The 72,089-nt window shown below is 41.2% G+C and overlaps 2 protein-coding genes across 4 annotated transcripts; both read left to right on the forward strand.

Moving 5' to 3' along the window:
• Positions 1-12,742: 12,742 nt before the first annotated feature.
• LOC124144694 (sodium-dependent glucose transporter 1A-like) lies at positions 12,743-37,358 on the forward strand. Of its 3 annotated transcripts, none has more exons than XM_048391497.1 (5): positions 12,743-12,813; positions 13,366-13,596; positions 27,395-27,488; positions 34,329-34,620; positions 35,143-37,358. In XM_048391497.1, the coding sequence occupies exons 3-5, from the start codon at positions 27,417-27,419 to the stop codon at positions 36,237-36,239; spliced, it is 1,461 nt and encodes a 486-aa protein (XP_048247454.1). In that variant the 5' UTR covers positions 12,743-12,813; positions 13,366-13,596; positions 27,395-27,416; the 3' UTR covers positions 36,240-37,358. The 3 variants fall into 3 exon arrangements, with proteins under 3 accessions (XP_048247454.1, XP_048247455.1, XP_048247453.1); XM_048391498.1 differs by lacking the exon at positions 12,743-12,813 and adding an exon at positions 12,855-12,960; XM_048391496.1 differs by lacking the exons at positions 12,743-12,813; positions 13,366-13,596 and adding an exon at positions 25,929-26,408.
• A 25,241-nt stretch (positions 37,359-62,599) lies between these two features.
• On the forward strand, positions 62,600-71,574 carry LOC124144760. The gene is made up of 4 exons (XM_046514305.2): positions 62,600-62,672; positions 69,666-69,878; positions 70,411-70,641; positions 71,136-71,574. The coding sequence occupies exons 1-4, from the start codon at positions 62,621-62,623 to the stop codon at positions 71,393-71,395; spliced, it is 756 nt and encodes a 251-aa protein (XP_046370261.2). The 5' UTR covers positions 62,600-62,620; the 3' UTR covers positions 71,396-71,574.
• The last annotated feature ends 515 nt before the right edge of the window (positions 71,575-72,089 follow it).

Consider the following 72,089-nt stretch of genomic DNA (forward strand, 5'->3'; position numbering starts at 1 on the left):
ACGCGCATGCGCGACACCATGGTGGTTTCACATTGTCGGATAGCCAACGTAACCCTTTCAATGTTTACAAAAGATTCAAGAGATTTGGTCACTAAAAAGTGCTCCAACAGGCCTTCACATTGACACTTAAAACGACAGTTGTCTGCCAATGACGTCCAAGACGTGTTCATTGGGGTAAAGGTCTGGACTTCTGGTCATGACATGACATTGATGTTCCGCTATTGGAGGAATTGGGTGACAATCCTGGCACGATGAGCACGTGCTGGTCATGACATGACATTGATGTTCCGCTATTGGAGGAATTGGGTGACAATCCTGGCACGATGAGCACGTGCTGGTCATGACATGACATGGATGTTCCGCTATTGGAGGAATTGGGTGACAATCCTGGCACGATGAGCACGTGCTGGTCATGACATGACATGGATGTTCCGCTATTGGAGGAATTGGGTGACAATCCTGGCACGATGAGCAAGTGCTTCAAGACTGTCACAATGCTGTTTTCGGGAGATTGATTTCTTCGGAAATGTTGTTGCTGCATACACAACTTACTTTCATTGTGAGACAATGATGTATTTAGTTCGGTCTTGACTGCTGTCGAGTTTATCAGCAAATTGTTCTGTGTAACAGAGCATATTTGTTTGTTTATGGTTGTTCCTTATTGGTTGTGATTTGATTTTGATTTCCCTTGTTTTGGAGTGCCTTCAAACTTTTCAATTTTCATTTGATGTTTACTGATTCATACAGTCAGTTGTTGGGGATTTCCCTCAGCCTTGGCTGACAACACCATGGACTGTGAGAACGGCTTGAAAGTGGTGGCTTGATTTTCTGCACTGGATTTGACCATTATAAGTCCTCAACTGGCTCCTAATTGTGATTGAGAAGTGTATTTGCAGGATTATTTTGGCAGTGATCATTATCCTGTGTTTACCAACCTTCAACTTGACCCAATCACTTAACTGGAGATACAGCTTAGCGGTGGATTTTCTCTGAAGCTGACTGGTCTACATTTACTGCTTTGTGTTCTGACATTATCACACCTGCTATAAACTCTATTGTCAAAGAGCAGTTTTACAAATGCTTTGTTTCTAACATTACGGCTGCTGCCAATAGATTTATAGGCAGAAGTTCTGGTCAACGTCCTCTTAAACCGCCTGTTTGTTGGTGGACGGATCAGCCCATGATACCAGGAAGAGGGCAAAGAAAAAATGTTGAAAAAATGGCTTTACCGTCTGATTTAATCGAGTACAGGCGCACTCCAGCATTCGTCAAAAGAACTGTTATTAAAGCAAAACGTTTGTCTTGGTCTAATTGGGGGCACGGGTGGCCCAGTCGTCTAAGGCGCCGCGATTCGCTGTGCATAGTTGCGTCCCTTGAGCTGACACGCCGTGATATAACTGGAATACTGTTAAAAGCGGCGTTAAACCCTACTCACTCACTCACTCTTGGTCTAATTACACCAGTTCTGTAAATAAAAATACACCTTTTTCTCGGTCATGGAGGAAAGTTAAAAATATTTCTGGTAGTTCATGTTCCAATCGTGCTATTTCGTCTATTGGTAAAGACACGCCTGCAACAACAAGTATTGTCAAGAGTAATGCAGTGGCACATTAACTCTGACTTTCTTCTCTGTAAAGAAACACTTGAATCCGAATTCTCGGACATCTCACATTGTCCAACATATCACATCGCTGAGTATAAGTCATTATTGAGTTTCCAGGAATTAAAGAATGTGTCACACCAAAAGCAAGACTAGATCTAGATGTTGTTCACTCCAAAGCCCTAAGATTTGGTTTATTAGTTTTGGTCGGTTTTTGATATTTTTTAATTGCTTTTAGCCTGCTCAGCGAATCCGTTAGAATTTTTATTTGCGGGTTTGTAAGGCCGTAGCGATGCCCATTAGTTCAGCCGTGAAGACAAATGGTTTATCCGGGAGCCTATAAGAATGTGATTTTTTTTGGGTTGAGATATGTGAATGCCGAAACCTGTGCGTTTTGAGCCCGGGTCAGAGGACCCGTCTGTGCAGATGTTGCACCAATTTGGTATGTGGGGGTTTTGCCGTGTTTTGTTTTGTTGTTTAATTTATTTTTTAGGTGAGTGATGCGTCAATTTGGGGGATATGTAATTTGGGTGTGAAGATGTTGCTGGATTTGTTGTTTTGTTTTAGCTTGTTTAGTTTGTGATTAGTTTCATTGTATTTAATCTAGTATGCCTGTGATTGTGGGGTTAAGAGTTGGTGTTTACGAGCAAGCGCTTGGTGTTTGGGGCTTATGTTGTTTACTAGTTGTTAGATTAGGGTGTTTCATTAGGTTTGAGGCCCAGAAGTTTACGGTTAATTGTTCACGGCGTAGATCCAGGGGGATTTCGCCTGTTCGGTTTGTAGTGTTGTAAAACGTGTGTCATGCTGTGTGCGTGTAATTGTTTTTAGTGCTTGATATTGGATTGAATATAATTTATTATTTAGTGTGCTGTGTAGGGTATCGTAGATAACGCATCCGTTATCCATTTTTGACCTAATTAGTGAAGTGTAGAGGGATAATAGGGTCTCCTTGTAGTTCCCCTCCCCAATTAGAACCTACCAGTCAGCGGTGGGTGTTCAGATCCTTTGTATACATATTTACTGGGGTTTTAATGTGAGCATCATATGTGAGATGCTCATCGAAGATAAGAACTAGGAATTTGTTTTTGTTTGGACCATGTCTGGTCTTTATTCAGTGCCTGCTGGAGTAGTTTTTGTGCCATGTTGACGCTTTTGGTGCAGACTCAGAGGGTTCCATCATCCGCAAATTTTGATGTTTTTACTTAATGGGAGATTCCCTCGGAAAGGTCATTTATCATTATACTGAAGAGTGTCCGGCTTAGGATGCTTCCTCGTGGTGTACCATTTTCTAGGATACATTAATCCGATAGTGTGTGGTCGATACCTATGATTATTTTATGATTTGAGAGGAAATCTTGGATGTTATTTATAATTTTGACAGCGAGTCCTTTTTTGTGTGGAGTTTTTGTATTAGCCCGTCGTGCCAAACCATATCGAATTGGCTGTCTATGCATCTTGTCCATATCATGTCAAAGTGTTGTTCAAGCTACTCTCATTTTGTTACTGTTAATACAAATGCTTACATGTAGCTATACCGCATGTCTATTTGCTCTGATTTAATTAATCAGGGATCTTTGTCAGCGCAGATTGGGCTTTTTTTCTTTTTTTTTATCTTATTGTCATCTATTGATACAATTAGTTGTTAATAATAAACATGTTATCCTATTTCCACGTTTTCAATATCACTTTATTCTTGTTTAATAACGGGTGGCCCAGTCGTCTAAGGCGCCGCGATTCGCTGTGCAGAGGTGCGTCCCTTGGGCACGCCAGAATCCTATGATTGTGGGTTCGAATCCCGGTTCGCCCCGATTATGTTTCTAGGTTTGTCAGCACCATACCCGTGCTCGTGGGTTTCACCGAAGTGGTAAACGTCTAAGACCTGCACCACTTCGGGCTTTCCTCCCACATTAAGCTGACACGCCGCGATATAACTGGAATACTGTTAAAAGCGGCGTTAAACCTAACTCACTCACTCACTCTTGTTTAATAACACTCTTGATCATAGGCACTCGTGAAGAGCAACCTACTCGTGGTGAGTGCTGGGTAACGCTAATCGCTCTTCCCCCGTGTGGAACCGGGGTAGAATATTTCCACAGCACCCCATTGCTGGTCGTAAGAGGCGACCAAATTGGGCAACCTGTTTGCCGTGGGTTGCGCCCCTGTGTCGGCGGAGGACGGGATTCTGGTGGTTGAGGGCATTGGAGCCAGGAACCGGTGTTCCTTTTGCCCAACACACCACTTCGACCCTTACTTCGCCTAGACGGGTGGTAGAATGGGCCCGATTCTATCAATCGGCTGGTCACGCCATGCCCTGAGCATGGAAAATATTCACGTTGAATGTATTTTGCTTTTGCAATATTTTGATGCTGTTTGTATAACATTTTATATTGACAATACAAATTTTGCCTAGAGTCCTATGCCAGAAGGCGGTGGCTCATGGGCCAATCTGGTTATACGGACCCCTGAATTCTGTGTTTCTTGAGACGCGTGTTATGGGCAGAACCAGCCTGGCACTTGTTCTTTTAGTTATCATAGCTATTCATGTCTTTATGTACTGGAGTATAACACCCCTGTAGCCCTGGTGTCGCAGACTGGCTTCCACTGCAGCATCGTCCTTGTTGACACTCCATGGCGGGTGGGGAGCAGGGTTGTCGAATTTTATTATCACATCATGTCTCTCCACAATCAATCTGGTTCTTCTAAAGCAAACAAACGTAGACATATTGAGTCTGATGAAGAAGTGTCTTCACACAGTTCTGATTCTTGGCCACGGTTTATCGTCATTGCTTCTGCAGACGGTCTTCCATTGAAGCTGAACCCTTTTGCTATCTCCAAGGGCATCCAAGGTGTCTGTGGAGAAGTTAAAAATGTCACTTGCCTCCGTAATGGTTCACTGTTGGTGGAATGTGCTACGAGGCAACAATCTGTCAATCTGCTAGGTCTCAAGCAGTTTGTTAATACTCAGGTTGTTGTCTCGGTGCATAGGACACTGAACTCAAGCAGAGGGATTATTAGAGATAGAGCTCGATGTCTTTCATACATGAGTGAGGAGGAAATTGTAGCTGAACTTACCAGTCAAGGTGTCACGGCTGTAAAGCGTTTCACCAGAAAGCAAGAAAACATTATTATCAACACAAATACGTACCTGTTTACGTTTGACTGTCCAACTGTTCCGAAATCCATTAAAGCGGGATATTTCAATATTGTAGTGGAGGTATACATACCGAACCCTCTCCGTTGTTTTAAGTGCCAAAACTTTGGTCATGGGGCAAAGTCCTGTCGTAGGAATAAGACCATTTGCTTCCGTTGCAGTGGAGCTCATGAGAGTTCCGAGTGCACATCTGAAACTCTCAAGTGTGCAAACTGTAGCGGGGAGCATGTAGCCTCTTCCAAGTCATGCCCTGTCTTTGAGCGTGAATCAAAGATCCTGAAAATCAAACACACTAATAACATTCCATATCACGAAGCCAAAAAACTAGTTCCTATCTTTTCTTCAGCTACTTCAACAGTTACTTATTCAGCTGCAGTTTCCTCTCCTCATCGACCCGTTGTTAAGCCGACCAGTGTCTCTATGTCTTGCCAAACGTCAATCAGTTGGGTCAATGATGATTGGATCATTCTTGAACCAGTTGTCTCTGTACCATCAACTTCAGTATCAGAAACACAAACAGATGTCCAACTGACACAACAACCAGACATAACATCCGAACCTGAATCTGTTACGGAAAATGAAGTAGTCCAGGGCGTTGCCCATAAAACCAGACATGAAAAGAGACAGATGAGGAAAAAGACCAAGGCCCTCCAACACTTGGAGGTGCCTTCTTCCCTCTCAGCCCCTGTCCAGGTTCACAATCAGTTTGAACCTTTGGACATGGAGGTCAGCCCTACACTCCCTGTTCTTAGGAGTGGCCCTCCATCACGCTCGCGTTCACCGGTTGAACCACCATGAATGGTCACAGCCATGTACTACAGTGGAATTGCAGAGGACTGAAGAATAATTATAATGATTTGCAGTTATTGACTCAAGATTTGGAGCCATCAGCATTTTGTTTACAAGAAACATTCTTGAAAAATACCGATCAACTCAATATCAGAAAATATGATTCATATCATTTCTTTTCTCCTCCAGGAGCTAAGGCAACTGGGGGTTCTTCCATCTTTGTGAGGCAAGGCGTTATTCATAGTCCGGTTCTTCTCACTACCCCTCTTCAAGCTGTTGCAGCACGCATCACCTTGCACGTCGTTTTTACTTTGTGCTCCCTTTACATTCCTCCGTCTTCTTCACTTCAACAAAGTGATCTTCAAGCTCTTTATGACCAGCTTCCTAAGCCCTGTATCATAATGGGCGATTTGAACGGGCATAATCCACTCTGGGGTAGTGTCCATACAAGTAGTAAGGGAAAGATTCTAGAAGATTTTATTTCTAATAATGATTTATGCATTTTTAATGACAGTTCGAAAACTTATCTACATCCTGGTACAGGTACTTACTCATCACTTGATTTGTCCATTACAGACCCAGATCTGCTGAATGAATTTGAGTGGTCAGTCCACGATGACCTCTGTGGAAGTGACCACTTTCCAACCATTCTAAAACCTGTTATACGAACTGATGTTCCGCCATCCTCCAGATGGAATTTTTCGAAAGCAAACTGGCCTTTGTTTGAAGTACTGTCTTCAAGCAAATTAACACCCGATATGTTTATCGACGTTCCTGACCCCGTTCAATTATTCTCTGATGAACTCAACAAAATTGCTGATGAATGTATTCCGACGTCCTCTGCAAATCCACACATCCGTAAACCATGGTTCAACACTGACTGCAAGCAAGCAAGGAAGGCACGGAAAAAGGCTGAGAATTATTTCCGTCGCCATCCTATGGTGCATAATTTGAATAAATTTAAAATGTTAACTGCTTAAGCGAGACGTACTTTTAAGCAAAATAAACGCCAGTCTTGGCAAACGTATGTCTCAAAAATCAATTCACGTACGCCCATGTCTAAAGTTTGGAACATGATTCAGAAAATTAAAGGTAAGGGTTCCAAATCCAGTATCCACCATCTACAAAATGGGGATGTACTACTAACTGATAAATCTGATATTGCAAACAAGCTTGGTGAAACTTTGGCTAAACATTCTTCCTCGTCTAACTATGATCCTAAATTCCAAAAATATCAAAAACAGCAAGAAAAGAAAACTATTAATTTTAAATCAGATAACGGGGAAGATTATAATGAACTTTTCTCTATTCATGAACTCCTTACAGCACTTGAACAAGCTCACGATACGGCTGCCGGAGCTGATAATATTCATTATCAACTCCTGAAACACTTACCAGAATCATCTTTAGTAACATTATTGACTATTTTTGATCAAATTTGGACATCTGGGAAATTTCCACCTTCATGGCGTGATGCTGTAGTTATCCCGATACCCAAACCTGGGCGAGATCATACAGACCCTTCAAATTATCGACCGATATCACTAACAAGCTGCGTTTGCAAAACCATGGAACGCATGATTAATAATCGCTTAGTTTGGTACTTAGAGACCAACAATCTCATAACAAACATACAATGTGGTTTCCGGAAAAATAGAAGTACCATCGATCATTTGGTTCGATTAGAATCATTTGTTAAAAATGCAATAATAAATAAACAACATGCAGTGTCTATCTTTTTCGATCTAGAAAAAGCATATGACACTACATGGAAACATGGTATTTTAAAAGATTTACACGATTTTGGATTACGAGGCCGTTTGCCTCAATTCATATCTGAGTTTTTAACCGACAGGCAATTTCAGGTCCGCGTGGGTTCTACCCTGTCTGATCATTATAATCAGGATCAGGGTGTCCCACAAGGCAGTATTTTGTCTGTCACACTATTTAGCATTAAGATCAATAGTTTATCAAAGGTTTTAACTGATTCAATTGATGGATCGCTTTTTGTGGATGATTTTAACATTTCTTGTCGTGGTAAAAACATGCGTACTATTGAAAGGCAACTCCAATTATGTTTAAATAAGATTCATAAATGGTGTCTCGAAAATGGTTTTAAGTTTTATAAAGCTAAAACCAACTGCATTCATTTTTGTAGGAAATATCGGACACATAATGACCCTGATTTAGTTTTAGATGGATCTCCGATCAAAGTTGTCAAGGAGGCCAAGTTTCTTGGTATTATTTTTGACCATCACTTGACCTTTCTACCGCATATTAACTATTTAAAGACCAAATGCCTGAAGGCTCTTGATTTATTAAAAGTAGTTTCACATTCCAAATGGGGAGGGGATCAGAAAACCCTCCTCCAACTGTACAGAGCCCTCATTCGTTCTAAACTTGATTACGGCTCCATCATCTATGGTGGAGCCTGTACAAGCAATTTAAAAAAATTAGATACAATTCATCATCAAGGCCTAAGGCTCTGCCTTGGAGCCTTTCGAACTTCTCCGATTCAAAGTCTATATGCAGAGGCAGATGAACCGTCACTAACGCAACGTCGCATTAAATTGTCTTTACAGTACATTTCCAAATTACAGTCTAATAACTCCAATCCAGCTTTCCATTGTGTTTTTAATCCTCTCTATTCCGATCTCTATAATACAAAATCATCTCTTACTCCACCCCTTGGTATAGGAATCAAACATGATATTTCTGCTGCTAACATAACACTTGAAAATATAGCCCCAACTCGTCTTTTGTCGTCTCCACCGTGGCAGTTAGTTAAGCCGGAGGTGGATCTATCATTAACTAAATTGAAGAAATCTGAAACAAATCAACTTATTTATCAACAAGAGTATAATCAGTTAAGAGCCAAATATGATAGTTATAAATCTATATTTACCGATGGATCTAAGGATGGTGCCGCAGTTGCCAGCGCCACCATCATTGGATCCAGGACTATATCTTCAAGACTTCCAGATAACTGTTCCATTTTTACGGCCTAATCCAAGGCCATATTAACAGCATTAGAATACATAAGTAAACATTCCAAACATAAGCAATATATTATATTTTCAGATTCTCTTTCTTGTCTTCAGGCAATTAAAAATCAGTCTTGTAAACATCCACTTTTAATTGACATTATTGAATTATTAAATGTTCTTGCTACTGGCCAGTGCGACATCGTTTTTTGTTGGTTACCCAGCCATGTTGGTATTGTTGGGAACACAATGGCCGATACTGCTGCAAAAGCAGCTCTCAACAAATCTGTGACACCACTTCTTTTACCTTATAGTGATTATAAACCTGTCATTGGATCTTACATCAGAGATCTAATGCAGAAGAAGTGGGACGCCCGAGTAGACAATAAATTACATGAAATTAAACCCACTATTGGTTATACCTACTTGGGTTGTCAGTCCAGATTTGAGGAGGTCATAATACGACGATGTCGTATTGGCCATAGCAGGTATACAAATGAATTTTTATTGAAAGGTGAGGATCCTCCATTTTGTATCCCTTGTGATGAAAGAATCACAGTCAAGCATGTCCTGCTTGACTGCATTGATTTTTCCATCACAAGGGATAAATATTTCAAAGTGTCCTCTATAAAGGATCTTTTTAATCAAATCAGTGCTCATTTACTCATCGGTTTTTTAAAAGAAATAGAATTAATAGATAAATTTTGATAATAATATGTATAGTATAAAGTAAATGAATTTTAATTTGGTGAAATGAGATCATAACTTAGATTGTTGGTGGCTGTATCTTCACAGGGGGTTGAAGTATCGTAAAACAATTGTCCCCCTGGGATGGTACGTAAGTCCAGTATCATTCAACGTGTCATTTCCTTTCTCTGTGCTTTTAATCGTAGTATTTTTGTTGATTTTAACTCTTTGGCTAATCTGTCTGATCATCGCCAGTGGCCAGAGGGATGGTGTAAATCCTGCTGGGGTACCATGTAGGTAGCAGAAGTACCGTAAGTCCCCATGGTCCCTAGTATGGTGGCCTAACTTTGGTTGCTGGCGATCTACAGCCCGTTTTTATATTGTATTGTTTGAATTGTATCTGATTATTTTATTGCTCTAAAACTAGTTTTAAAATTATAATCTGTGATATATTGCTGGTTGTTGTACTGTCCTTCGATGACAGCTTTTAATATATAATATCAATGCCTAACTTGTTCAAGTCACGATATGGCTGAAATACTGCCGATGTGACTTTAAATATTAACTCACTAACACTATAATCTGTGATATATTGCTGATTGTTGTACTGTCCTTCGGCGACAGGTTTTTTATATATAATATAAATGTTTAACTTGTTCAAGTCACGATATGGCTGAAATAGTGCCGATGTGACTTTAAATATTAACTCACTCACTCTTGATCATAGGAGCACAGCTCCGCGACACCATTGAACATCGATCCAAGCAATTGGGATCGATGACATGCATCAACCAAGTCATGACAACTCGATCCCGTTAGTCGCCTCTTACGACAAGCATAGTCGCCTTTTACGACAAGCATGGGTTTGTGAAGACCTATTCTACCCCGGATCTGCACGGGTCGTGTTCGAAGGATTACGCGCACAATGATCCTGTTGTTGATACGAAGAAGAAGAATAAGAAAAAGAATAAGAACATGCTGCAGTACAATATATATGGACATATGAACATTTCATTAAAAAACAGCACCCGGCCAGTTGGCCTACGAGACACTAATTACATAATGGTACATTTAAAATATAAAAAAAAGAAAAGAAAAGAAAAATTAGTTGTAACTTTGTATATTACTACACCCACACCCACACCCACACTCACACCCACACCCGCACCCATACATCCACATCCACATCCGCATTAAAATCCCGCTCAAAGCATACAAACAGGTAAGCATACAGAACGCTCACAGCAATCTCATACAAAATACTCACAGCAATCTCATGCAGAACATTCACAGCAGTCTCATACAAAACACGCACAGCAATCTCATATAGAACACTCACAGCAGTCTCATACAGAACACTCACAGCAATCTCATACAGAACACGCACAGCAATCTCATACAGAACACTCACAACAATCTCATACAGAACACTCGTAGCAATCTCATACAAAACACTCAAGGCAATCTCATACATGTCATACATCTATACACATATGCGTCTATATACACACAACTTAATTCATCAATCGTGTATACTAACCTACATGTATAACCAGCATACATACTAACATACCAACCTACATACATACCTATATCCATCAAACATAAATCAATCCTTATTATACATGCACAGGTCCATCCATACCTATGTCCGTTCAAACACACCTCAATCCAAATATACTAACACACATCCATACCTATGTCCGTTCAAACACACCCCAATCCAAATATACTAACACACATCCATACCTATGTCCGTTCAAACACACCTCAGTCCAAATATACTAACACACATGCAACCATACATCCATACATATCTATATCCATTCAAACAAACCTCAATCCAAATATACTAACACACATACAACCATACATCCATACCTATATCCATCCATACACATATCGATCCATATCTACATACACACATACAACCATACCTATATCCATCCATACACACATCAATCCATATATACATACACACATACACACATACAACCATACAAGAGTCGTACTGAATACAATATGAACATACATTAAATACAACAGATAATATAAATGAGAGGCACTGTATTCTAACGTACATAAACACACCCGCCTACACACCTACGTGCATATATTAGACAATGCATAACATTATGGATGGGATAAAAAGTAATTAAAATAAAATCTAACAGTTTATATAAAGTTTACGGCGCCTGTACATTCTGTAGACAAGGGTGGCTAGGGATTTACTTATACATGGAGTATTCATTAAATAGCAGGTCTGTTGCAGTAGAGAACAGGTCGGGAAGGAGGGCTCCAAGGAGGTAATTTAATTCCATAAATCATATCTTAAATCAGAATAAAAGTTACATTCAGTTAGAAAGTGGATTTCATCTTCGATTGCTTTAGAGTCACACATTTTACATATCCTTTCTTCCAAGGGGACAGTCGGTCGTGTAATCGGTCTCTATTTCAAGAGGTAAAGTTCCTGTACGTATTTTGGCGAGTGTACTTCGATAAGATCGGTCCATTATAAGTTGAGCATATGGTTCAGTGTTAAGCGAGCCCTTAAAGAGTCTATATGTTCTAAGTTTGTTACCGTTTATAAGCCCTCGATCGCTCCACAGCTGACGTAGCCAGTCATGGTAATCATTTGATATAAGCCAAGTCTTTATGTAGTCCATGTCAGGAGATGTTAAATTAAATATATCCAAAATAGGTAGTTGCCACGACTTGATAAGTGTAAAAACCTTATTAGTCCATGATTTACGATAATTACGTGACCATAGATGGACTTTACTACTCACTCGAATGTTGTCACAGTTTTGTAGACGATACCATAGTTGTAAAATTTCCAACTTTTGCTTGGTATAAGGCGAAGTCCAGCCCATATCCCCTCGAACTGACAAGTTTGGTGACTTACAGCCCACTCCGAGAGAGAATCTACATGCTCGGTTTTGTACAGCATTGATACAACTGAACTGACGTGTGCCCCACACAGCAGCTCCGTATGAGAGAATCGGTTGCACAAGGTTTTCATATAACTTATTAAATACATCGTAAGCCATTCCTCCACTGGCTTTGAATTTACACACAATCACACCTAGGGCACGATGAGCAGACTTGGCTATTTCCTTGGCTGTGAAATTAAGATCTAGGTGTTCATGAAACCAAACACCAAGATATTTATATGCATGAGTATAACACACTTCATTATACGAATCCTGGCTGGATGACCTTGGCCTTTGTAAACGGTTTGATGAATTCACTTTAGTGATCGTCATGAAAGAGCAAGCTACGTATTGAACAGTACAACTGTCGCGCACGACAAGTAGATATTGAATCTCACTGTTTCATAAACACATGATAGCGTGCACCTGCAGCTAGGAATGGGTAATACATGTACCTATACGTTCATGTTTTATATCAGACAAATTCAATTACGGCACTATACAAGAACACGATAATAACATATCACTAAGCCGTATAGCGGGGGGATACGCCCGAGTAGTTTTATAGGAAAGAACCAGGGTCAGTAGGTCAACTTCGGGCTGTGCGAGAATGGTGGCGTGGAAGGACTAGTACTACCTTCAGATGGAGGGTTACCGTCACGCGACCAGGTAACCTGCACAACCGTGTGATGTCCACCTGACCCAGAATCTGATCTTGCATGAACGTGACACGTTTACATCTGCTCGCAACCTACATGCATATGGACTTAGTCTCTCTCTTGGTGCTCGGTGTTACACTGACAAGTAACAGGTGAGGTGAGGTGAAATGGGGTTTAACGTCGCGTCCAAGATTATTGCACTTATATAGCGGCGTGCATGTACGTGTATGTGTTTGTGTGGCTGCTTGTACTAGTCCGGACTGATGCCGATTTATAGTGCTAGCTCACTGAGATACCATGCCGCAGTTTAACATGAATACCCCACTCAGACACAGTATACTGACTCCGAGCCGACCAGTCCTTGTTTTAGCCCCTTAATGCCGAGCACCAGACAGGGTAACAACAAGTGCCCTCTTTTAACGTCTTTTGGTATGACGCGGTCGGGGATCGAACCCCGGACCTTCCGCTCTCCGGGCGGACGCTCTACCACTAGACCACGGAGGCGGCCCGACAAGTAACATATATAGAGTAGGCTTGGTTTAATAGTATGCATGTGTTACAGGCAACAGGAGAACATTGACTGTGTTTATGGTTAATGGCTGGAAAGGCACAGACTGGGTATGTTAACGGCATATTTAATATGGACCAACTGCAGATAATCGATGCCATGGCCAGAGAAGACGAATTTGAATAGGAGGACCAGAGTGCAAACCTCCGACAGAAACTGAAGCATTCTGGGTACAGACGGAAGTTCCTTAACAACATTGTGCTGTTCCTGTCGTTTACCGTGCTGGTAAGATCATGACTTCAGTTACTCGATTCCAAGAGTGGTCATATTTTAACTGAATAGTTATCTTTCTTGATTAAACAAGGTGGTCCCTTGTATTTTGGTTTTGGTTTGGTTTGTTGTTTTACGCCGCACTCAGCAATATTCCAGCTATATGACGGCGGTCTGTAAATAATCGAGTCTGGACCAGACAATCCAGTGATTAATATCATGATCATCGATCCACGCAATTGGGAGCGATGACATGCATCAACCAAGTCAGCGAGCCTGACCACTCGATCCCGTTAGTCGCCTTTTACGACAAGCATAGTCGCCTTTTACGGCAAGCATGGGTTGCTGAAGACCTATTCTACCCCGGAATCTGCACGGGTCTGGTCCCTTGTAAGCCTCCTCCTTGGGTTCTCTCTTTTTTTATAAGGGTGGATGGGTGGAGACAATCAAGGGTGGGTCATAAAAGAATTACACATATTTGGGGAGGGTCATGAAAAAAATGGACATTTTATTTTAATATACAAAGTGCTTTTGTATATTGTCTTTTCGCGGAGGGCAATGAAAACATGTACTCGGACATGGGGTGGTGGGTTATCCAAAAATATGACAAGCTTTTGGGGAGTGTAATTATTTTCATTACATTAGTGCATTATATTTATGTTTATTTTACTCGCCCTTTAATGTATCGTCAGTCAAAAATTAGTGATTCTACACTACTTCCTAAAAGTTCATTCCCCTAACACGCGTTGAGAACGCGTGTAACACGCATGTGACACGGGTTGCACACCCGTTGAACACGCGTGTGCAACGGGTGTGCAACCCGTTGAGCACGCGTGGGTCACTCGTTGCAAGCATGGGTTGCTCAACACCTATTATACCCCGGATCTTCACGGATCTATTGTAGGGTGAAACAAAGAAGGTACATATACGAGATTAGTCAATCGGCAGCTCATCTTCGTACTAGGTTTGCTTAAACAATAGCAAGAAAGTGTGTTTTTTATCAAATGTACTTTACCTAATAGTATATAATTTATAGTTAAAAACATAATTCAATAATGAATGAGTGAGGGAGTATGTTTTTACGCTGCTTCTCGGAGTGACGAGCGAATTCTTGAACTAGGCTACCTACCTACACTTGTATAAACAAGTAATTAAGAGAATTCAAATATTCATCTTTTAACAGTTTCATTTCTAAGATTAATTAATGATATTTAGTCATGATATAATGATTTATGAAAACGAACGAGTGAATTACTGTATCGATCGCGCTCTTTATTAAGCGATATATGTTTAACATCGTTGGGAGTTCGTGTTAGAATTACTTATAAGTAATCTATTCTTGCCGATTTCCAAGTACAGGGTATGACATGTGTTTTCTTGTCTACGCCAGGTATTAATGCAGACCTTCTGAACACTTTGGGCAAAGATGGCAAAATGTTTCTCCAGTTTCTCCAATTCTCCTACGCTCTTGAAACCATTTTATCTACGCTAATCGCGGAACCATTTCTTGCCCAGTTAGCGGGAGATAACTCCACATTGCACCCATCTCAAGGGATACAAATTAATTTTACGACACTTCATGTCAACCGTTCGGATGATCATACGTTTTATGCTACTATAAAGGAAAACCTTGCGATTCCAACCGCCCACAATCACCCACAGAGTCAGATAAGGTACGCATACCTCATCGCAGGACTTTTATTCCTTTTCTCCGGTCTGATCATGGGGTCAGAAGGATGTGTCAATCGACTGAACCCCAGGAAGTCCGCTATGTTTATCGAAGAGGTCCGCGAACTCCCATCCAGGTTAACGTATTGGGTCTATTATAGTACCCTTGATATATTTCTTCCACTGCGCCGCCGGCCTTACAATAACTGGTTACATGATGGCCTTCTGTGTCCAAGACACGGGATGGAACAAGGAAAGCACTGCATATCTTACCGCGGTGTTTTGGGTAGTTTCTGCCTCCTCTCGCCCCGTCGGGTTTTCGTTATTGGCGAGCGAGTATGGTTTTACGCCGCTGTTAGCAATATTCCAGCAATATCCCGGCGGGGGACACCAGAAATGGGCTTCACACATTGTACCCATGTCGGGAATCGAACCCGGGTCTTTGGCGTGACGAGCGAACGCTTTAACCACTAGGCTACCCGACCGCCCCTGTTCGTTATTAAACATATATCCCCATCCAAACTCAGGCTAATATGTAACTGCTTGTTGACATTATCAGTGGGTTGACTTTGGGTCGGAGTTGCTGAAAACAGTGATACCTGGGTATGGATATGTATTATTGCGACATCAATTGGTTCGGCGGTTTTCTTCCCGACTGGGTTCCTCAATGTTGAGAACGATATCGTGCCGTCGTCAGGTATGGTCACGTCGATCATAATGCTTTCAAATGCTGCCGGGATTGTTAATCCGCTGTTGGTGGGGTATCTTATGCAAGAAGTATCCCCGAAATGGTATGTTTATGTGACGTTTGCGGAGATTGTTGTGTGTTTTTGTATGTTGTTTCGTACTTGATGTTGTGGTCAAGACAAGGGTTCCAAATCGCAATTCAAACGAGAGTAACACCAATGACGTAGAAGGCGAAGAGGAGTTTGTTGCACAAATCGACACAACACACACACTGACTTCTTGAGCGTTACATCCATCTTCTTCATGTAGTAGTGAGTGACTGAATTTTGGAAGATGCAGCGTATGAAGGGACAAGAATGAAACTGACGCTATAATCCAGAGATATTACGGTGGTTTTGCCCCACACACTATCATGAGCATCGATCAATCCCTCTGGGTACAGTGACACACTTATCTACTTCTCTCGCTATGACCCACAATCCAAAAACTGCGTACCTACCGTGCTCTAGAATCACTGGGAGAAGAGTGGGGGCTGCAATATCCTAACTTAATGACTTCATTAGATTTGGGGCTACACTATCTTAACTTGATGACTTCACAAGAGTGGGGGCTGCAATAGCCTAACTTGTTGACTACATTAGAGTGGGGGCTGCAATATCCTAACTTGATGACTTCATTAGAGTGGGGGCTGCAATATCTTAACTTGATGACTTCATTAGAGTGGGGGCTGCAATATCTTAACTTGATGACTACATTAGATTGGGGGCTGCAATATCCTAACTTGATGACTTCATTAGAGTGGGGGCTGCAATATCTTAACTTGATGACTTCATTAGATTGGGGGCTGCAATATCCTAACTTGATGACTTCATTAGATTGGGGGCTGCAATATCTTAACTTGATGACTTCACCAGAGTGGGGGCTGCAATATCTTAACTTGATGACTTCATTAGAGTGGGGACTGCAATATCTTAACTTGATGACTACATTAGAGTGGGGCTGCAATATCCTAACTTGATGACTTCATTAGAGTGGGGACTGCAATATCTTAACTTGATGACTTCATTAGAGCGGGGGCTGCAATATCTTGACTTGATGACTTCATTAGAGTGGGGGCTGCAATATCTTAACTTGATGACTTCATTAGAGTGGGGGCTGCAATATCCTAACTTGATGACTACATTAGAGTGGGGCTGCAATATCCTAACTTGATGACTACATTAGAGTGGGGTCTGCAATATCTTAACTTGATGACTTCATTAGAGCGGGGGCTGCAATATCCTAACTTGATGACTACATTAGAGTGGGGGCTGCAATATCTTAACTTGATGACTACATTAGAGTGGGGGCTGCAATATCCTAACTTGATGACTACATTAGAGTGGGGGCTGCAATATCTTAACTTGATGACTTCATTAGAGTGGGGGCTGCAATATCCTAACTTGATGACTACATTAGAGTGGGGGCTGCAATATCTTAACTTGATGACTTCATTAGAGTGGGGCTGCAATATCCTAACTTGATGACTACATTAGATTGGGGGCTGCAATATCTTAACTTGATGACTTCATTAGAGTGGGGGCTGCAATATCCTAACTTGATGACTACATTAGAGTGGGGCTGCAATATCTTAACTTGATGACTTCATTAGATTGGGGGCTGCAATATCCTAACTTGATGACTTCATTAGAGTGGGGGCTGCAATATCTTAACTTGATGACTTCATTAGAGTGGGGGCTGCAATATCTTAACTTGATGACTTCACCAGAGTGGGGGCTGCAATATCTTAACTTGATGACTTCATTAGAGTGGGGGCTGCAATATCCTAACTTGATGACTACATTAGAGTGGGGCTGCAATATCTTAACTTGATGACTTCATTAGAGTGGGGGCTGCAATATCCTAACTTGATGACTACATTAGAGTGGGGGCTGCAATATCTTAACTTGATGACTACATTAGAGTGGGGGCTGCAATATCTCAACTTAATGACTACATTAGAGTGGGGCTGCAATATCTTCACTTGATGACTTCATTAGAGTGGGGGCTGCAATATCTTAACTTGATGACTACATTAAAGTGGGGCTGCAATATCTTAACTTGATGACTTCATTAGAGCGGGGTCTGCAATATCTTGACTTGATGACTACATTAGAGTGGGGGCTGCAATATCTTAACTTGATGACTTCATTAGAGTGGGGGCTGCAATATCTTAACTTGATGACTTCATTAGAGCGGGGGCTGCAATATCTTAACTTGATGACTTCATTAGAGTGGGGACTGCAATATCTTGACTTGATGACTACATTAGAGCGGGGGCTGCAATATCTTAACTTGATGACTTCATTAGAGTGGGGACTGCAATATCTTGACTTGATGACTTCATTAGAGTGGGGACTGCAATATCTTAACTTGATGACTTCATTAGAGTGGGGACTGCAATATCTTGACTTGATGACTTCATTAGAGTGGGGACTGCAATATCTTAACTTGATGACTTCATTAGAGTGGGGACTGCAATATCTTGACTTGATGACTTCATTAGAGTGGGGACTGCAATATCTTAACTTGATGACTTCATTAGAATGGGGACTGCAATATCTTAACTTGATGACTTCATTAGAGTGGGGACTGCAATATCTTAACTTGATGACTACATTAGAGTGGGGACTGCAATATCTTGACTTGATGACTACATTAGATTGGGGGCTGCAATATCCTAACTTGATGACTACATTAGAGTGGGGGCTGCAATATCTTACCTTTATGACTTCATTAGAGTGGGGGCTGCAATATCCTAACTTGATGACTACATTAGAGTAGGGGCTGCAATATCTTAACTTGATGACGCTTTGGGTATGATTCTGGGTATGACGCTCAAGTTACGGTTCGGGGTATGACGCCTTGGGAATGATTCTGGGTATGACGCTAAAGTTGCGGTCCCGGGTAACATGCTCCGGGTATGACGCCTTACGTTAGTGAGTTGGGTTAAACGCCGCTTTTAACAGTATTCCAGTTATATCTCGGCGTGTCAGCTTAATGTTGGTGGAAAGGCCAAAGTGATGCAGGTCTCAGACGTTTACCACTTCGGTGAAACCCACGAGCACGGGTATGGTGCTGACAAACCTAGAAACATAATCGGGGCGAACCAGGATTCGAACCCACAATCTTAGGTTTCTGACGTGCCAAAGGAACGCAACGGTGCACAGCGCCTTAGACAACTGGGGCCACCCGTGCCCCCTTGACGCTCTGAGTATGAAGTTCCGGATATAATCCTTGACTCTCAAGGGTCTCATCACAGTGGCAACCTTTAACGACCTTGTGTTCTCCTCGCGCATTTCTCATACAGCAATCTGACACCCCATGATGTAACTTGAATAATGCTCATAGCGGCGAAAACCCCAACACACGTATCGCTGCTACATGTGACGAAAATAAATGACAAGTGACGACCTTTGCCTAACGGTACACGTGGATTTAATCCAAGATTCCAAGGTTCCAAGGTTAAGCAAATGATATCACATGTCAATGTGACACTCGTGTGTCAATGTGTTCTCCTGTTGAAACACGTCATATACGAGCTTTCTTTTTAGCAGTTATTCAACCAACTACTCGTGTTGTCATGAAATCATTTATTAGGTGAGGGGTCAGTAAATTTGACATACAATTGCGTGATGTTTGATGCATTATCCAGACGTCCAACCATGTAATAAACGAGCCCTCTAAAGGTTTGCATGTGTCATTCTGGGTTTGAATTGGTCCTCGGAATCCTATGATTGACCAATGATGCGACTGAACTGATCCGGCGATTTGATCAGGCTGTTTGAAAAGGCGGTTTGATCAGGTGGTGTGATCAGGCCGTTTGATCATGTGGGTGTGATCGGGCGGTTTGATCAGGCGGTTTGATCAGGTGGTTTGATCAGGTGGTGTGATCAGGCGGTTTGATCAGGTGGTGTGATCAGACGTTTTGATCAGGTGGTGTGATCAGGTGGTGTGATCAGACGGTTTGATCAGGTGGTTTGATCAGGTGGGTGTGATCAGGCGGTTTGATCAGGTGGGTATGATCGGGTGTTTTGATCAGGCGGTTGGATCAGGTGGTTTGATTAGGCGGTTTGATCAGGTTGGTGTAATCAGGTGGTTGGATCACGTGGGTGTGATCAGTGGTGTGATCAGACAGGCGGTTTGATTAGGTGGTGTGATCAGGCGGTTTAATCAGGTGGTTTGACCAGGTTGTGTGATCAGGCGGTTTGATCAGGCGGTTTGATCAGGTGGCGTGATCAGGTGGTGTGATCAGGCGGTTTGATCAGGTGGCGTGATCAGGTGGTGTGATCGGGTGGTTTGATCAGGCGGTTTGATCCAGCGGTTTGATCTGGCGGTTTGATCAGGTGGTTTTGCAGATGTAGCTGACATGGTCGGCCCCGGGGCGTTCTTCACATGATCAATCACAGGTTTATGTGGTTCAGAGTAGGTTATGTCCAGGTATTCGTCATATGGTTGGCATTTTGCTGAGTTCGAATATTGACACATACATTGCGTTCCTACTTGGTTACCTATAGATCAGTTACGTTCGTGGTGAATAGATAAGCGTAGGAACGATAGATATATACTGAACCAAATTAAAAACTTCACAATCCTAAACTTTTAACATTTTGACCAGTTATCATTGTGGGCCCTTATTGTGAATTTAAACAGTAATGGCCACGTATTGTCTTCAGATAACACCCGTTTTTCTGCAGGTGAATCGATCAAAATCATGGGCACAGCACTGTAGTGGCAAAAGTGTTTTTTCACGTGCAACTGGTCACGTGGCCATAATACCGCACGTGTTTTCAGCCATACTTGTTAGCGGTCATTAACAAAAAAAGATAAACACAAGAAAACAAAAGTCTTAACGACCATTTGTCATGCCACGCCTTTCAAATGTGCAACGTGAACGTGCCATCGGCATGTTGCAGACGGGAACGTCCGTAGCTGAAGTCGCAAGGACGATGGGTTGTAGTCGACGGACTGATAATGATTTAGAGACGCGTCTACAGCAAACGGGTACCACCGCTGATCGCCCTCGGCCAGGTCGACCACGTGTGACGTCACATGCAAAGGATCGTCAGATTGTCTTACGTCACCTCCGTAACCGATTTTTGACGGCTACATCAACCAGAAATGAACTGTTTAGGGGTAGACTGAGTGCGCAAACTGTTCGAAACCGTCTGAGAACTGCTCACCTTCAAGCACGACGGCCATACTGCGGGCCGATTCTGACTCAATTACACAGACGTCAACGTCAATTGTGGGCACAGCGACACTTACGATGGACTCAGAGGAATTGAAAAAGTCGACTTCTGTGATCAATCCCGATTTAATCTTCGATTTGCTGATGGTAGGGTGAGGGTGTGGAGGCATGAACGTTACGCCCAGTGTTGTGTACAGGAAGTTGACAGATTTCGAGGCGGAAGTGTCATGGTGTGGGGTGCTTTCTGTGGCAATGCACGTTCCAGGCTTCTTGTCATCCGTGGCAACCTCAACGCTGCTGCTTACCGCGACCAGGTACTGGCACCAGAACTTCTGCCTTTTATGGCAGCGAATGGACCCGGTTTGATCTTCCAACACGACAATGCCAGACCCCATAAAGCAATTTTGACAAGGAATTTCCTTCAGAATGCGGGAGTCAACGTCATGGACTGGCCGTCAAGGTCTCCCGACCTCAATCCCATCGAACACGTCTGGGATGCTCTTGTCAGAAGTCTGCGCACTCTCCAGAACCAACCACAGAACTTGCAAGATCTTGGCACCATTTTGCAGCAACAATGGCGTCGTCTTCCCAATCATGTGTTCACAAGCATCACATTGCAAGGTCCATGCGGAGGCGTTGTGTGGCAGTTGTCAACGCACATGGTGGCCATACACGCTACTGAACTTGTGTGCCATCAGATTCTCGTGCTTGGGACTTATGATTTAAACTGTTGATGTTATTACCGAATACCGTAGGTGCTTGGAACAAATTATGGTTACCACCGTTAATTAAAATCCTTCTTTGGACATTAATGATTAAAATTACCTTCTCTGATACATTTGTCCGTTGTATATCATATATGGGATTACTTTCAAAAATGTAAAGTTTTTAATTTGACTCAGTATATAATATAACATATAATATCAAATTTTAAACGGGTACGGTGCTTACAGACCCAGGATCGTTATCGTCATGGTGGCGTTCAGGTTTCCTTTCAAATTGTAGCGTGATCATACCATATATGTATATATATAAATTATATATATCGCTATTAATCAAAATCCCGATAGGGGCATTACAATAACGGAATATGGCCCATGGCCCCTTTGTCTTTGACATTTCTGGGGAGTGTAGTGACGAATACATGCGGAGCAAACGAAGACATTAGAGCCAGAATTGGAAAAGCCAGACAGGCTTTTGTCACCTTAAGAATAATATGGAAGAATACAAACATCACTCTGAGAACCAAACTGCGGATTTTGTAAACCAACGTCAAATCTGTCCTGCTTTATGGATCTGGAAACAAACAAAGAAGACAGACCACGACCTCCAAGTCTTCATCAACAAATGCCTCAGACAACTGCTAAAAATAAGATGGCCTGAGAAATTATCAAACCAGGATCTTTGGAACAAAACAAGCTCCAATAATGGATACCATCAAGAAAAAGAAATGGCGGTGGATAGGTCACATCCTAAGAAGGCCGCAAGGAAATACGCGAAACAAGCACTCGACTGGAACCCACAAGGCAAGAGAAAGAGGGGAAGACCCGTTACATCCTGGCGACGAACCCTGGAATCAGAACTGAGATCAATCCACATGTTATGGGGAGAAACAAAACGAAGAGCACAAGTCTGAAACAGATGGAGACCTGTTGTGAAGGCCCTGTGCTCCTCAAGGGCTACGGGGCGGTCGGGTAGCCTAGTGGTTAAAGCGTTCGCTCGTCACGCCGAAGACCCGGGTTCGATTTCCGACATGGGTACAATGTGTGAAGCCCATTTCTGGTGTTCCCCGCCGTGATATTGCTGGAATATTGCTAAAAGCGGCGTAAAACCATACTCACTCACTCACTCATCAAGGGCTACACGGGAATAAGTCAAGTAAGTCAACTAACTAAACTGTCAGTTAAACACTACTTGGCAATGACGGAACTTCTTTTATTACTTGCCCGTGAAGAGATCACCCTTTTAATAAACATACAGCTGTATTACACATTGTGTAATACCAAAACGCGTGCTCATGTACTCTCGGAACACGTTTCACGAACAAATACTGTATTGAAAGCTCTTAACATCCCTTGGCTTATTCAACGACATTGCGTGTGGAGTTGATAGATCACCGAGAGGAGCTTATGCACACTCGATGACCCAAGCAAACTTGTTGCAAGGCTGACGTCACATGGCATTGTTTCGCCGATGGATCTTGCAACAAAATTCCACAAATTACGTCATCGGGTATTGTGACGTTATTGTAAACTTTGAGGTGCAAGGCCCGCTCCACAAGGCGATCGTATTGTAGCGCAAAGACAGTCGTTAGTCTAAGTTAAAGTATGTGAGTTGCGATAGTCTTAGCCCTACGATAATTTTGTTAATTCTTAAGGTGGACCGTTGTATGGTATTTAAATCATACGTTTCAACTCTTGACGTGTTTGAAGTATTATTCTGTTAAACTCAATTGGACTATGCCGTGGATCGTGTAGGTGTCAGCCTATTCATACTCAACAGTATAATTCTAAAAACGTTATAAATGGCAAGTAATAAATAAAATACTTAACTCGCTCCCGTGTAAAACCAATTTATTCAGATACCAGAACTATTCACTCGTTTCATAAAGTTTGTATTACACGGGAGCTCGTTTAGTATTCTATATTTTCCACCTTACTTGATGATGAAACAATGTCACGAAAAACGCGTTGCGTTAACGGATATCGGCAACGTGGAAGAAGTCATGTGGAGCCAAATATTCAACTCCAAAAGAAACTAGAAACATCAAAACATATAGAGAAGTATGTTCGTTAAGAAGAGGTGTACCACTTTATGACAAAACTAGCAGTCAATCAACTGTTACCACCGTGTCTTTATTCTTATCACGATATGCTGCACGTGATTTCCCAACTTTACACGCTAATCCTGCACGAGTCAAATGGTGTATCTCGAGTCATGGATCTATGTTATGCGAACAAAAGCGTCGGTACACACAACATAACTGTATGTCCGTTTGTGCATCAAACCAATCTCTTGAATATGAGTGTCTTCATATATTTTCCAACATATATTGTATTCGCGTTCCTTTTGTCGGTGAGAATATATTCACATACATCAAGACGAAGACAGTTAATCCATTTATGAACTGGTATGTCTGTGGATGTTTTCAGTATGATATCCCTTATGTTAAACGAACGAGTGCTTTGATATATTTTCATTTAAGCTACTCTTTTCCTGTTCAGAGCTATGCTTGTTCATAATAGGCCATATGAGCCAATAATATTAAGGTGATTGATAAATGTGCCAGAGTGGGTCAAATATAAACTGTATACTTGCCCCGTGACGTACATTTCACAACAAGAATCACCAAAGATGATCCTTTAGATTGCCTCTCTTTAGTTTTAATTCGCACAGCCGTCATATAGCTGGAATATTGCCGAGTGCGTTAAACAACAAACCAACCAACTAGTTATAATTCGCAGATAATCATAAAACTGCGAATTTTCACTACATCTTCTAGTATTACTTTTTTTATTTAAGGACTCCCTGGTCTCAGGAGCATAGGTCCGTGTTAATAAAATTGCATTTAAATCGTGGCATTTGTTGAGGACAAGCATTATACAATGAGCAATTTATTATAACATTGCAGTCACCTTCAACAACATTGAGACACTAAACACATTTTCTATCCTGAATTTGACATGCGACAATGAATGTTCCGTCACGAGGTGACCAGATGACCTTCACGTGTCAGGTCTCGACGATCTCAGTTGTTTGACTTCACTATGCAAATGGGTCACACACGAGGGGTAGGTATACCGGCGAAGCCGAGTACACCCTTATGTAGGTCATGACATACTTACATGTGTAAACATGTTGGCCATTTAAAAAAGTTGTCTGTTTATAAAGGATCAGAATTACAATGGTGTGTTTTCTCTGACAATATTTACACAGAAGGCTTGATTATATGGTAGGAATGACCGCGCGAGATACTGATTAAGGAGGAGGGGGTAGTGGGGTAGGAGGGAAGGGGAGAGACAGAGAGAGGGAGAGAGGGGTGGGGAGTGGGTGATGGAGAGAGAAAGAGCGAAGGAGGGAGGGCGAAAGACAGAGAGAGATTAAGGATGGGGGGGTGAGAGAGAGGGAGGTAGATGGGAAGGCGAGATAGAGAGAGAGAGAGAGGGCGAAAGACCGAGCGAGATAGTGATTAAGGGGGGGGGGGGGGAGGAGGTAGGGGGAGAGAAAGAGGGGGTAGGAGGGAAGGGGAGAGACAGATAGATAGAGAGAGAGGGTGTTGGGAGTGGGTGATGAAGAGAGAGAGGGAGGGAGAGAGAGAGCGAAGGAGGAAGGGCGCAAGACCAAGGACAGAGAGAGAGAGAAAAATTTTTCCAAAGTTCAGCTCAAGAAAGGCCTCGAGCCTTTACTCCAACAATGTAAACTTAGTATATGGGGTTAATATATGGGGTTGTGACTTATTGTTCCGACGTTCTTCAAATAACTGATATCTGATACGTTGAGACCATCAGCCATGTACATAGCAACACGGCCATAGACCCCTCCACGCCATGGAGTAACATTATACCGTATATATTGGAATAAACGCAAAGCTCGAGTAAACACGACGGACTGAATTAGAATTAGGGACCGACAATTTGATATCCAGGGGTTAGAAGGGGTAGTGGAGGCTGGGACTTTATCGAAAAAAATAAAATGTCCCCGAAAATTATAAAATAAATTATTAATATATATACGTGTAACATAATATTATAATTTTTCTTTCGATTGTTGAAAAGTAAAGAAATTGCCTGCCAAACATTCATTGTTGCAATGTGTTTTTGTTAAAAAGAAATTTTAACAAGGCTCAAGAAGAAAAATATCTGGATTATGTAGCTGTAGCCGCGATACACCGAAATATTATTCGCCTGACTTGAATTAACGCCGTCAAGTGCGCACCGAAAAATACGTCATACGTCAGATAGCGATCAAACCCCAACTGACAGAAAAAAACGTCTGAGACTCGCTTCAGTCCGGGTCTTAAATATACACTGGGTCATTGTAATAAAAAAACACACATTTGGGGTTCTATTAGAGGAAAGGCGGCATATTAGAACCACTATCCAATTTAAGTTTGATATGAGGGGAAGCTATTTTTTGTTCTATCCTCAAATGTACGGTAAACATGAAAGGTAGCTGTGCTTGAGTTCAGTGTGTTCTGGGAGCACGCAGAGAAAAGGACACTTTGAAAATCTCCGCCGCATTTGTAAGTATATGTCTTAGTGCTTTGCTGCTAAGAAACCTTAGGATAACAACTTCTGAATATTGCACGTAGCCATTTCGATGTTGATTGTCACACCGTTATCAAGCTGGGGTGTAAGGATGATAAAATCTGCATCGAAACGTCACTATATGCAATAAACAAGAAGCTGTCGTTCATAAAGTTGTACGTTTTATTATTGATTTGAACTTCTAGAATGCCAACCAACAGTTACGATTCCAGCAATATTAAGTCAGGGGACGCCAGGTACGGACTTCATGCACATATACTCATACTATATAGCACGAAGACTCCGTTTGTAGATAAGCGTCACCTGTTCTGGAAGTGATTCACACTCAGCACGTTCATAAATATTTAACTTGCGTTGGGGTTCTGGGTTGAGCTAATTTCAGAGTACTCCGAGCTTATCGCACGAAGCTAAGTTGCAATGTCGTGGTTTCACTCAGACAATTGTTCAGAATCAAAATAAGCGCGTATTATGTTTGAATATAATACCCTTTCACTTCAATCCATTTGGGACCGCCTACGTGGTCTAGTGGTAGAGCGTCTGCCCGGAGAGCGTTAGGTGCGGGGTTCGATTCCCGGTGGCGTCATATCAAAGAACGTTAAAAGGTGGTACCTGATGTTACCCTGTCTGGCGCTCGGTATAAGGGGCTGAAAGACTGGTCGTCTTGGTGTCAGTGGGATAGCACTATAAATTCAGCATTAGTCTGGACTTGTACACACACACACACACACACACACACACACACACACGTGCACACACACACACACACGTGCACAAACACACACACACGTGCACACACATACACACACACATACACTCACACACACATACACACACACACACATGCGACGTTACGCTGCATGTCACCTCACCTTATTCTGACGCTACCTCCAGATTCACTCTGTGGGTTAGCTCATTACAATTAATTCTTGATACATTTGTTTTTCACTGTCAATCCTTATAGACGCCTACCAAGACCTACAGAGATGAAGAGAAGTGCTACCTACAGGGAGAAGTTCCTTCACTCCGTCTTTCTGTTCTGGGCGTTCTTTGTCACGGTAAGAGGGGTGAATACGAGTTGATCACGGTAAGAGAGATGTGTGCGTGTTTATCACGGGAAGAGAGATGTTTGCGTGTTTATCACGGTAAGAGGGATGTATGCGTGTTTATCAAGGGAAGAGATATTTAAGCCTGTTTGTCACAGTAATTATAAGGGGGCTTTTTGCGTGTTACGGTAAGAGGGATGTGTGAAGAGAGATTTATGCGTGTTTGTCATGGTAAGGTACAGGGGGAATTATGCGTGTTTTTGATGGGAAGATAGATTTAGGCGTATTTGTCACGGTAAAAGGGTTGTATGAGTGTTTATCCCAGGAAGAGAGATGTATGAGTGTTTATCACGGTAAGAGGGATGTATGCGCGTTTGTCACACTAAGAGGGATGTATGCGCGTTTGTCACACTAAGAGGGATGTATGAGTGTTTATCACGGTAAGAGGGATGAATGAGTGTTCATCACGGTAAGAGGGATATATGAGTGTTTATCACAGTAAGAGAGATGTATGAGTGTTTATCACAGTAAGAGGGATGTATGAGTGTTTATCACGGTAAGAGGGATGTATGAGTGTTTGTCACAGTAAGAGGGATGTGTGCGTGTTTGTCACAGTTAGAGGGATGTATGAGTGTTTATCACAGTAAGAGGGATGTATGAGTGTTTATCACGGTAAGAGGGATGTATGAGTGTTTGTCACGGTAAGAGGGATGTGTGCGTGTTTGTCACAGTTAGAGGGATGTATGAGTGTTTATCACAGTAAGAGGGATGTATGAGTGTTTATCACGGTAAGAGGGATGTATGAGTGTTTACCAAGGTAAGAGGGATGTATGAGTGTTTATCACAGTAAGAGGGATGTATGAGTGTTTATCACGGTAAGAGAGATGTATGAGTGTTTATCACGGTAAGAGGTGTGGTGAAATGGGGTTTAACGCCGCGTCCAAGATTATTGCACTTATATAGCGACGTGCATCACATGTGTGTAGCTGCTTTTACTAGTCCGGACACTGAGATACCATGCCGCAGTTTAACATGACTACCCCACTCAGACACAGAATACTGACTCCGAGCCGTCCAGTCATTGTTATAGCCTCTTAAAACCGAGCGCCAGACAGGTATGACGCGGTCGGGGATCGAACACCGGACCTTCCGCTCTCCGGGCGGACGCTCTAGCACTAGACCACGGAGGCGGTCTCACGGCAAGAGGGATGTATGAATGTGTTTCACAGTAAGGGAGATTCATGCGTGTCTTTCACGTTAAGAGCTATTAATGCCTGTGTGTCATGATAAGAGAGATGTATGCGTGTTTGACAAGGTAAGATTTTATATTCGTGTTTGTCATGGTATGCGGGATGTATGCATATTTGTCACGGTTAGATGGATGACACTTTTTTGTCACGATAAAAAGTATTTATTCGTTTCTATCATGGTTTAGGGGGACGTACACTTATTTGCCACGATAAGGCGTTTTTATACATGTTTGTCACGGTAAGAGGTACGCATGCGTGTCTGTCACGTTAAGGGATATTTTTCATGCGTATATACGTGGAGCCTTTTCTGGATAAAATTTGGTATGCTTTGTAACCGACGAATGCAATGCGTAAGCCCGACTTCTAGGTCTTGGTACCACGTTTTAACAAGTAAATCAAATAAACAAACAGACGTATTTTGTATATTTTGAAGTCCGTATAAAACGTCAAGCATGGCCCCGCCTTCCCGGTATCAGTGACACTATTATATCAGGAAGTACTGAACACTTCCAAGTATTTCTTCTATATGTTGTAGAGCGTCAGCAGTGTCATGCAAGGCCCCGCCTTTCTGTCTCAGTGGAATTTTCTATCAGGAAGTACTTACACGAATGTTTTAGGGTGTCTTAACGTCAGCATGTAAACATTTCCACGTATGTTTTAGGGCGTCCGAAACGTCATCATGTAAACATTTCCACGTATGTTTTAGGGTGTCCGAAACGTCATCATGTTAACATTTCCACCTATGTTTTAGGGTGTCTTAACGTCATCATGTAAACATTTCCACGTATGTATTAGGGTGCCTTAACGTCAGCAAGTAAACATTTCCACCTATGTTTTAGGGTGTCTTAACGTCAGCATGTAAACATTTCCACGTATGTTTTAGGGCGTCCGAAACGTCATCATGTAAACATTTCCACGTATGTATTAGGGTGCCTTAACGTCAGCAAGTAAACATTTCCACGTATGTTTTAGGGTGTCTTAACGTCAGCAAGTAAACATTTCCAGGTATGTTTTAGGGTGTCTTAACGTCAGCAAGTAAACATTTCCACGTATGTTTTAGGGTGTCTTAACGTCAGCAAGTAAACATTTCCACGTATGTTTTAGGGCGTCCGAAACGTCATCATGTAAACATTTCCACGTATGTATTAGGGTGCCTTAACGTCAGCAAGTAAACATTTCCACGTATGTTTTAGGGTGTCTTAACGTCAGCAAGTAAACATTTCCAGGTATGTTTTAGGGTGTCTTAACGTCAGCATGTAAACATTTCCACGTATGTTTTAGGGTGTCTTAACGTCAGCAAGTAAACATTTCCAGGTATGTTTTAGGGTGTCTTAACCTCAGCATGTAAACATTTCCAGGTATGTTTTAGGGTGTCTTAACGTCAGCAAGTAAACATTTCCAGGTATGTTTTAGGGTGTCTTAACCTCAGCATGTAAACATTTCCACGTATGTTTTAGGGTGTCTTAACGTCAGCAAGTAAACATTTCCACGTATGTTTTAGGGCGTCCGAAACGTCATCATGTAAACATTTCCACGTATGTATTAGGGTGCCTTAACGTCAGCAAGTAAACATTTCCACGTATGTTTTAGGGTGTCTTAACGTCAGCAAGTAAACATTTCCAGGTATGTTTTAGGGTGTCTTAACGTCAGCATGTAAACATTTCCACGTATGTTTTAGGGTGTCTTAACGTCAGCAAGTAAACATTTCCACGTATGTTTTAGGGTGTCTTAACCTCAGCATGTAAACATTTCCAGGTATGTTTTAGGGTGTCTTAACGTCAGCAAGTAAACATTTCCAGGTATGTTTTAGGGTGTCTTAACCTCAGCATGTAAACATTTCCACGTATGTTTTAGGGTGTCTTAACGTCAGCAAGTAAACATTTCCACGTATGTTTTAGGGTGTCTTAACGTCAGCATGTAAACATTTACAGGTATGTTTTAGGGTGTCTAAACGTCAGCGAGTTAACATTTCCACGTATGTTTTAGGGTGTCTTAACGTCAGCAAGTAAACATTTCCACGTATGTTTTAGGGTGTCTTAACGTCAGCATGTAAACATTTCCACGTATGTTTTAGGGTGCCTTAACGTTAGCAAGTAAACATTTCCACGTATGTTTTAGGGTGTCTTAACCTCAGCATGTAAACATTTCCAGGTATGTATTAGGGTGTCTAAACGTCAGCGAGTTAACATTTCCACGTATGTTTTAGGGTGTCTTAACGTCAGCAAGTAAACATTTCCACGTATGTTTTAGGGTGTCTTAACGTCAGCATGTAAACATTTACAGGTATGTTTTAGGGTGTCTAAACGTCAGCGAGTTAACATTTCCACGTATGTTTTAGGGTGTCTTAACGTCAGCAAGTAAACATTTCCACGTATGTTTTAGGGTGTCTTTAACGTCAGCATGTAAACATTTACAGGTATGTTTTAGGGTGTCTAAACGTCAGCGAGTTAACATTTCCACGCATGTCTTATTGTGTCTTAACGTCAGCAAGTTAACATTTCCAGGTATGTATTAGGGTGTCTTAACGTCAGCGAGTTAACATTTCCAGGTATGTTTTAGGGTGTCTTAACGTCAGCGAGTTAACATTTCCACGTATGTTTTAGGGTGCCTTAACGTCAGCATGTAAACATTTCCACGTATGTTTTAGGGTGTCTTAACGTCAGCAAGTAAACATTTCCACGTATGTTTTAGGGCGCCCGAAACGTAAGCAAGTAAACATTTCCACGTATTTTGTTGAGATCGTAGGACGTCCACTACGCCATGCATGTCCTAACCTTCATCGTCCTCCTATTTTCTTTCAGAAGCACGTATACCCCTACATGTGTGTCTTGTATGATGTAGGGCCATGCATGGCCCCGCCTTGTTATTGTAACTGGAACTTTTATATCAGCACGTTTACCCCTACATGTGTGTCTTGTATGTTGTAGGGCCATGCATGGCCACGCCTTGTTAATGTTAGGGGAACTTTTGTATCAGCAAGTATACCATTACATGTGTGTCTTCTACGTTGTAGAGCCATGCATAGCCCCGCCTTGTTAATGTTAGTGGAACTTTTGTATCAGCAAGTATACCATTACACGTGTGTCTTGTATGTTGCAGAGCCATACATGGCCCCGCCTTGTTATTGTAACTGGAACTTTTGTATCAGCAAGTATACCATTACACGTGTGTCTTGTATGTTGTAGAGCCATACATGGCCCCGCCTTGTTATTGTAACTGGAACTTTTGTATCAGCAAGTATACCATTACACGTGTGTCTTGTATGTTGTAGGGCCATACATGGCCCCGCCTTGTTATTGTAACTGGAACTTTTGTATCAGCAAGTATACCATTACACGTGTGTCTTGTATGTTGTAGAGCCATACATGGCCCCGCCTTGTTAATGTTAGTGGAACTTTTGTATCAGCAATTATACCATTACATGTGTGTCTTGTATGTTGTAGGGCCATACGTTGCTCCGCCTTGTTAATGTTGGTGGAACTTTTGTATCAGCAAGTATACCATTACACGTGTGTCTTGTATGTTGTAGGGCCATACATGGCCCCGCCTTGTTAATGTTAGTGGAACTTTTGTATCAGCAATTATACCATTACATGTGTGTCTTGTATGTTGTAGGGCCATACATGGCCCCGCCTTGTTAATGTTAGTGGAACTTTTGTATCAGCAATTATACCATTACATGTGTGTCTTGTATGTTGTAGGGCCATACGTTGCTCCGCCTTGTTAATGTTGGTGGAACTTTTGTATCAGCAAGTATACCATTACACGTGTGTCTTGTATGTTGTAGGGCCATACATGGCCCCGCCTTGTTAATGTTAGTGGAACTTTTGTATCAGCAAGTATACCATTACACGTGTGTCTTGTATGTTGTAGAGCCATACATGGCCCCGCCTTGTTATTGTAACTGGAACTTTTGTATCAGCAAGTATACCATTACACGTGTGTCTTGTATGTTGTAGAGCCATACATGGCCCCGCCTTGTTATTGTAACTGGAACTTTTGTATCAGCAAGTATACCATTACACGTGTGTCTTGTATGTTGTAGAGCCATACATGGCCCCGCCTTGTTATTGTAACTGGAACTTTTGTATCAGCAATTATACCATTACATGTGTGTCTTGTATGTTGTAGAGCCATACATGGCCCCGCCTTGTTAATGTTAGTGGAACTTTTGTATCAGCAATTATACCATTACATGTGTGTCTTGTATGTTGTAGGGCCATACGTTGCTCCGCCTTGTTAATGTTGGTGGAACTTTTGTATCAGCAAGTATACCATTACACGTGTGTCTTGTATGTTGTAGGGCCATACATGGCCCCGCCTTGTTAATGTTAGTGGAACTTTTGTATCAGCAAGTATACCATTACACGTGTGTCTTGTATGTTGTAGGGCCATACATGGGCCCGCCTTGTTATTGTTAGTGGAACTTTTGTATCAGCAAGTATACCATTACACGTGTGTCTTGTATGTTGTAGAGCCATACATGGCCCCGCCTTGTTATTGTAACTGGAACTTTTGTATCAGCAAGTATACCATTACACGTGTGTCTTGTATGTTGTAGGGCCATACATGGCCCCGCCTTGTTAATGTTAGTGGAACTTTTGTATCAGCAATTATACCATTACATGTGTGTCTTGTATGTTGTAGGTCCATACGTTGCTCGCCTTGTTAATGTTGGTGGAACTTTTGTATCAGCAAGTATACCATTACACGTGTGTCTTGTATGTTGTAGGGCCATACATGGCCCCGCCTTGTTAATGTTAGTGGAACTTTTGTATCAGCAAGTATACCATTACACGTGTGTCTTGTATGTTGTAGGGCCATACATGGGCCCGCCTTGTTATTGTTAGTGGAACTTTTGTATCAGCAAGTATACCATTACACGTGTGTCTTGTATGTTGTAGGGCCATACATGGGCCCGCCTTGTTATTGTTAGTGGAACTTTTGTATCAGCAAGTATATCATTACACGTGTGTCTTGTATGTTGTAGGGCCATACATGGCCCCGCCTTGTTTATGTTAGTGGAACTTTTGTATCAGCAATTATACCATTCCACGTGTGTCTTGTATGTTGTAGGGCCATACATGCCTCGCCTTGTTAATGTTGGTGAAAAGTTTGTATCAGCAAGTATACCTTTACATGTGTGTCTTGTATGTTGTAGGGCCATACATGGCCCCGCCTTGTTAATGTTTCTGGAACTTTTGTATCAGCAAGTATACTATTACACGTGTGTCTTGTATGTTGTAGGGCCATACATGGGCCCGCCTTGTTAATGTTAGTGGAACTTTTGTATCAGCAAGTAAACCCCTACATGTGTTTCGTGTATGTTGTAGGGCCATTCATGGCCCCGCCTTGTTAATGTTACTGGAACTTTTGTATCAGCAAGTAAACCCCTACATGTGTTTCTTGTATGTTGTAGGGCCATATATGGCCCCGCCTTGTTAATGTTACTGGAACTTTTGTATCAGCAAGTATACCATTACACGTGTGTCTTGTATTTTGTAGGGCATCCACAATGCCATGCATGGCCACGCCTTGTTAATGTTAGGGGAACTTTTGTATCAGCAAGTATACCATAACACGTGTGTCTTGTATTTTGTAGGGCATCCACAATGCCATGCATGGCCCCGCCCTCCTTGACCTGGCTCAGATCACTCATACCAATGTAGAACAAGCCTCTGTGTTCTTCACCGCCATGGCTGCGGGTGGATTACTGGGGACGATGTGTCTGAGCTGGCTCTTTGATCGCTTCCCCCGCCACCAGTGCCTCCTTCTCGGCGTCGCCAGCTTCGGTGTCGGCATCACGATGGCTGCAATACCCTGGAGTTTACAGTACATCCTCACCATAGCGCTCTGCTTCATCAACCAGTTCCTCAGTGGTGGAATGGAAACAGGTAAAACAACGATAGAGGGACTGTAGAGTTAGTGAGCGTTTAGGTTCTATAGTCATACAGCCTGGCAACCCAAACCACTTAGTCGCCTACCCGTGAAGATCCGGGTTAGAATATGTCGCTTGTGAGAATGCTTGTCGTAAGAGGCGATTATGTTTGTCTTAAGATATGTCTTGGTGTGTCTTGGTATGTCTTGATATGTCTCGGTATGTCTTGGGATCTCTTTGTATGTCTTGATATGTCTTGGTATGTATTGATATGTATTGATATGTATTGATATGGCTTGGTATGTATTGATATGTATTGATATGTCTTGGTTTGTCTTGGTTTGTATTGATATGTCTTGATATGTCTCGGTATGTCTTGATATGTCTTTGTATGTCTTGATATGTCTTGGTATGTATTGATATGTCTTGATATGTCTTGATATGGATTGGTATTTATTGACATGTCTTGATATGTCTTGGTGTGAATTGGTATGTTTATGAATGCTGTCATGAATATTGTATTTTCATTTTTTTGCAGTATGCAACACCGACATGGTCGCCACGTGGGGCAGTGAAGGCAATATGCATCTTCAGTTCATGCACTTCACATTGGCCGCCGGAGCAACAATAGCTCCTCTCATTGTAGAACCTTTCCTTGCAAAATCCCAGAATTTGAACTTAATATCATCTGATGAGACCGCCAATGGAACCGTATTTCCCAGTTCAATTTCAACATCTCACAGTCCAGTATTCTTGGCGGAGCCGAATAATTCCGTAATATATAACGTAACAAATACTACGGGTTTTTTGCCTCGTCATGACCAGGCGGAAGTGCCCAGTCTTATTCAGTACGCATACCTTATCAGCGGAGTCATGTCAATCACGGCTGCAGTTCCCTTTCTTGTGGAGATTTGTACGTCAGACAGGAGATCGCGACATCGGCCTGCTCAGTCAGACCTGATAGCCAGACCTGCTCTACCCCCGAGACTCAGATATCCAGTTTTTATATTCGTAGGATTATTTTTCGTATGTACGTGTGCCGCGGGCGGCTCGTATATCGCCTACCTGGCTACCTTCTTTGTGAAACAACGTGGATGGACGAAATACCTCGCGTCCTTAATTACGACAGCCTTCTGGGGGAGTCTATGTCTGTTTAGGCTGGTAGCGGTTGTCCTGTGCAAGTTTCTTTCTCCTTTGGTGATGATGAATGTGTTCCAGACGTTGATGCTGCTGTCGATGCTGATGACGTGGCTGTTTGTTCACTTGGACTCCGACACGTGTCTCTGGATATCTGTTATCGGGACGGGTGCATCAATCTCAACCTTGTTTGCCTCCATGGTTGCTTACGTCAATAATGACGTCATGCCCGTGACGGGTAGTGTGACGACAATCGTTATGATTGGCTCTAATATTTCGGGGATATTGAACCCGGTCGTGATGGGGCACCTGCTTCAAGAAGTATCGGTTATGTGGTTCGTGTATTTGCCTATCATTGAACAGTCTGCTGCGTTTGCTGCTTTCTTGGGTCTGGTGTTGTATTCCAAGGTATGCATCAGTCCATACGTACAGAAGTGTTCCGTGCTAACTGAGGCTGAGGCAGACCTGGACACTCCTGTTATGAAGAACACAGATTGATTTAATTATCGTCTTGAAGATCTTTATTTACTAACTAATTCCTCATCTCACCAGCTGTTGTGTCACACTGACACTCCTGTTATGAAGTACACAAACTGATTCAATAAATCGTGATATGTGACGTCGAACACATGCTTGAAAATTTGTCTTGACGATCTTCAATTAGGAACTAACTCCGCACTTCCTGAGCTATTGTGTCACATTGACACTCCTGTTATGAAGTGCACAGACTGATTTAACGGCCGTGACATGTGATATCGGACATATGCTTAAAAACTTGTTTTGAACATCTTCTAATACGAAAACCAACTCTGCACTTCCTTTTTGAGCTTTTACATGATACTGACACTCCTGTGATAAACAATTATGGAGATTCATTTACTAATCGTGAATCACGAAAAAATGCGGATCACGTGCCGAAAATCACGAATAAGTGACTGTGAAAAATTCTCTAACACATGTACGAGGGTTGATTGATCAGTTCTAAAGCTCACGTAGAAAGCCTTGACAAAGAGACATTAAAGTTGTTTATTTTGTCAACATAAACCCCTTCGACATTGATACACTTTTGCCTACGGTGCTGTAGGGATTTCATACCAGTATTTCTTGGAAATCCAAAAGGTTCCGGCTTGAACTGTCTTCATGTTTGGAATAGACGGGAGTTTGATGGAGCCAGATCAAGAGAATAAGGTGTTCTGAAGGAGTTCAAAGCCGCACCCGTACATTCTAACCATGGCGCCGACTGATTCGTGCTGATGGAGAAGCACATTTGTTCGCAGCTTCCCACGTCTCTTAGTATTTATTATGCAGCATCCCTGGACACGGAGGCCATAACCTTTCCAGCTGATGGGACTGTCTCTGCCTTCTTTGGTGATGGTGGTGTCAAATGCTTCCACTGTTTTGATTGTTGTTTGGACTCCGACAGGAACATGTGAATCGTTGCAAGAACCTTTCTGCACCAGCTTCAAACAGAGATAGATTATCACTGGGCATGATGTGCTTGGTGCGTTTTGGTCAGACGCCAGAAGCGTTGGAACCCGACGAATTGATACTCTCTTTATTGCCAAAGTCTTCTGTAATAATATAATGAAATCTTACGTATTAAATGTCTTCTGAATATGCAGTATGGCGATCAATCAGTTGCCGGTCGGTCATTACCATATCGTCTACAACCTGTCTCAAAATAGGTTGTCAGCAAACCTAATTAATGTGTACGTCGTCACGCCTTCACACTCAGAAAACTTCATACATTAATAATAGCTGAATAAACAGTTTACTCCAAATATTATATATGTAACATGGTTCACATATTGTCATTAGGCAATCATTTTGCCTAGTAATAATTTCATGTTTCCTTAGTATGTGATTGTGATTACCCAATAGCAAAGTCAAAGTCAAGGTCGGTCTTGTAATACCGCCCCTCTCTCCCTTTGAAATCGATGTACATAAAGATATTGTCAGCGTGTTGTCTTCATAATCAGAGTCCTGGACAAGAGATGGCAGATGTAGGGATTCCTCGACCGTATCCAGCTCCATCAGCATCTGTATTCGATAGTGATAGTGAAAGTGGTTCACAAACACATGCCCCTCATACATTCAGAATCGTACAAGTGGGCGTACAAGATTCCAGTGGTAGGAATGTCACAGACCGACATGGCCAACACAGGGACCTTGTGAGTGTGAGACGCCCGTCATGGACCCGTCTCATGATCAGCTCTCAAGAGCAACTCACTCCTCTCTGACGCCTGGGGGAAGTATACACAACCTGACACCCCCACCCCCCACCCCCTAGCTCATTCACACGTCCAAGCCTCATAAACACTTCATTGCTAACAGGGTTACATAAGCTGCTCAATGTGGCGAGCAAACAAACCCATCACAGTAGCAAAACTAATCACTCTCCTGTCCACCTTTCGTCCACCTTTACCATAATCTCAATATTTAATAACCTCTTTGTTTACAATACCTGGTTACTCTTTGGTTAATATTGATAATGTTCACATATAACAACAGGACAAAGTCTGTGAAAATAATAAATTGCCTATGTTTAGACTGTTTGATAGATTCCATTAAAATGACCTTTGATTTGGCTGTAAATATGGAAGAGTTACCAGGTAATCTTGTTGATAACGATATATAACTGATTTTATCATATAATTGGTAAGTTTCTCGGCAGGATAAAGCCAACGGATAAAAACGATATCCGTTGGGGTCATATGCGGATAGAGATGCAAATATCAAAGGTCAAGTAGGACTACTTTCACTGTTTATAAACAAGCATGGCGCCGCCCTCGTCATTCGGCGATCGAGTCAGAATTAACCATCGTGAATCTGGATAAACTACAGGGATAATTGCTATCATTATCAAACGAACAGTCTAATATACTGAAAATCAGTATCTAACTGTGACGTAGCTAAGGCATTTTATAAGTTTTAGCAACTTTCGAGATATAAATTTCGAAACAATTTTGCGAGGGCACGAGGCCTAGACAAGCGGGATCAGTAGCCATATCTGTGCTTGTAGACCTCTGTGGCTTGAAACCTTCTTCACAAATCAAAATGGTTGGATTCGGCCGAAATATGTTTGAACTGTTACCTTGTTTCGTTTTGTCGCTGTGTGTACATCTGACTACACTTCTTAACGTTATGAAAGGACAGACCGACTGTCAACAAGGTCTGACCGTGGCCGTGACGTCTCATAGACTAGAGTTAGAGTAGCTTCCCTTTGACAAAGGGCAGTTACTCTAGCGGACAGACCGATGGATTGCCGCAAAAGGCAATTAAAAACAACAGTTACTGTTGTTTTGCCTATAAGTTGCTTCGCCACTGTATAAGAAACAGATTTCAGTTGGAACTATATTGGCTACTGTCACTGTCCGACTGACTAATCACTTACCCTGTGACGTAATAAATATTAATGCGCGCATTCCAGGAAAACTCGCCATGTTTCGGTAATGTTTGTGAGAGAGGGAAAGCGATTTTAAAGCACAGAATTAAAGAATGACATTATATGATAAAGAGGTTATCACGCTTGTGTGTTTGGGGATGGTAAATATCCTGTATTAGGAATAAACACTATGTATTTAGCTCGCCAGGGCTCGCTAAATACAATGTTTATTCCTAATGCAGGATATTTACCATCCCCAAACACACTCGCGTGATAACCTCTATATATTCTTGTTGAGACTATAATTGATTTGTTCCTTTAGTTTGCTCAATGAAAGGTCGACCTGTGGCTTTATCAATTGCCACGTAGAAGAAGACAGAAGCTGGAAAGGAGATATAGTTTCAAGTTCAATATTAGCAGCAGAAATAAAAGGTTTAATTCCTATTCCAAGAGGCGGAATAAGAGATAATAATTATTGTACAGATCCGCATAAAGGGATTAAATACACAGTTGTATGCAGGGTGAGCCTCATTAGAATATGGCATTGTGATATACTGTACATGTAGTTTAAGAGCTGCATGAACGGCCTCAACGTACAGACTGTCAACTGGAGAAGTTCGGAAAGATCGAAGACAGAGTCTCAGACCTTGATAATGGATAGAATATAAACGTTTAAGATTGCTTGTGCAGGTTCCACCATAGATGATGGAGCCATAATCGAGTTTAGAAGGGATGAGTGATCTATACAAGTGAAGAAGGGTTGACGGGTCCCCTCCCAACTTGGAATTTGAAACAACTTTTAATAGATCGTGTGACTCCAGGCATTTTGGTTTAAGATATTTAATATGTGGTAAGAAAGCATGATGGTGATAAAAAAAATAAACCAAAAAAAATTAAGTTTCCTTTTCAACTTAAATGGGAGTGCCCGCTAGACGTAAGACAGGATCACTATGTGGCTTATATTTTCGACAGGAATGAATGCAATTAGTTCTTGATTTAGTAAATCTAAAGGCATTACGTTCTGACCAATCACTGATTTATTCAGACAAAGCTTCAACTGTCTCTCAATCGTGTGCATATTTTTACCTGGGCATGATACATTGAAATCATCAACAAATAATGACCCATCAACAGAGTCAGTTAGAGCCTTAGATAAACTATTAATGGTTAAACTGAACAGCATCACTAATAATATGCTACCTTTTGGACCCCTTGATCTTGATCAATAATATCTGACAAGGGAGAACCCAAACGCACCTGGAAATGTCTATTTGTTAAAAACTGTGATATAAAATTAGGCATATGTCCTCTCAATCCCATCTCGTGAAGAACTATGAAACTTTCATGTGGTATTATATGCTTTTACAAGGTCGAAATATATCGATACAGCATGTTGTTTATCAATTACAGCATTTTTCTCAAATCTCTCCATTCTAACCAAATGGTCAACGGTACTTCTGTTTTTCCTAAAACCACATTGAATATTTGTTAAAGCGGCGTTAAACCCAACTCCCTCACTCATACTCTCACTATTATCAAATGCGTTACAATAACACAAGGAAACCGATGACCATCACTTACGTGGGTGCGGCGTTGAAAATATATTTGTTTAGTCGAACATTATACAAAGTAACGTCAATCGGGGTCAGGCAATACAGCCAATACGACTGATCATGACCCGCATTAATAGGCCGGACCATTACCTTATCTATGTGAGTGAGTGAGTTGTAATTTTAACGCCGCATCGGCATTATTTCAGCCTCGTAGCGACCCTTATCTATGTGAGCTTCAATAATGGACATAAAGCACACATCTGCTGGTCACATGATGCTGGTAGGAATGATAAGGAATGATTTATAAAATTAATAAGAAATGCATATCACGGTTAAGGACCATGTTTGGTCAAGATTAGGTTCTATATCAAAGCCACAAACTGATCTCAAACTGTGGTCAACATGATATGAAAGAGTCCAGACCCAGGATATGACCCTCATTGTGAAGTGTGTGTAGCGATTTCTGGGTCAGTGAGTGAGTGAGTGAGTGAGTTTGGTTTAACGCCGCTTTTAACAGTATTCCAGTCATATCACGGCGTGTCAGCTTAATGTGGGAGGAAAGCCCGAAGTGATGCAGGTCTCAGACGTTTACCACTTCGATGAAACCCAGGAGCACGGGTATTGTGTTGACAAACCTAGAAACATAATCGGGGCGAACCGGGATTCGAACCCACAATCATAGGTTTCTGGCGTGCCTAAGGGACGCAACTCTGCACAGCGAATCGCGGCTTGGCGACCCGTGCCCCCTCTTGATCAATGAAAGAGTTCGGTACTTGACGGATTATATGTGTGGTTATATGTACTTGACGGAGTATATGTGTGCTTATATGTACTGGACGAAGTATATGTGTGCTGATATGTACTTGTCGGAGTATATGTGTGTTTATATGTACTGGACGAAGTATATGTGTGCTGATATGTACTTGTCGGAGTATATGTGTGCTGATATGTACTGGACGAAGTATATGTGTGCTGATATGTACTGGACGAAGTATATGTGTGCTTATATGTACTGGACGAAGTATATGTGTGCTGATATGTACTTGTCGGAGTATATGTGTGCTGATATGTACTGGACGAAGTATATGTGTGCTGATATGTACTGGACGAAGTATATGTGTGCTGATATGTACTGGACGAAGTATATGTGTGCTGATATGTACTGGACGAAGTATATGTGTGCTTATATGTACTGGACGAAGTATATGTGTGCTGATATGTACTTGTCGGAGTATATGTGTGCTGATATGTACTGGACGAAGTATATGTGTGCTGATATGTACTGGACGAAGTATATGTGTGCTGATATGTACTGGACGAAGTATATGTGTGCTGATATGTACTGGACGAAGTATATGTGTGCTGATATGTACTGGACGAAGTATATGTGTGCTTATATGTACTGGACGTATACTTATCCCTGACATTATGAGTCAATAGACGACGTCATCAGTTTTTTTTAGATACGGACATGCATACAGTAAACTACGGTTATAACGAACACGCTTATAACGAACTGACGGATATAACGAACTTACTTTTTGGTCCCGACTACTTGCTGTAGTTATGCTGTATATGTACTTATAACGAACTACGGTTATAAGGAACTAAAATTAGTAGTCCCTTTGAGTTCGTTATAACCGTAGTTTACTGTATCTGACGTCTATAGAATCCGATAAAGATTCGGGTGTCCAGATCGCCCAGGCGCCTCATTGAGGGTCATGCCTGGACCCGCTGATCGTAGGATAGAATCTCAGATTTGCCTTGATTATGATCCTTGGTTTGTCAGACATTTCGTGGGTTTCGTCAAAGTGGTAGACGTCCATGACATACTATTCCATCAAGCTGAAACGCCGTGGCATAGCTGTAATACTGTTCGAAGCGGCATTAAACCCAAATTATTCACCCTGAAGAAGAGTGACCTGTTGCCTGACAAGGACAAAGTAGATAACATATTGCACACGTGGCATTCCATGGCATAAAAGCCGGGCAATGTCCAAATGACTATTTACAAAAGTAAGGCCATAACCAAACGACACAAGCCAGTCATTAACCAATCCACAAGGTATACAAGCCATGCAATACTTAAACGACTTGGCACACAAGCCAGTCATTAACCAATCCACAAGGTATACAAGCCATGCAATACTTAAACGACTTGGCACACAAGCCAGTCATTAACCAATCCACAAGGTATACAAGCCATGCAATACTTAAACGACTTGGAACACAAGCCACTCATTAACCAATCCACTGGGTATACAAGCCATGCAATACTTAAACGACTTGGCACACAAGCCAGTCATTAACCAATCCACTAGGTATGCAAGCCATGCAATACTTAAACGACTTGGCACACAAGCCAGTCATTAACCAATCCACAAGGTATACAAGCCATGCAATACTTAAACGACTTGGCACACAAGCCAGTCATTAACCAATCCACAAGGTATACAAGCCATGCAATACTTAAACGACTTGGCACACAAGCCAGTCATTAACCAATCCACAAGGTATACAAGCCATGCAATACTTAAACGACATGGCACACAAACCAGTCATTAACCAATCCACAAGGTATACAAGCCATGCAATACTTAAACGACATGGCACACAAGCCAGTCATTAACCAATCCACAAGGTATACAAGCCATGCAATACTTAAACGACATGGCACACAAACCAGTCATTAACCAATCCACAAGGTATACAAGCCATGCAATACTTAAACGACATGGCACACAAACCAGTCATTAACCAATCCACAAGGTATACAAGCCATGCAATACTTAAACGACTAGGCACACAAGCCAGGCACAAACCATTTGACTATCGACGAGGTTCACAAGGCGGTCAATGTCCAAACAACAAGGTGCACAACACACTGCACATAAACTCGATGCAGTGGTCGTTCAGATTGCCTTTCCTTGAAATACTGAATCTGAGTCGATTTGATATGACACACATTTCTGTACCGTCCAGCAGTACAGAGCCATCAACAAAATCAACATTGACATTATCATCATTTCGAGCACTCAGTTCTTATTCTCAACTCCCTGGTACGTACACACTCAAGCGGACAGAGGAATATTTCGATCTCAGTCACTTGCGCAAGGAGACACCCAATGTGCTGCATGTACTGTGTGAGGCAGGACTGAAGCCCTAGAAACTCTCATGCGTCGAGCCGATCACGGTCACCCATACAACTACTCTCCGCGACCAACACTGTTTAACTTCACATGGTTAGTGACCTTTGACCCTTCAACAATAAGTGCTCAAGTTAGATTGGTTGGTTGGTTTGTTGTTTAACGCCGCACTCAGCAATATTCCAGCTATATGACGGCGGTCTGTAAATAATCGAGTCTGGACCAGACAATCCAGTGATTAATATCATGAGCATCGATCCACACAATTGGGATCGATTACATGTATCAATCAAGTCAGCGAGCCTGACCACCCAATCCCGTTAGTCGCCTTTTACGACAAGCAGTCACCTTTTACGGCAAGTATGGGTTGCTGAAGACCTATTCCACCCCGGCGTCTTCACGGGGTCAAGTTAGATTTTATCCGACCCAGTTTTTATCCCGGTTAGAATAGGTTTTCAGCAACCCATGATTGTCGTAAGAGGCGACTAACTGGATCGGGTTGTCAGACTCGCTGACTTGGTTGATGCATGTCATCGTATCACAATTGCGTAGATCAATGCTTATGATGTCAGTCACTGGATTGTCCAGACAGATTATTTACAGACCATCGTCACATGGCTGGAATATTACTGAGTGCGGCAGCAAAACATGACAAATAAACTTGAAATGAGTGAGTTAAGTTAATCGTCGCTTTTTCAGTCACATCACTGTGTGTCAGCTTGATGTTGGAGGATAGCCGGAAGTGATGCAGGTCTCAAACGTTTACCAATTTGGTGTAACCCTAGAGCACGAGTAAGGTGCTGACAAACCTAGACACATTATCAAGGCCAACTGGGATTTCAACCCATACATACATGTATAACCGCTTTATAGGTATGTATTAGCTCAGAGTGAACCTACATAGAGTGATTAGTGTGACACGTATATTCATTTCTGGAAAAAGTATGATACGGAGGACATCGACTGATTATCGTGTAAGGCGTTGTTAGTTGCTATAATCCTGTGACATAACACACACAATGTCCCATGAACGGGAACAACAATATTCTAACACATGTCAAGGACAATATGTATTCAATAAAGTTTTTCCTGAGTATATCAGTATATGATTGATTACACGGACACACATATGGATATAACTATTGTCAGAAACATGATATGAATTAGACATAGTTGAATTAAAGAAAATTGCTGGTAGTGATAATACAGGACTAAATATGTACACCAAAGCATCTAATAAATACCTTATATACGAATAACGAACACAGAGGCGTTAATTCTGGTTATGGTAGACATAATTGTTCTCGAAACGAAGCTTGTGTCACCAATGGCTCCGGGATATTTATCATTAGATAATGGTGAGGTGAGGTGAAATGGGGTTTAACGTCGCGTCCAAGATTATTGCACTTATATAGCGACGTGCATGTTCGTGAGTGTGTTTGTGTGGCTGCTTGTACTAGTCGGGACTGATGCCGATTTATAGTGCTTGCCGCAGTTTAACATGAATACCTCACTCAGACACAGTATACTGACTCCGAGCCGACCAGTTCTTGTTTTAGCCCCTTATTGCCGAGCGCCAGACAGGGTAACAACAAGTACCATCTTTTAACGTCTTTTGGTATGACGCGACCGGGGATCGAACCCCGGACCTTCCGCTCTCCGGGCGGGCGCTCTACCACTAGACCACAGAGGTGGTTCATTAGATAATGGAGTTATATTACCTTGGGTCATCGCGGATGAAACGAGACATGCGATAATGGTACAGAGGCCTCAGTGACAACGGGGACCCTACACAAAGGAGAGAAATAGGTTCTGGTTAGAGAGTACAAAGTGTCAAAGAAATTCGACTTCACAATGCTGTAAAAAAAAATTTTAAAGGCATCTTTAAGGACGAAAAGGTTTGGAATGACATGTTGTAGTCCACGTCTGTTGGACACGCCATGACAAAGGTATGGTTTGTGTTCGAGTCTGTACCTATGAGATAGTCCCAACAGTTGATAACAGACGAGGTATCTGCATGGTATGACATGGTCAGTGCGTGACCGAAATGTCTCTGGAACAAATGTGAATATTTTGTTTGTTTGTTGTTTTACGCCGCACTCAGCTATATTCCAGCTATATGACGACGGTCTGTAGGTAATCAAGTCTGGAGCAAACAATTCAGTGATTGACATCATGAGCATCGATCCAGACATTTTGGATACGATGCCTCAACCAAGTCAGCAAGCCTGACCACCCGATTCCGTTAGTCGCCTCTTACCACAAGCATAGTCGCCTGTTACGGCAAGCGTGGGTTGATGAAGACCTATTCTACTCCGGATCTTCACGGGTCGCATATCGGAAAAGCAGTCTACTGAAATGTAACAAGCAATGTATCATGAACGAATGCTCCGAAAACTATTTGCAACTTGAAGGCTCAGCTGAAATATTACTTCAACAGTCATAGAGTGTCAGTATCACATGGTAGGTTAGTATTTCTCCATTTCGTTCATCAAAACGTCTTGTAGACAATAGCACCTAACATTTGTAGTATTTGCTTCATCAAAGACATCGTTGGTCGGTTGGTTGGTTGGTTGTTCGATGGAATCGATAACATGCATCATCCAAGTCAGCGAGCTTGACCATCCGACCCAGTTAGTCGCACAGCCGCGGGTTTATCCCTATTTCTCTTAAAAATCGTTCTTTTCTTATGGCTTAAAGTTTGACGCTTATTTTTGGCGTTGGCTTTGCTTACGGCGGGCTCCCCAACTGACGGTTTGACGATTTGGAAAACACCTTAAACTACACACTCTCCAAATTATCCCCCTCCTTCATTTATGTCGTTGATTAAATCCACTATTTCCATGGATGTTTTTTTCTGATCATATCGACAGTATTTCTAGTATTTATTTTACTTTTTTTGAAGAATAAATAAGTCAATCGACCGGTTATGTCATTGGTTTTACATTTGACAAATTCCTTTGCTTGTCATGAAATTATGGTCTCACAATTCTATCTTTGTCCCCGAGACCTCACGTTTACGGCTTGAAATCCTTTAACTAATTTTCGTATTCAGCGGGTATTCCTTATTTATTATTTACTGTTTGAGTGTCACAATTTGCAAATTCAAACCCAAACACAATCTATATATATTTCGGGAAAGATTTGTGTATGTTGGCTGGTGGCGTTTCGTTTTATACGATTCCTTCCTTCAACGACAGGTGTTTTTAATGGTACTTCATCATTGTGGAGTCACTTTTCCGTAACCTCTGACATGATTCATAATTATAGTAATTGCCATCTCCCATGAAACGATAATGATTCCCTTATCTAGATAGGTTATTCTTGCCCGTAATATTTCATATTGTAATGGCTTTGTTTCAACCATTCTACGGACCAGTCATTTGTGAGTGTTATAAACGATTGTCAGTTTGGTACAGTGAGAAGTTCAGACTATAAAATGGTTACGAATTTGAAATATTTTACCATATTAATTATCCCCCTTTACAGATACCGAATTACAAGGAGAAAGTTTATTTCTACGTATTACATCTCATTATTGTGACAATATTGAATTAATTACTTTTCTGTAGACACAAGACCTGTATTTGGAATTGGGTTCTCTCATATGATGGTCATCCGATGGTCACTTGGCTACATTACGTTACATTATTCTACTATTGTGTATCTTCTATATTACTTGCTACGTTCAATTACTATCGGTGTTTCAATGTGTGCTCTCAGTCCATCCCATAATAACTATATATGTTGTTCGTTCTGGTGTTATTAACTATAAAGCATTTACTGAATGTTGTTAGTTAGAATTTTATAATAGTTTACCTGACTGTACTGTTGAAGCAGTCCATGTGTTTTTGCGATTTGTTCGTGCTTATTAATGTCTTTTTAATTATCATATTGGTCTACGCAAGTGAACCTGTAATGAGTACTCCAGTAATTCGATTCCTGCCGTTATGATCCTTATATGCAGATATGCATATCCCAGAAGACTATTCTTGTTTATATAGTCTTATTTTTACAGACAGAAGTCTGAACTGCAGATGTCACATTTTTATATGTATTAAAATGCCTATAGTTGGTATGGTACTATTCACTTGTTGATCGTGAATTACCAGTATTTTTAAGTGTTGTAGATGATGGCCGTACCCCATTCTATAGGGCGGAGAGTCAAGCACTTCCCCCGCTGTCGTCTGGTCCACGTCAACTCATTAATCTGGCTTCTGGCTGCACGCTTGCTCGAGGGTGTACGCTGTCCTATCACCTCTGCCGCTGAACACAGACCGCAAGTCACCGGGAGTTATCCATATCTATCAGCACTCCCGACCTCTATATCTGCAGGTGCTCACAACCTCCGGGTACAAGCTGTGACTCTATCTGCATACAACATCTATACATCTCTAGACAGCGACCAGTGTCAAGAAAAGTCTACCTCTCGCTTTGTCACCCCAGCTGAGGTCCAGACTGTGTGAACAGGCCGTATGTTCAGCCATTAACTTTTCGGTTAAGGATTCAAGAACGTTCGACAGCGTTCCGCCATTTGAAATTTCGAAACAAGAAAGGAGCCAGTGAATTCGATTGGGACCAGCGACATATGAACTTTAGTGAATGGTAGTGCCATACTGTGGTCATGTGCAGTGGCATATGACATTTATGCATCGCTATTAATTAATTCTACATTGTATTTGAATAATATTTCGTGATGATGATGCTTTGTGGTTTTACGAAGTAACATAGGATCATTGCTCTTATTTGTTAGCAGGTAACAACATTTTGACTCTTAGAGTATTCGCTGTTTTCCGGATCTTTAAATTTGTTTAAATTTGTTACAATCATAAATATGGAATGATCGATCCTGTTTTACTTCTATTGTGTTTAGTGTGATTGTATTTTACATCTCAGACCTGAACTCATGCTTAAGTCTTCCGAGCTTAGGGCAGCTCTCGTCCACAGGCGGAGGATGTTATAAGGTTAAATGCGTCTCAAAAACATTAGAGAAATTGTAACACATAAAACCATTTATAGCTGCAATGATGTGTTGCATTAGATATAGCTTGTGACAAAGAACTTTTAGTTCGAAAGCAATGAATAGGTAACAGACATTTCACATTTAACACAAGCGTATTCTGGACATTTTATATTTATCACTGGATTGGTTCCACGTTATCGTCCATTAGTTAATGAAACAAGCAGAGAGGCAAGCTATTTGTCATTTGTAGCATCAGGTGTGAGCCACAAAATCAATAGAGAGATGAGCAATATGGCACGTAGGCTTCGGTATTTTTCCGATTACGACACACGTGAGTTCATGGTCAGATCTAACTTTTAACGAATGAAAATGAGGTATTGTGACATGTGACAAGGACAGGCCAGGCCCGAAAACTCTAAAATGATACCTTCAACATTAGGAGAGGAGAGCGCGGTTTGCAATCAATTGAGTCGAATCCCGATCGTTCTAAGTTTTCCCAATTTAGTAACGAGTCTAGCCGGTCTGATCCTGTCCTGTATTGATAGATGGGCTGAGAGTAAGTAACACTATGTGAGTATAAAGCTGGTGTTGCGGTTCTTTATTATGCGAGTATGAATGCTGATAGAGACAACTTGGAGTAAGCGTCGTTAGACCAATCACTCCTTGACGGAGCCGAGCCGATGCTGCAACGTTGCAAGGTCATGGCGTAATTGACCATGATGACCAGGAACGGCAATACTTTCAGTAGCTGTAGTAGAGTCGCACTGGACACCCGAAAGCAGTTACGGCAAGCATGGGTTGCTGAAGACCTATTCTACCCCGGAATCTTCACGGGTCCAAAGACATCGTAATGGAAAAAACCCATTTGAAACATTACCTCTGGTGTTTGGTAAGTGATTAACTTGCGAGATTTAACAGTAATACGATGTATCAGACAAACGTCGTCGTCATTATCAAGAGCAGTGACCGAAGAATATACCGTGTTGTGATGTTTAGCGAGCCGACAGACGCTTTTATATTTGTACGTGGATGCACGTCGATATGTTCTGTTGAACAGAGAGAGACAATACTTCGGCCATGCTCTTTATTCTTTTATTATCCAAGGGAGGTAACTCCGCCATACATAATCACACAGTTAAAGTGCCATGTCAAACACGAGACGTGTCAAACAAGATTCACTACATCTGCCACAAACAGAACACTACCGAGTAATATCTATTTGTTATATACATATGGACCACAGACATATTCCAGCCTGTGAGCTGGACGCACCTAACCACTTGCGATTTTCGATTTGACTTACCGTATTCGATGTAATAAGCGCCCAGGGCGCTCTCAAAAAAGGAATAGGGGCCTCTTATTGGAATATGATTTTGGTGTAAAAAAAAAATTTCGTGGTTTATGCTGACAGCCTGAAATGTTTATGTACGGCAGATATATTTTTCAAGAATTTAATTGCCCATAATTAAGGGTGCATATAACACACGAGTGCGTATTGTATGCGAATAAATAAGTCTTGTGTACATTGATCAATCCGGAGGGGTGCTAATGGGGATTGTTCACTAGCCAATATATTAGCAAATATTGCCGTGGGCGCTTATTAGAGCAGGGCACTTATTTCGTCGAATACGGCAACATAAAAACAATTAGCGTTATGAAATTTGTTAGGACTATTTTGAATGACATTTACAGTTTGGTTGCCGATGCTGTGCCAACAGCGTCCCCTTAGAAATCTACGTTTTGGAACTGTTTCCGAAAGCATTAATGAATGAAAAAGATTTTTGCACGATCCGATCACTTGAACTGAATACATGGGATATACATCAAATTCAACTCTATGAAAGTGTCCCTCACTTCAGCAGGGCATGAAAACACTCAAACTGTAAACAATAGCATTCCATGGCGTTGACCTCATTTTGATCATTTATAGAATAAAAACCGATATGTTTGATTTTTTTGTTTGTAGTTAAACGCCGCACTCAGCAATATTCCAGCTATGAAGGCGGTATGTAAATAATCAAGTTTGGGCCAGACAATCCAGTGACTGACAACATGAGCATCCGTCCACGCAATTGGGATGCGACGACATGCATCAATCATGTCAGCGAGCCTGACCACCCGATCCCGTTAGTCGCCTCTTACCACAAGCATAGTCGCCTTTTACGGCAAGCATGGGTTGATGAAGACCAATTACCCCGGATCTTCACGGACTAAAACAGATATGTTGAATGCTGTATTTTCCTACAGATGGTCGGAAGTACAGAGTCATGGCATATGGTGCAAGGAAGCAGGGGAAGCTACTGAAAGGAAAGCCAAATACTTACGATGATGAAACAGTTAGAACATAGCTAATATATAGCTTATATACGTTTATTTAGCCGCGTGAAGATCTGGGGTAGAACAGGTCTTCAGCAACCCATACTTGCCATAAAAGTCGACTATGCTTGTGGTTAGGCTCGCTGACTTGGTTGATGCTTGTCATCGATCTAAATTGCGAGGATCAATGCTCATGATATCAATCACTGGATTGTCTGGTCCAGAATCGATTATTTACAGACCGCCGTCATATACCGCTGGAATATTGCTGAGTGTGACGTTAAACAAACAAACAAACAAAACGTTTATATAAGTTTAAAGGCCACAGTCCCAAGTACAATACAGATACATGTATTATATACATGGTGGTGGTACAATATCAATAGGTACAGAGTGCAATTACAATACAAATTAGAATTATAATAATGAAGAACGTAAAGATAGGGCATATTTAATGTATTGAGCACGTTATGACAAGGTCTCAACGTTAGAAATTTGTAGTAAAGTTCATTCATTTTTTAAGTTAGTGTTGGACATACTCACAAATAATGTATCTCATCTTCTATCATATTTTTTACAAAAAGGACAAAATCTTAGGTTTCTAGCTACACCCTCCCGCCTTCCTATATTTGTCATAATATGTATTTCTCCATTCTTAATAATGTTAAATATCTTCTTTGGTCGCTTTGTTGTATATAAAGCAAACATGGTTCAATTCCGAAAGTTGACTTTATGGTGTGGTAAAAAATCTAAATTTGAATGTTCATTTTACAATTAGAACATATCCGATTATCAATTTCTGTTTCAGTATTAAAGTGTTTCTTTAGAAAATTACACAGGATGCAGTTTCATAAATGGCAATATAATGCGGAAATATCTAGCCAGCAGTGCTTACCCTCTTTCCATTTCGCACCACACAATGTCACTGTGTCTTAAGAGACTGCACTGAATACATCAGCGTGAATGTCAGTTGTGTGTGTTGTGGAGAGATCACATGAATGTTGTGGAGAGATCACATGAATGTTGTGGAGAGATCACATGAATGTTGTGGAGAGATCACATGAATGTTGTGGAGAGATCACATGAATGTTGTGGAGAGGTCAAATGAATGTTGTGGAGAGGTCTCGTACACGTGCCGCTCTTAGTACACTGTTTCGGCGTTGACGTCTGTAGTGAGAAGGGAAGAAGATTCTTGAGACCTGGTCCCGGAATGGCTTGAATGTTCCAGTGAAGATGAAAATATTCGTGAAGCAGTTTAATCGTTGAAACATCTTCAAACCATAGGAAATGAGGGAGTCTTCGGGAACTAAACCAGACAGTCTTACCACAATTGAAGGAAAGAGAGATATTGCTCTACAGGCCAGGTAACTCGTGATCAGCCATGGGAATTTGATTGGTGCTCCACCCTGAGCCTCTGACGATCCGGTACGACGTTTGGCTCTGTACTCCTTACAGAGTAGTATGTACGACAATGCCATGACACAAACCGGGATAGTAAGTAGAATGATGGTATACAGTAACTTGACATAGAGGTTAGAAAGAACGAGGACACATTGGAACCCTTGTGTATCTAATCCTGTCCACGACACTGTAAGCGCACATAAAAACACGACAAAACACACTCCAGCATATGCAACTGTGGCACCCACAATCTTCCTCCCAGTGACGACGGCGATGTAGTGGAGAGGGTGGCAGACAGCAATGTAACGATCAAGTACAGCCAACGTGGCCTGAAATAAGTTGAATGCTAGTAGCACACCTGACATGACTGTTCCAACAATAATAAATGTGTTGTCACATGTCAATTGTGGAGAAAAGCATAATGGAACGTCATACATCAGCAGATGAAATCCCGTCACAAACGCAGTACCACCGATACCCGTCAGAATATGTAGTGTTGGTATTTGAAGACTCAGTGACTTAACATTGACGAAAACGATGATTCCATTGGTGACCATGATTGTAACAGCCAGACAGATGTAGACAGCACCAAGGATGGGGTTACTCTCCCTGTCAGGCAGCGTTTGTGTCTGGTTCGCCATCGAGGATTTCTCTTTAACAAACGTAGTGTTACGTTCTGCGTGTACTTTTTCTGACGGAGCCGCTCCTCAAGACACTAACCCTCACAAGAGTACCTGTATCACTACTGGATTCTTCTCTCACCTGAGCCTGAGAGATTGCTTTCAGTTATGACCATTGTGATGCCGTTCATCAGTAGGGATGGAGGACACCTCTGAGCGAACTCTTATTACTTAGTGTTGATGAGCCAGGAAAAGACATGTGGTTAGAACGTCAATTATAGGTTATTTGATGAGCGTATTAGTACTGCTTTGCAGTGCAAACTCATTATCCGCTTCTGATACAAGACGGCTGCAAGGGTAGACGTGTTAATGAACGTGTTTGTAATTTGTTTTCGTATTGGTAGTGCAAAGCGTGAGTGAGTTAAAACTTTAAGACACATCGGCAATATTTCAGCCATATCGTGACTATCAAGAGTTAAATATGATAAATACAACTAAACCTATATTTAAAAAAACTGCCAACGAAGGACAGTAAAATAACTAGACCTATCACAGAAAAAGATTTTAAACTATTATGGAATCATAAAAAGGATTGCACTTATACATAACAATAGCATGTTAAAAACATATCGATCACCAGCCACTGAAGGTAGATCACCATACTGGGGACCATGGGGACTTATGGAACTTTGCTACATGCATGGACCACAGGAGGATTTATATCATCCCTTCAAGTGTGGTCGATTATTGGCAAAGTTAGCCTAACATCTTTCGTTGACACATATTCTACGATTACAAACGTGGTAGTTCTAAATGTATTTGAAAGATGTCGAACTTACGTACTATCTCAGGAGGACAATAATTGTACAGCACTTTAACCCCCTTCGTAGATACAGCCACTAACAATCACAGTTGCTAATTTAATCTACCAATCATAAAACAATATATTTTACAAGATACATCAAGCAGATTTGGCAAACAATCATATTTACTGTAAAAAAAACAATGATTAAACGAGAATTAATACTTTTAAAAAGATCCTTAATAGATGATGATTTGAAATATTTATCCCTTGTGATCGCAAAATCAATACAGTTAAGCAGGACATGCTTGAATGTGATTCTCTCATCACAAGGGATACAAAATGGAGGTTCCTCACCTTTCAATAAATCTTCATGTGTATACCTGCTATGGCTAATATGACATCGTCGTTTATCATCCAAAACTGGCTCCCACAGGAGATATCGCTTGGATGAGATCAAGCGATATCTACACTGTATATATCGATGCAATGAAATTACATCACAATGCTTTGCAGACCATTGTATCATCACTGGTTACCATGAGGTCACAATCAAATGATATCACTAATGGCTCTGCTACTGAAGCTGTGAGCAGCACTTTTTACACTGAAGACACTGCTACTTACTTTCTACAAATTGAAAAAGTTGGAAGAATGATGTTAGATGATAAATAAATTCTCACCCTCGTGTCTTTTGACATCAAATATATCAACACTCGTTGATAAAAGTGGTAAAAATCCTCGGCAAGCCTCGGAATATTTCCACTTTTATCAACTCGTTTTGATATATTTGATATCAAAAGACACTTGGGTGAGATTCTCTATATCATGACCTCTTCAAGTTTGGACTGAAATGCCAAGTAGGTGTAACCAATGGTTGGTTTTATTTCATGTAATTTATTGATACCTTATTGGGTGTCCAAATTCTTTTGCATCAGATCACGGATATAGGATCTACTCCCTGACTTGTAATCAGTGTATGGGAGCAAAAGTGGTTTCACAGATATGTTGAGTCCTGCTGTAGCTGCAGCAACAGCCATTGTGTTACCAATGATACCAACATGGCTGGGTAACCAAAAAAAGACGATGTCGTAAAGGCCAGTGGCAAGTTCATTAAATAATTCAATTATTTCGATTAAAAGTGGATGTTGACATGACATGTTATGAATTGCCTGTAGGCAAGAAAGAGAATCGGAAAATATGATAAACGTCATATATTTTGACTGTTTTCTGATATATTTTAAAGACGTTAAAATGGCACTGGCCTCTGCTGTGAAAATAGAACTATTATCAGGTAATCTGGAGGAGATAGTCCTGTATCCAATGGCAGTGGCGCAGGCAACAGCGCCACTATCCTTCAATCCATCTGTAAATATAGATTTGTAAGTATCATACATGTATGTATTTCTTAATCATTATATTGTTGTTGATAAATAAGTTCATTTGTTTCAGATTTCTTTAGTTTAGTTTATGTTAGATCCACCATGCTTACTGCCATGGTGGAAAAGACAAAAGCTGCGTGGAGGCTATATTTTCAAGATTTATTTTAGCGGCAGAAATATCAGATTGTAATCTTAATCCAAGTGGATGGAGAACCGATATTTTTTTATTGTAGAGATTTTCGTAAAGGGGATTAAAATTACAGTCATATGCTGGATTCGAGTTATTAGAACGTAATTTAGAGATATACTGTAAGGATAATTTAATTCGGTGTTGTTTAAGAGATGGCTCATCAGCCTCAACGTGCAGACTGTCAATAGGAGAAGTTCGGAAAGATCCAAGACAGAGTCTTAGACCTTGAGGATGGAAAGAATCCAAACGTTTATGATCATTGCTTTTGCAGGCTCCACCATTGATGATGAGCCATAATCCAGTTTAGAGCGAACAAGTGCTTTGTATAGTTGGAGGAGGGTTTTCTGATTCCCTTCCAAAATTGGATTTTCAAACTAGTTTCAGTACGTCAAGGGCCTTGAGGTATTTACTTTTTCAAATATTTTATGTGTGGTAAAAAGGTTGAATGGTGATCAAAACTAATACCCTGGAACTTAGCCTCTGTTACAACTTTAATTGGAGTGCTATCTTAAACTAAATAAGGGTCTGTATGAGGTTTGTATTTTCTACAATAATGTTTACAATATGCTTTGGATTTTGAAAATGTAAAACCATTTTCCAACGACCATTTATTTATCTTTTTTAGACACAGTGGTAATTGTCTTTCGATAGTGTGCATGTTTTTACCACGACATGATATGTTAAAATCATCCACAAAAAGTGATCCATCGATAAAATCGTTTAAAATTTCGGAAAGACTATTTATTTTTATGCTGAACAATGTAACAGATCAAATACTGCCCTGTGGGACACCCTGATCCTGATTATAATGATCAGACAGGTTTGAACCCACACGAACTTGAAATTGTCTGTCTGATAAAAATTTGGATATAAATTGAGGCAAACGGCACAATCCAACGTCTTGTACGTCTTTTGATAGCGTGCTTCCATGTAGTGTCATGAGCTTTTTCTAGATCGAAAACGATAGACACTGCATGTTGTTTGTTTATAATGGCATTCTTAACGAATGACTCGAACTAAATGGTCATTGGTACTGCGATTTTTACGGAAGCCACATTGAATATTTGTTATTAAATCATTTGATTCCAAGTACCATGTTAATCTATTACTGACCATGTGTTCCATAGTATTGCAAATGCAGCTAGTCAATGAAAGGGATCGATAATTTGAAGGATCAGTATGATCACGTCCAGGTTTATGTATGGGAACAATTAAAGCATCACGCCATGAAGAAGGAGATTCTCCTGACGTCCAGATCTGATCAAATATACTGAACCGCAAAAGAAAGGTCACCATGGATAGATATATGAGAAACCATATTTGTCCAAACACTGTAAACATAATTTTCGACATATTAAAAAGATGAAACTTGTCAAAACTGATCATCAAAGTTGAAATTAAAGTGTCAAATATTCTTAAAGTGAAACACAACACTAATCCCTGAGATAATGGCATCACAATTCAGTATCTCGTGTGTCCGCCATGTGCATTGATGACTGCCGTGCAACGTCGATACACACTCTGAGGAACCAGTTCAGCTGCAATTTAATGAGATTTAAATCGGGACTGAGGGCAGGCCACTGCATGGTTCCGAGGCAATTCTGTTTGAGGAAGTCTCTTGTTGCGCTCGCTGTGTGGGCACGGGTGTTATCATGCTGAAACACGTGGTTGCGTCGACGTGCCAAATGAGGTATGGCGTGTGGTCTCAAAACTTGATCAATGTGCCGAGCTGCTGTGACACCATTGCCTCTCCCTGGACCGATGTCCTGGAAGACAACACGGCCGATCCTCTGTGCAAGACCAATTCCACCCCACACCATGATGATCGGACCACCCCACGAGTCTCTCCCAACAGCACAAGCATCCGAATAACGTTCCCCACAGCGTCGCCAGACTTTCTCTCTCTGCGATCTGCTGTTGAGATACAGTGACGGCTCTCGTCTGAGAAGAGGACTCTTCTTCACTGCTGGTGGCGCCAATGCTGGTCAACTGTAGTGTTGGTGGTCTGGTACTGTTACTGGAGCCTGTATATGGTCCTTACGTGGACTTGAAATGTATTGGCTACTTGCCAGGCGGTTTGTCCAGCTTGCAATCGTCAACGGGCTTGATGTCGCGGATTTCTTGTCAATCTTGGCATGTGGCAGCAATAACGAATGAAGGTTATCCGAACTGGGTGGATTTTTATGGGGCAAGAAATGGGGGAGCGCATGTGCATTTCAATTTGCATGGAACTCACGTGCATCGGGTTACCATTGCCGTTGCCGTGGTGCGTTTAGGCGATCGGTGTTATTATCATCTGCTTTGGGGTTTTTTATCATTTAATTTTTTTCCGGACAAGGTAATGTTAAACATTAGAAACTTTGACAAAAATTACCCATATATTAAACTGACAACTTTTCATGCAATGTTACTTGGGTTGACGTTTCTTTTGCGGTTCAGTATATTATCAAAAGGGTTTCTAAACAGGATTGCGCTAAGTGTTTTAAGAGTTGATAATGTTTATTATCAGACTCTGTAGCAGTATCATGATCATGCGCTTGCCCAAGGGCAGAATGAAGCTCGTGAATGGAAAAGATTTCATTGTAAACTGACAAGTCTAGACAAGAGTAATTGCAACTTGCAGGATGTAGATGTGTATGAGAACCATCATTAAACATGCACAAATCGTAATCCGCAAGTAATTTTCCAATTTAGTCGCCTTTTACGACCAGCAATGGGGTGCTGAGGACACATTCTACTCCGGGTCCACACGGGGGAAGAGCGCTAAGCATATCCTAGCACTCACCACGTGGAGGTTGCTCTTCATGAGTGCCGGTAGTGCAAAGAGTGAGACGGTGAGTTGGGATTAATGCCGGGTTGAACAGTATTCCTGCGATATCATAGCGTGTCAGTTTGATGTTGAATGAAAACCCTAAGAGATGCAGGTCTCGGACGTTTACCACTTTGGTGAAACCCACAAGCACGGGTATGGTGCTGACAAACCTAGAAACATTATCGGGCGACCGGGGATTCGAACCCACGAACACCGGTTTCTGGTTTTCCCAAGAGTCGCAACACAGTAAACTACGGCGTCTTAGACGACTGGGCCACGCGTGGCCCCTCGTGTGAAAAAGTAATTCTTCATCTTTGTCACAATGATGGCAGTATATTTGATAGTTCAGTGTTCAAATATCATTATTTCCCCTACCATGTGTTGAATGGCGTTCCTAGGATCTATCGCGTTGATAACATACGCTGCTAAGTGAAATTAAATATGTATCCATTCTCAAACACTGTGTAGTCACATTACAACTACACACAAGTGAGAATATTATGCTTTACGCGAACACCTGGTGTCATTACTGATTTTCAGTGTTCTATTGATATGATTTTCATCACCTAGTTTGCCTATTACGCCCAATGGATTCTGTCTCGGTTGATAATCGAGACTGGTTATTTTCTGGGGTTGAAGTTTCGTATTTTCTGAATCAGCAAACACGTATATATATTTCAGATCATCATTACAATTTTCCATAGTTTTGGTGTTTCTCCTTTGAATGTATTTAAAGAACACGCCTTCATTCGCATTCAATAAAAAAGGGTGTTTTTCTTTTCTTTTCAGTGTTTACTAAAGGATCAGGTGTGTGTAAGAAAATGTCGAATGATACCACAGATGATATTCATACCCAGTCATCATGTCTGAGGATAATTGGTGCATGTGGATACGTGAGGTTCGTTATTTCTCGTCATGTCGTGCTTCAGGGGGCTGTGACATATTGCTATTATATAGTCTATTATATAATCCACGACAACGCCGTCCTGTTTATTAAGCATCGCCGGCGGTGTGACGATTGCAGTATTGATTGATGCCGAGTGTTGCAGCATGTGACGGTGACACAGGTGATACAGCCATAGAGGTGATGTAAAATGGGGTTTAACGTCGCGTTCATGATTATTGCACTTATATAGCGAAGTTCAGCCATACAGGTGATGTGAAATGGGGTTTAACGTCACGTTCAAGATTATTGCACTTATATAGTAACGTTTAGCTGTACAGGTAAGATGAAATGGGGGTTTGACGTCGCGTTCATGATTATTGCACTTATATAGCGACGTTCAGCATTTTTTTAGGTAAGGTGAAATGGGGGTTAACGTCGCGTTCAAGATTATTTCACTAATATATCGACGTTTAGCATTTTTTTAAAGGGAACGTGAAATGGGGTTTAACGTCGCGTTCAAGATTATTTCTCTTATATATCGACGTTTAGCCTTTTTTAGGTAAGGTGAAATGGGGGTTAACGTCGCGTTCAAGATTATTTCACTAATATATCGACGTTTAGCATTTTTTTAAAGGGAACGTGAAATGGGGTTTAACGTCGCGTTCAAGATTATTTCTCTTATATATCGACGTTTAGCCTTTTTTAGGTAAGGTGAAATTGGGTTTAACGTCGCGTTCAAGATTATTTCTCTTATTTATCGACGTTTAGCATTTTCTTAGGTAAGGTGAAATTGGGTTTAACGTCGCGTTCAAGATTATTTCTTTTATATAGCGCCATACAGAGGACACTGGCAATGTACATATCAAGTGACACGTTCAATGAACTGTCCATTTAATGTAACTAACATGTCTACATTCAATTTGTTTGTTTTTTGTAATTTGTAGTGACGAGTGGCTTGTAAACACCGTAGGCGTTTTTCTTCTATGTGTAATATGACGACTTTCAGAGATTATCAGATACCTTGTCTGATACCTTGCGCGTGTCTGTGCGTTAATATGTTCCAAATAACCCATTAAATATTATATTTTTAATTGCAAAATTTGTAATTTATAAACAAATGAGAAAGAAATCAATTCCACATTTTAAACAAGTAAAGTGGGAAATAATTAAATATTATGAAGCTACAAGATCTATTGCTTTCTCAAATTGTAAACAAGCTAAATTTTTCTCTTTTTGGTCTTCATTCCACACATTATTAAAAAATACCAAGATATGATTTAATACTACAATTTGTCTGCTATTCTGTATAGAAACCTTATATATAGATCTACCAGATGTACCAGAGAAACAAACTACTGAATGTACAAGGCGATTTGAATATATACCATGCTGATCTTAATGTAATATGTTCCATGTATACTTTGTATTTGAAATGATGGGAATTAAAAAATAAAAAAAAAATAATAAAAATGTTCCAAATAATGTAATGAAATAGCAATTGTATCCTCTGCTCAACCTTTTTTCCTGTAACTTCTTTGATAGGTATTTAGAAGTTGGAGTACTAAGTAAGGATAAGAATTTATGGATGAACAACTTCTTTATTACAATTAAGAGCGACGTTTCGGTGTAGGTTTTAACACCGTTATCAAGCAAGTGATTTACAGAGTGTAGTAGGCAAGTATATATACAAGTAGGAGGCAATGTTTATACAGTAGAGTAGATATTGTTATACTGGGGTAGAGAAGCCTGTTGTGTACACACAAGGGTAGTGATAACAATCATCGGTGAGGTCAGTGATGTAAACAACGGGATTATGACTGATTGGGGTCTTTGATGAGTTGATGGTACGCCGGGGGTATGTAATAGCCTACTACACTCTGTAAATCACTTGCTTGATAACGGTGTTAGAACCTACACCGAAACGTCGCTCTTAATTGTAATAAAGAAGTTGTTCATCCATAAATTCTTATCCTTACTATTTTCCTGTGTTTCTTTGTTGAAGTTCGATTAAGTCAAAATCAAAAAGTAAAATTACTTCAACAAATCCTGCAAAAATCAGCAGCAGCTCACTCGATACATGACCCATGAAGATCCCGGGTTCGAATTGTTCTTCAGCAACGCATGTATGTCGTAAAAGCAGACCAACGGGCTCGCTGACTTGGTTGATGCATATCATTGTATCCCAATTGCGTGGATCGATGCTCATAATGTCAATCACTTGATTGCCTGGTCCAAACTCGATTATTTACAGACCGCCGTCATAAAGCTGGAATTTTTTTTTGAGTGCGGCGTTCAACAACCATCTCACAAACATTATGGCATAACAGGTCATCGGTGCGAGATCTCAATCCATGCGACTATTGGAAATGTACGAAGCCGGATTGCTAAGCCGTTTACAGGATTCCAAGACAAGAGGGTCGATTAAAGATATCCATTTCTATCGATTTAGAAAGTGTGTTGGAAGAAATGTCTAGATATATGAACTTCTATTAGTTAAGTTACAATAAAGTTTGGTGAACAACGCACAGCGCTAGTGTTCGATTTTTGTCGAGGATATGAATACCTACCTTTACGTTGAAAACTGACGTTCATGTGCAACTAATCGATAGCACTTTGAGTGCTTTGAGTTAATGAGCTTCCACGATGTCTTAGATGGTGCAAATGATGTCAATATTAGTTTATGATTAGACTCTTCAGTATGGAATACTGTAAGGGACATTCTCGCGATCTCGCATTCTCGCGATCTCGACCTTTGGAAACGAGGTAAATATGCCCAAAACACGAGAATCGCGAGAATGCGAGATCGCGAGAATGTCCCTTACAGTATTCCATACTTCAGTGACTGCTATTCTTATTCATAGCCACAACATATTCTTCAGTATTGAAATCAATCAATATTTAACCATTGTTAAAGGAGCGACATACATGTAGGTACTTAAAACATGTACGTTGGTCTTGTTTGTTTTTGTGGCAGTGGAAAAGACGATGGGGATAACGACGCACCATTTGGAGAACAAAGGATGAGAAGAAAACAAGCCTACTTTCAAACAACTGTACCGTTATATCCCGATATCCTGTGACGCGTCCTCTAGTTTTCTTAGGGCCCAGTAAACATTGGAGTTTTACGAATAGCACATCCGTCCAAATCGTGAACAGTTCGCGCATTAGGCATGTTTCCGTTCCCTCTCAAACCCACGACGCAATCGTCGATGTAAATCATGAGATACACAGATGAGTAGGTGGAGTGGTTACAGTATATAATCATGATGTATTTATACTACAAATGTCACATATGTCAAACATGTTTATCACCGGCTTTATCTGTACAATTAGAAGTCGATGGATTTTTCCAATGAAACACAACACTAGGAGCCGTCACCACCAACAACCGATGCTCAGAAACCACCCAGAGACAGAACCACGATGAGACCAACAGTGAATCTACTGGTCGCTCTGTGTTATATATCCCTACAAGGTATGTGACCATTTTCACGTTTTGGACAAAATTGATTTCATGTGGAATATAAATAGTGTGTATTTCTTTACAACAGTATTGCAGATGAACATTAAGTATCTACACAAGGTTTAGAAGGTAACCTTATATGTTTTATCAAATTGATACAGATTAAAGTGACATAGCGTACGCTGATGTGTTGTTACCAATTAAAAACGGTGCACGTTACGTTAAAGATAATAGTAATAAATATTCGAAAATACTGTCCCAAGCGCGAGTCGAGTCGAGTTCTTTAAACTCATCCCTACTTTATCAAATTTAAAGTACATTCTACTTTCAGACAAAAATATATTTCTTGGAGAAAACTTAAAATATAAAACACAACTTTTTGTATTTAGTCTGAGTGTGTAGGTGGCGGTGGGGTAACCTAGAAGTTTATGCGATCGCGCGTCACGCCGGGCGCCCGGGTTCGATTCCCTTCAACGTGTGAAACCCATTTATGTTGTTCCACGCAGAGATTTAAGTTGAATAATAAAAGCGGCGTAAAACTCAACTCATTTAGTGATCTTTGCGTGATAAACGAAGAATATGTTGCACCTGATGCACCTGCACCAAGCTCCGTTGCTAATCTTTACACTGCAGGGTACAAGCCTTTCTACAGTTTCTTTGGGTCCTGATGAAGCCAGTTTGTATCAATCCTTGCACATTTTGAAAACATGCTGACGGCGACAACAGGGAATCTAGGAACCTGGTGTGCTTTTTTCCGTTTCTGTTTTGTTTTTGAGTTTTCCTCATGAAATGTTTCTCTAATTCCTTCAACTAATATCTCACAATGTGACACAAAATTATGCATAATATTTTCTTAACTTTTGAGGATAATACAAATATTTGAAAAATATGCAAGGGTTTAGTGTTTTTCCGACAAAATTTGAAATCATTCACTTGAGTGTCAAATGTATAAAGATTCTGTCAAGTGGATATTAGTTAAAATATCGTTTTAAGATAACGTGTGCATAAACAACTAACCTTGATTCGTTAAAAAATGGAGATAATAAACAATAGAGTGACGTCACAGATGTTCACTTTGCTGCTTTCCGAAAATAGAATAAACAGAAAATTGTCACTGGGTATATACTGCGCCTCATTTTTTATGCGCATTTAATAAGGGTTAAAATGCGTCGCATTTCAAATTCCAGTTGCAATTCAGTTGTATCTGGTATTAACTGTTATAAAACTCTGACCGTTACTTGTCAGGTATTGCACGTGCATGGGCGAAACTGCTGGACACGTTCAGGCGTTTGGCTTGGGGAGCTTTTTTCTATTACGTTCAATCGTGCACATTTCTTCATTTTCAAAAGTCGATTTAATGGTCATACCTAGGCGACCTTCAATAACGGCCTGCTTGGGAAGTAAACCTGCGACTTTATAACTGGTTCTCATCCATGTCACCATCATCAGTGGAGAATGTTTAAATAGCTTCACTCTATAGGATTTCTAACAGGGCGAAAGGGGAATTGCCACGCTGACCCCTCCGAGCACTCTTTTTAGCGTCTCTTTTGTATGTTCGTATTAATATGAGCCTTCAGCAGCAATCAAAATACATGTCAAAAGCTTCCACATCAGTGACACTACATTTGTCGTGCAGCAAGACGCTGTTCGCATGTTATAATACATATCTTGTTTTGCATGGAGTGAGTGAGTATTCCAGCAATATCACGGCGGGGACACATGAAATGGGCTTGACACATTGTACCCGTGTCGGGAATCGAACCCGGGTCTTCGGCGTGACGAGCGACCACTTAAACCAATGGGCTACCCGACCGCCCTTGTTTTATATGGAAGGAGCACATAATAATACTGCACATTTTAAGCGTCTCTTTTATAGGTTCGTATTAATATTAGCAGCAATCAAAATACATGTCGAAAGCTTCAACATCAATGACATTACATTTGTGGTGCAGCAAGACGCTGTTCGCGTGTTAAAATGCATATCTTGTTTTGTACGGAGTGAGTGAGTATTCCAGCAATAACGCAGGGGGACACCAGAAATGGGCTCACACATTGTACCCATGTCGGGAATCGAACCCGGATCTTCGGTGTGACGAGCGAACACTTTAACCACTAGGCTGGATTTTTTTATTGAAGGAGCATTAGACAAAATTCCCAAATTTACCAAAATGCAACTTGCAATATATAATTGTACGAACGTCTCTAGAAAATGCCACATGTGGTATATTACCAGAAGGTTTGAGAACGTTTCAAGTGATTCATTGGACACCGTGTCATCTTGTCTCAAACATTAGCTTTTGTAGTTTGGTTTTATTTTGACACAAAAACACCATGCCACATCTTAACTCGGGACAACCCCATGAGGTTAATCGGTCTTATTGAAACTGGAGGGAGACTGTCTAGAGTTGCCAGACACTTTGGTATCCATCCATCCACAATTTACAGGCTTCAGGAACGTCATCAGTTGATGCAGATGATCGGCCGACTGCGATTGACGTCAGATAGACAAGATCGGAACATAGTGACGTCCCATCGACGCGATAGATTCCTACGTGCAACCACATCTGCTCGAATGACGTATGGAACACACAACAGACCAATCAGCGGGCAAGCAGTTCTACGGAGGTTACGAGGTGCCAATATCTAATGCCTTCGACCTTTAAACTTAACGTCATCATTTCACACGTTTGTTGGTTTGTTGTTTAACGCCACACTCAGTGATATTTTAGCTGGATGAAGGCGGTCTGTAAATAATCGAGTCTGGACCAGACAATCCAGTGATTGACATCATAAGCATCGATCTACGCAATTGAGATACGATCAACCAAGTCAGCGAGCCTGATTACCCAATCATATTAGTCGCCTCCTACGAAAAGCACAGTCGGCTTATACGGATCTTCACGGTTGTCGCCGCACACGTCAGAGATAAGCACCATGCCATCGGAACTGGCATGACAGGCATTGGACAATCGTTTCATTTCTGTAGCATGTCAATTTTACTACTTCTGATGGAGTTGAGTGTGTACAATGAAGAAAAAAAAGCTGAAACATATAAGACTCGATATAAAAATAAATATTGACTTTCTTGTGCAGCGTCCAAGGACCAAGCAGGCCATGACATGAAACACAACGTTATCAAGTTTTCTCCAGTTCAATACATTTCATAATAACATTGAGTTTTGTGGCTATTATATTGACTGACATGTGTCTATTCCATAACTCAATAACGTGTTATATATAAGTAATTATATTTTTCCGAATTCATGACAATTTATGATAGCATTTATATTCCCTTGTTTACAAAGCAATATGGGTTAATTTACACTTACACAATGAGGTGGCACTGGAAACAAAGGGGCTACATGAAACGTTTGACAGGCCATCTGTTTAAGGTCTAATATACTCAACCGCAAAAGAAACGGAAGTAAACAATTATGTTCGATGCCATTCGTTATTTTGACTTGCATATTATGTTTCTGACGGGTGCCTGGTTGGCTAGGTCTGGGTGCATGGATTCACGTAGTTCCGCATCACTGGTACCTCCCTTGAAGTTAATGTCACTTTCTGAAAGAATTTCAAATGGTTGTCCTCATCTGGAACTGAAATGGGGTAAAGCCATCAAGAAGCCATCAGTGTCCATACTTTCCAGAAGATCTAGATAAACAGCACGGGACGTGAGGCAAATCTCTTTTCCCTTCTCAGTGATATTTTGGTATGCACCGGGATGAAACAGTCCACACCACAGGAGTAGAATAGAGGTTTGAACAAACAGAGCCTGACAACAGGACGATCAGCCATTCTGGGTATATTTGGATTGGCACGCCACCATCTACAGTCTGGACACAGTCTCTGATGCTGGATAGTTTCACGACCTCTTGGAATCCAAAACTAATGTTGGCGAATAGATTCCCAGCTCCAAAGTGATGCTGACGGGTGTCATTATCCTTGATGATCAGCTTTGCGATGGGATCTTCAGGATCAAGTAATATAGGATGCTTCACGTGGTCGGTTGACCATTGGTGTCTTGTAGTAACTTCATTGAACTGGTATAAGGCATAGGGTCATGCACGAAGGCAAAAGCAAACGTTCTTGGTCCACCACTCAACGTATCGATGATATGTATTTTGTTCAGTCAAATTAGATGGATATTGATGCCATTTCAATCAGTGCAACCACCTGAGAAACTGAGAAACTAAGGATTCAGGTCTGGGTACACTAAAGGGGGATGATATGTGTGGTTCAGTCAGGTTGAGTGTCACTGCACCTTGGGTCATACATGTCATCCGTTATGGTTTCTGGAAGTACAGAATGTGGATCTGGAGGCATGGGATGGGGATTGTGTGCATCTGGTGTTGATAGGTGACTATGGTTGACAGAATGTTACTCGTCATTTAGGGACTAGAGTAGGAAGACAATCCATACGGAGTCGGTTGGTTGGCAGGTTTTCAGGGATTGCTGAATTTGAACTCACAATACAACTTGCTTGTGGGTTGAGCAGGCCTAAACGCAGGTGAGGCTGTAGACATTGTAGAGGTCACACTTGTTAATACAATCTCAGTGGAACTTGACGGTGGAGGCACATGGTGAATGGTGGAAACAGTGGCATGACATGTAATCGTGGTAACACAAGCCATAGCTTCACCTTCACTGGTTTAAGGTTTCGTTATCATTCTCTCTACACACTTAGGTTCACTAAGTTCTGTCTCAGCTCTTCTGATCTTTCTCTGTCTATTCAATTCCGCGTGACCCTCTCTCTCTCCTTCAAAGCAAGGTGGGCCACATAGGCTTCATCGGCTTCTCCATCTAACTGGGAAATGGTTTCATCTGCCAATTTCCCCTCCTGTTGCCTTATGGATAGTTCCTTTAACTTTGATTGACATTGAATTCGCTTAATGGTTGTCAGTTGTGTATCAGACAGTTGAGAGGAGATGGAACGTTCACTATTCTGGGAATGGTTACTCGCCTCAGAATAACGTGACGATCTGTTGCTTCTCATGCCAGATGTTTGCGATTTTCCGGAAGCTTCAATCGAAGTCGCCAGCCTCCCAGGAATGTCGCATTCATTGTCTGTCAGGTATTGAGGAATTCTGCTTTGTCTTCTAGGTCCACTCTCCTCAGATTAAACTATTGATTCGGTAACAGAACTTACTGTTTTCAATGGGTTACCTTCACTACCTTTGTCTGAATACAAGACCGAGTGCCGGTTTTGCTACGTGGGGTCATTTCGGAAAACACGCTTGTCACATTTCGTGTTCCGATGTCACATTCACCTGCTCTTGCTCGTGCGATTCCATGTCAGAAATAACTAATTCACCATACTGATTTCTACCGTATATTTCATGCAAGTCTGTTATCGCCTCGCGGGACCATGTTGCGGAGGATGGAGCCTCCAGTTGTGATTCACATAAAGTCCGTCGTCTTGAATACGTTTATGAATGATTGTGTGATGAAAACACGAATAGTTGGAAATATCCATTCATTCTGGCTCAGGGTCATGGATCATTTTTTGGTTCGAGTGCACATTTAAGGTTCAAAAACGCATACAACAAAAACAATAAGTATATTACGGAACGAAACTGGTCCGGAAAATAATACGAAATGGGATTCCTTTACCTTAATTACTTTCTCACCGAGATGGACCCAGTGACATATGCCAAAGCTCACCACTCTCGTACAAAAGAAAATTAACAAGGCAGCCAAGGATTTGAAGCATATTTCTTACCAATGAGGAAAGCCGGATATAGGATATTAAATGTATTGTTTTACTCTTGGCAATGAATTTTCATTGGTCACTGACATCCTCAGCTGACATGGAATGAAAACATCGAGATGATTTTCATTTATTTGTGTTGACAGTTTTACATGTTTTGTGACCAAAACTACATACAATCTGTTCAACGTGAAACACATATTGAAGATAATTTCTAATCGTAATAAAATTATATGTAAGAAATCTGGTTGTTGATGTAAACAACCAATCCAGACCAATTATGGCAAAGATAACAGTAAACGACTTGACGGCAACTTAAGCAGAAGAAAGTACACTTTACAACCTTTAAATACACTCAATGCTTTCTGTGTGAAAGCATTCCTTGGGTAACTACAGGAATCACGATACAGAATCAGGATTGAACCGGAAGCAGCCTCATTGGCACCGGCTGCGTCCACCGATTTGCCTCAGTATGTATGTATGTATGTATATATGAATTTGTGTGTGCGTGTGTATAGATATATGTACTTGATGATTTAGTGGCGGATGACTGACTTTGGCGGAATATCAAAAATCCCATTACGTACATGATGCATGCATTGACAGTTTTCTGCCGGAAAATGAAAGTGAAAACACGCTCAGGAAAACTGAACACAGTGAAAATCTACCAAAGATCAAAGTGTTCAAAGCGACGTCGCACAATTCTGGATTCCATAAATGTTCCACATTCATCCATACATACCCCCGGGTGGTTTGCATGACTGACTTTTTTTTAATGTTTGAACGTTTTCGAGTGAGCCGCTGTGACGTTACGTCAACGCATGTGACCTTCACCTGATCTTCTCGCACTCGCACTCAAAATTGTTTACTTGTATTTCCATGTTGTTTTTGTGTACGTGTAGCTGATACAAATATACTACATTTATATGGCAAAAGGGAACTATTTGACACAATCCGATGTGTTGTGAACAGGTCGCTTGTTTCTGTTGCGTAGGGACACATCTCTGAATAATGTCTTGAGATGTTTGTATTACATTTGATTATGGGTAAAGAAGAGATCAACCAACTCGTTCCCTCGGGAATCAATGCTATAGATCCTTCGTTCCCTACGCTCACTCGAGGTCTATGGCATTAATTTCCTTGAGAAAAATAAACCATAATACCTCGAGCTCGTAGATCGTTAGTTATTCTCGTAATCTACAAAACATACCTTGAAAGGTATCTCTGGCTATTGAAGAAAAGTACATGCTGCATGAAATGTGAAGTGAATTTCACTATGATTTCATTACTTTCAGATATTGTACTGAATAAGGCAGAGAACATTATGCTGAGAAAGCCGAGTAAAATGAGTGGAGTCTACAACTCCGCTGGGTACGCGAATGATGGGAATATCCAAAGCCTAGCAGCCGTAACCGGCAACAGCGTGAATCCCTTCTGGCAGGGAGATCTTCAGGGGTGGTATACTATCAATTACATCTCAGTTTCAAGTGCCTATTACTTTCCTTATGGTGAGTCTGCGTGTTTGTGAAATTGTAATCTTGATATCTACAGCTGCCCCATGTCAGCAAAAAAGTTGTAATTTTATGTGTACCTGCAGTGTAAATACTGAAAACGGCTAATCGAGTCTGGACCTCACAATCCACTGACTGATATCATGTGTATCGATTCATGGAATTGGGATACGATGACATGCATAAACCATGTCAGCGAGCCTGACAACCCGATCCCGTCAGTCGCCTCTTATGGCAAACATGCATATGACTTGCTGAAGACCAAATCTTCACGGGTGCGATGGTCATGATGTCAATAACAGGAATGTCTTGTCCAGTCTCGATTATGTACGGACCGTCGTCATATACCTAGCTAGATTATTGCGGAGTGCGGCATTAAAATACGAACAAACAAGGATTAACTATTTTGCATTTACTTAAACAGGGATGAGTGATTTGTTGAGTTATGAAGTCACTGAATTACTGAGTTTGACCATTTTGACCTGACTGGACAAACTACCCATAATATGATAAATATTGTATCAAACAGAGGCATACTTGGAAAGTGCGTACGTGGGCGTGTCTGCTGATGACAGCATCGACTGCCCAGATGTGGAAATCTTTGTCTGCGGCCAGTGTCCAGCATCTGTTGGTGCAGGAGAAACCTTCACGTTCAACTGTTCCCACCCACGACCTGTCAGATTCGTGAAGATCTGGAGAGACGTGACCAGCCTAGCTGTTTCGGAAGTTGAGGCTGAGGGCACGTCAACAACACAACGTGGTAATATACCTTGTCACTTGGGAAACAATCTGGCAATATGTCATCCATCCTTCCACAGCCACGCAGATATCTCCCTAAAGCTATTTATCCATTAGTTGTATTTATATCATCCCCCCCCCCCCCCACACACACACACACACACACACCCGGGTTAGAATTGATATCCATCAACCTAGGCTTGTTGTAAAAGGCGAATAGGGTTACTGGTTGGTCAGGTTCGCTGACATGGTTGATGCATGTCATTGTATTGCAGTTGAGTAGATCGATGCTCATAACGTTACTCATTGGATAGCTGGAATATTGCTAAGAGCGCCGTTAAAGAAACAAAGAAACAAACATGAGAATAGCATCCAACTTTGTTGCTTTTAGGATCGGAGCCAATTCATTTATATAAGATGGCATGTTTTTGTTGACGATAAAGTAGCTATTGTATTTTAATTATCTGAGCTTCGAAATTTGCTTCTTTGACTAATGGCGATCCGTGTTGATTTCAGGAACCAAGTACCAAAAAGGGATGAACACTAAGGTTCAAACACCGATGACATCTCTCACTGTTGCTTCCGCCAATGAATGCGGTTACCAGTGTCACGTGTTCCAGCCTTGCCTCAGTTTCAGTTACAACCCAACAGCTTCTCCCAACTGTCTCCTGACAACCAACCCAGAAGATGCAGCAGCAGCTGCCGGCTGGACCAAATACACCATCGAGAAGTGTTCCAGCAACATCACCTGTCTCCTGACTGACCAGTTCAATTAATACCAGATCCAGTATTTGTTCTGCAAATGTGACATTCTGGGACGTTATGTCAAAGACATGATGAGTGTAAAAACATCAATAGCAATACGTACTTCTCTGTCAAAGCAATTCGGTTTATATTGTAAAAATAATACCGTTTCAGATCATCTCGAACTATCTGTACGGATGACTTGGTGTTAAACTGGTATTTTTATGTATTATTCATTCATAAAGGCAGGTATGTGAATGCCAATTGTTCCTGTTTCATACCACTGCCTTTTCGGTTTCTCTTATGTCAGAAATGATAAAGCCCTCATCAAATTACGAACGATTTCTCAATTTACCAAGACAATTGTCACTCGACGTTGCCAGTTTAATTGATGTGGAAGTAAACTGGTCATTTAGGTTAGGGGCCGACCATTTGATACACTGGAGGAAAAGGGAAATTGTCCCAGAAAATGCTTGAAACAAATATTTATGCTTCAGATTGTTGACAAACAATTGTCAGACACAAAACACAGAGCACGTTCGTCAAACGATTATCAGCTGATACAGTGTTAGTATTATAGTATTAAATATTTGTGTTGGTGAGTGGGATCAGCTGAATACAGGCCAATGACTTTAATTATTCACTTTCAACAAGAGTGTGATCATGAACTTTAAACCCACCACAACGATCCTCATCTGACGTACATGTATGTAGGCGTTTCGTGTC

The sequence above is a fragment of the Haliotis rufescens genome, unplaced genomic scaffold (assembly GCF_023055435.1).
Source record: "Haliotis rufescens isolate VD_foot unplaced genomic scaffold, xgHalRufe1.0.p SCAF_9, whole genome shotgun sequence".
In the NCBI taxonomy this organism is placed as follows: domain Eukaryota; kingdom Metazoa; phylum Mollusca; class Gastropoda; order Lepetellida; family Haliotidae; genus Haliotis; species Haliotis rufescens.

What these genes read in the sequence shown, in the direction of transcription:
- LOC124144760 (XM_046514305.2), top strand. Translation starts at nt 62,621, where the DNA reads ATGAGACCAACAGTGAATCTACTGGTCGCTCTGTGTTATATATCCCTA. An exon ending in GTGTTATATATCCCTACAAG is followed by an intron (nt 62,673 to 69,665) that starts GTATGTGACCAT and finishes CATTACTTTCAG; the next exon opens with ATATTGTACTGAATAAGGCA. An exon ending in CACGTCAACAACACAACGTG is followed by an intron (nt 70,642 to 71,135) that starts GTAATATACCTT and finishes TGTTGATTTCAG; the next exon opens with GAACCAAGTACCAAAAAGGG.
- LOC124144694 (XM_048391497.1), top strand. Translation starts at nt 27,417, where the DNA reads ATGAAGAGAAGTGCTACCTACAGGGAGAAGTTCCTTCACTCCGTCTTT. An exon ending in TCTGGGCGTTCTTTGTCACG is followed by an intron (nt 27,489 to 34,328) that starts GTAAGAGGGGTG and finishes TGTATTTTGTAG; the next exon opens with GGCATCCACAATGCCATGCA. An exon ending in CAGTGGTGGAATGGAAACAG is followed by an intron (nt 34,621 to 35,142) that starts GTAAAACAACGA and finishes ATTTTTTTGCAG; the next exon opens with TATGCAACACCGACATGGTC.